The following is a 60,948-nucleotide window of genomic DNA, read 5'->3' as shown; positions in this document are numbered from 1 at the left end:
CCGGGGGTCATGATTTGAACAAACTTGAATCTACACTACCTGACAATAGTTCCACATGAGTTTCATCTTTCCTGGCCCACTGGTTCTTGAGAAGAAGATTTTTCAATAATGCCATTAATTTTTTGCTATTTCGTAATTATCTCCCCTTGGAGGAGGGCGTGGCCCTTCATTTGAACAAACTTGAAACTCCTTCACCCAAGGATACTTTGTGCCAAGTTTGATTGAAATTGGCCCAGTAGTTCTGGAGAAGAAGATGAAAATGTGAAAAGTTTACGACAACAACGACGCCGCCGCCGCCGCCGCCGACGACAGACAACGGACAAATTTTGATCAGAAAAGCTCACTTGAGCCTTCGGCTCAGGTGAGCTAAAAAGGAAAATCGAGGAAAATAATATAACGTTACGTCATACACAAACGGTGCCTCCATCGGGACAAAATATTGACTGATTTATCACTTGCTGATTAATTTATTCCCATAATGTGATTGAAAGAGACAATTCAAAATGATTAATGTACTCAAGTTTTACAGCCTGGAGTATCTGAAGGATAAATAAAACCTTCTAAAAGCTTTCTATTACATGCAATAGTTAACAGTCCCAAAATATAAAAAAAAATATTGGCTAGGAAAGACTCATCCAAGCCTCTGGTTATAAAGACGGAAATTTACAAAAAATACGTGCATATAGGTTCAACTCATGGTGTAACTAAATCAAATAAATGAAACTTACAAAGAGTAATATAAAAGAATACACAGGTAAATTCTCTTGATATAGGCTTAATGAATAGCATTTTAATATATCTATAGTTTTTTTTTTTACTCCTTTTAAACATCATGCTGAACATGGGCGTGGCATCAAAGTGACGTCATCGATTGCTATATCGCTCTGGTATGACTTTCCTCTAACTGACATAATAATAAGCTAAAAAAGAGCAAAAACAATTACATGTATAATATACCATAAATGCAGTTCCAAGGTCAAATGTGGTTCAGTTTTAACAATAAACTGTCCTGGTAATCAAGCTAAAATATTTTATACACGTAATATATTAAAGAATAATTTTGATATGTGACCGTACTAAATTGTCAGAATAAATGTTCTGCATATTCCATGTATTTTTAAATAAAACGCTGTTTAATTCAATTTTAACCTTGTGGTCAGGATAAGAAAATAATGTTCAGAGCTTTCCCTTTCAGTTTAAAACGAATCAAAGGTCGTTTCCTAATAACACAGGACGACTAGCATACCATCTGTGTTTACACAGAAAAGTAAAGAAACATACCATGTGATAGAAACATTATCTATCCTATTAAAAACCTTACTATATCATTATATATAATATCAACGCTTGAAGAAAAAATCAGATTAATCACAATTTAACTGTAAAGTATGTGTTTTACAAATAAAATACTATAAAACCTAAGAAAAGTAGAACATTTATGTAAATATAACATATAACATTGATTGGCCTCCTACTTTCTTAATAGTTTTAGAAAATAGTGGAGCTTTTAAAGACAAAAATATGTACATTTACACCACCTTTTGAATAACTTAGCAAATAGGAAACGAGTGTTTTAAGGGACAAATTTTGCATTATTGTAAAGGAATGACTGGGTTTCTATCTGACTCTAAAATTTCGGGGAAGGGAGAAGAGCAGAATGATCTATGATATATAATTGTACCAGTATCATTGGAAAACAGCTAAATTGTCGCTTATGAATAATATGCAAGTTTTTACCCTTGTCTTTCTATCAAGTGGTAAATCGATATCAACTTTGTGCCATTCTTTCCCCTGTGTTCCATTGACGGAAAATTGTTTTTTAAGTAATCCGAGGTTAGTGTTGTACGTATAGATAGAAATTGTCCCCATGCCGCTTCCATACATGTGGTAGGCCAAGCTCAAGCAATACGTCTTGTCTGCATAGAAATAAAGCAAAATACACTGTTGATTTTATTCTACTAGATTTTATACCAATTTTGTTTTCGATGTTTTCTTTGTAAAGTTGAAAAGGGTTGCCTATTTGAAGCAATGTTAATTCAAAAATCGAAAGCAAATCTAAATATACCCTTCGGATGGGTTTTCTGTTGTTGTTTGTTTTCAAACTGAGATAAAATTTATAAGGATGCTTATTTAAAACAGAAAGAGCCCGAAGTAGACGTAATTAGTGTTGATTTTCTTTCACATAATAGAATTAAGTATAAGAAAAAATCCGTCTTCAGAATTACCATCAGCTTACACCTTACTGGTATTAAGTTTAGCAAAACTAGTAACTCATGATCAGTCAATACTGTCTTCAGAATTATAAATGTTAGAATTATACTGATTACTTCCTATTTTTTTAAGTGTAATATCAAATGTTGTTTCTATTGATAAAGTCTCGATTGTGCACCTGTGCACCGAAAGTAATTAAGGAGGTTCGATCCTGAGCTTGTGAGTAGATTTTTGTCCGGACCTTTATTTCTAGAATTCTGCATCATATTTTAGTTTTTACATTAAATCGGATTCTACAATGCAAATTAAACTATATTCAATTAAAAACCCACAATTAAATTTCATTAAAAAAAGTATTAAGTGAGGAACTATATTTTGTAGCGGAAGGTTTCTTAAAAGAAATGATCATTTTTTGTCTTTCGAGGTATTTAAAGTAATGTCGCGTTTGGATTACTATTTTTCCATGAAGGCTGCACACAAAGTTATTTTGTGCAATGAAATGTTTCATGCTGGTCCTGAAATATTTATTAAATTAACTTTCATGAATTCTATCATCATATTGTGCTAAACAAAGCAAAATTTAATATATTTTGAAAAGAATAGTGCCAATTTTAACTTAAAATTAACACTTTTTTCAGTAGTATCTAAAAACTTACATTATAGACCCCCACTTTTGATTTTCTTTTCTGAATTTATAAGATAACATTGACCATTCTGCTTAAATTCAGTAAAAGTTTAAGACTTTAAAATAATTTTTTCGCTTTTTAAACTTTTAATGCCAGAAAAATCACATTTTGTATGTGCAGAAATGTCAAATACTTGATTATGCCATCTTGATGTAATTTAAAACTTTTTGTCACAACTTTTAATATGTCTTTTTAGGATAGAATAAGAGTATATTTAGTCCCATTATTTATTTGGATAAAAAATATTGGAGGAAAAACTTCGTAGAAGTGATTTATGTTTAAGGCACAATTTTAGTGCAAAAAGGTCATATTAAATGTGCTATAAAGCCGAAAGAAGGATATTGACCCCCATTTTTGCTGTTTATTTTTAATCAAGCTTTTTGTGTAGATACTTGACAAAAAATTCTTAAGCCATTTGATAGCAGGATCCAACCTCCTTAAAATGCCTGTGTACTAGATCCATGTGATGTGTTGAATGATATCTGCTGAGAGACTAGGGTACCACAGTACTTACTGTCAAACACAACTTTATCATTCATGACAACTCCTTTTGAATGATCAGTCGCCTCGAAATAAAAATAGTAAGATCCTTCATATGCATTTGATGGACCCGTTCCTCCCGTAGGTGTTGGTCCCTGAAATGATGATGAATTTATATGATAGTTGATTTTAGTTTCCTTCAATAATTAGATATAACGAGAGTGTTCCAAGGAACGCATGTGTCGCCTGCTTTGTAGCTTCATAAAAGATGTAAATAAATCTAAGTGTAGTTAGCTATTTATTTACCATTAGTACGATAGTTCATGAATACACACATAGTATAAGACTGCGATGAAGTCTGACAATCAAAGAAAATATGATTCCCAACCCTCAAATGAATAATTAAGTTGAAATTATTATTAATAATAATTTATCATTTTACATGTGTTAATACCTGTTCCAAAGTCTTTACACCAACTGTCACTCTACACGATCTGTTGTTGGATACGGATCCCGATGTATTTTCATAAAATTTAAATTTCAGTTTGTGTGGTAACTGAATATCATACAGTTTCAAAGTACAGTATTATGAGCTCATAAACATGTATAAATGCTAATTATCAACACCCCGCCTCTCAAAATTCACAAGTCTCAAGATAAATTAAACTGCCCGGGGTATTTTTTGCAAACTAGGTCAAAGGTCAAATGAATTGTAACGCTGGTATTTTTCATAATGTTTTATGAAAATCAGCGCACAAGCTAAATAGCATAGACTTACCCCTTAAATGTCAAAAATATGCTTTATATTGCTTTATATTGGCACTGTTAACATTTTGTAAAAAAAAAAAAAAGGCAAAGGTCAAGGGTCACTAGGTCGGTAACCATGGCAATGCACAAATGCCATAGTGCCAAACAATATATGTGCAAAATATCAAGACCATATATCTTACAGTTCTTGAGATACAAGGTGTGACAGACGGACAAACGGACAGACGGACTGACGGACAGACAGACAGACACCGGGTAAAGTGATCCCTAAGTGCCACTCTGTTTTGCAGGACACAAAAATGATAATTTGTTAAAGGACATTTATAAAAATAATATTTGAATAAAAACAAACAGCAAAGTAAATGTTTTCGTCTAACCTTTCTTCTAAACCAGGACGATTTGGGATCATCTGTATCCAAGAAGCAAGCTGGGTCGTTCTCAACTTCAAATCGACAAGTATTACCTAATATTTAAAAAAAATCGTAGATTTGAACTGCTCTTTAATCATGGCCATAATATATTGGTACAATTCCAAGGAATGGGTTATTCTAGAATATATATATATATATATATATATATATATATATTATAATTCCATCAATATAAATCGGATAGTGACATTTCACTAAACTTATACAATATTTTTTTTTTTTTTATCAAATCTATCATTTTTTTTACTACCTTCAATCCAAAAGCCAAATTTCATTTTTAAGTAAAAGCTACATGCAATATTAGCATAGTTCAGTGAGTATGGTCTTAGAATCTTACAATTCAAAAACACTTTCATAACACGGGAATGATTTCAGAAATCAAGAAAAGAACGTGTTTATTTTAAGTAAAGGTGACTCAATACTTTCGAGTAATTCCGAACATAGTACGTGTAAACTTGCCTTATGGCTTTATGGAAGAGACCAGATATTTACAAAGGCATACAATGGTAAATTGTATCTTGAGGTGTAGATTGTCATAAAGACAGACCTAAGCCTCTGGTATAGGTGAACCAAATGGATTATTTGAAGCCCTGTATATTTGTTAATATATTGAAATATTACAGTAATTCTATTTGGGGATTTAAGAAATCGAACAGCTTCTCAGCTTTTATCGAAGAACAAGCACTTACACTGTAATCATTTGAAATGGAAAATGGACAGAAAGTATTGCAAAATCAATAAAATTTATCGATAATCATTATATCGAAGATGAACAATCCAAAATGTATCTAGAACTTTTTAAAGCAAAGTCAATTACTGTTCAAAAATTACCTCTGTAAGAATCCTAAAGACAATGGCACATTTGATTTTTACTGTAGATGAAAATATATTTCGAAAGGATAAGTTAACCCGTAGTAACGAAAAACGGAAAATACCTTTGAAGGAACATTTATATTATATAAAACAGAAGTATGTTTGATAAAAACTTATGTATTATAGTTCAAATGATGCTTTGTTACTTAGAATTAAGTAGTAAAATAAGTTTTTATAATTTAATTCTGGTTGTAACGCTGTATTTGATTGAATAAAAAATTACTTTATAGCGTATAAAATGGGTTGCCTACGTCACAATGACTTGCGTCAAAAACGTATCGATCCGCCCGACGTTACATTCAAATTTTGTACAAATTGAAGTTATATGTAAGGGACAATCATCTTTTTTTCTTATACCAAATTAAAGAAAATTAAATTATAAGGAATGAACTTAATAGCTACCCAGTTTATACGGTATAAAATGGGTTGAAACAGTTTACGCTTTTTTTATAAACCGCTTCGCGATTTATAAAGCGTAAACTGCCTCAATCCCGTTTATACCGTATAAAATGGGTAGCTATTAAACTCATTCCTTAATTGAAAGATATTCTACTGAGAAAGGGGAGGGGGGGGGGGATTTCGAGGTATGAAGAGACCCACGAAATTTAATTATACATAACTACTCAACACCTCTCCAACCACCAAATCAAATTCACAAAAAGCAATATTCATTTTCCTCAAAACTGGAGAATTTGACCCCATGAAATTTGCATTGAATATAAGGCATGCATGTCTATACATGTAATCGTTCTCTCCATAAACTAAGATTACAGCAATCATAAAGATGTATAGATCATTCCGCCTATCACAAAGTTCTGTTTTTTTTTTTTTTTTTTTTTTTTTTTTTTTTTTTTTTCATAACAATATACCTATAGAACCACTAGGGGATAAAAGGATTTATATTGTATTATACGTTAATTAAAAAAAAATCGACAGGGGATGCTTTCTCTTCCATGGTACCTGATCCCGTCTCTGATGTTTTTTAGAGGCTCTGCTCCTGATTTTCATCGTTTAAATGAACTATGAGCTTGAATATTGTTCGTTATACGCATATTTAATACAATCATTTTGGATGTTACTGAAGATTCGGGTTCGATAAAACTCTATTGGTCATAATTTACCTTCACATCTGTCCCCAACATAACCAGTTAGACAGCTGCACGTGTAACCTCCTATACTGACGTGGTCTGCCACACAACTTCCTCCATTTTGACAATCACAAACATCGACTTTGAAAACAAATGTCTAATTCAGTGAAATTCATCCTAAATAAATTTATAGAGGTTCTTCAAAAAGCTTTTGCCTAGCAAATTGATCAATTTTCTAGGCGTTGATCAACTTTACTAAAAACTTTCTGCAGACTATTATCCTAAGTACTTTGTTTATCAAAAATTACATTTATTCCACCTGATTATTCCGTGACCTTAAACATTTGGAGAGAGTGTACTTTGGTTTTCATGCTTCACAGATTTTTTTTAAAAATCAACTACCGACTGTACTTTCAGTTCTTTGATTATTATGCTTTTTCGATTGTCCCTGATTGTACGTAATTGTTTATAAACGTAATAACATACCTCATAATGCTTTCAATACAGAGAAAAAGATGCTTACTTTCACACATTTTCCCTGAAAAGCCTTCCGGACAAGAACATGTGTACTCCGATCCGGTTGGTGAATTAGATGCCTCACAAGTCCCGCCATTTTTACATGGATTGAGATTACAGATTGTGCCTGATATTACATAAACAAAAAAAAATACAATATGAAAAAAATTCTTTACCGATTAATATATAACTATTGTTGTTGTAACTGTAAAAATAACTATTCCTATAGATAGAAATAAGACACACATGTTGTACATTCGTTTATGCATACATAGTAAAGATTTGTGATTTGGAATATAATTAAACAGGGCATTTTATTGCTTAACAACTTACATGATCCTGGGCGAAGATAGATATTGTCCACTCCAATAAAAGAATATCCCATAATGCCTTCTATACTTATCTGTTTAATATATTATAAGATAAATAAAATTTGACAATTCAATACAGAAAAAAATACAGACATGAATTGTGACTTATCCAAACACTGCTCTCAACTTATATGCAATCGAAACTTCTCGGAGCTTTCCGACAAGCGGAAAAACAACTTCGAATGTGTTACGTAGGCGTCCATGACCCTCCCCCTCCTTTTCATAAACTTTGAAATAAATGAAGAGAAACCTCTTATCTGTAGAGTTTGGAGAATGTTAAGATGTAGTCAAGTGCATAATTGTAGATCTCGTTTATTATTATTACTTTCCGGATTTTTGTGTCTTTACCGTTATATATTATCGTTTTATTGTAAAGTTTTATGACGACATACGAGGCACAGATAGATGCCATGTGCTGTTCTGTTTAACAGGTCGAGACTACTAGATTTTCTGACGTCAGCATAATTAGCTATCTGTTTACTTTACCGACTGACCAATCAGTTGAATGAGTCGCAATGCATTATGGGCTACTACAAGTATCAATACAAACTCTGTGTAATTGAATATAAAAAATGTCCCTAGGAAACTCATTTTCAATTCTTTTTTTTTTTGTTTTTTTTTTTTTTTGTTATATTTATGAAAGAAATATTGAAAATGATGTATAATCTTTCATTTCTATGCTCACATTTACAAGATTTGGTTTGCATATATATATTCAAAGATCTTTTTAAATACATGATCGTATACATGTATTTTTCAAAAAGAACCAGAGCTTGAATATAGACAGAGCAATGTTTACAAAAAATGAATTTCGGATTTAATAGTATTTCAAACAGGTTGTCACATGCGGTTATTTAAGGTGTTTCGGAAATAGATATTTTGTAAATGTTTGTACGTTTATATGTCAGTTATCAATTTTATGCCAATTTGTTATATGTAGTGCCAGATAATATCTCTAGAAAACACCTATTTTACCTAACCGTCTAGCGTATATTGCGTTAACATATAAGTTTTTTTTTGTTTGTATATTGTTTAACGTCCTTTTCGAGAATTTTTCACTCACATCGAGACGCCACCACTTGCCGATGGAGAGCTGCAAATTTTGTCCTATACTCGGCACTTACGGTCATTGAGCAGTGAGGTTCTTTTTCGTGCCAGCACCTACTGCGACACGGGACCTCGGTTTATACGGTCTCATCCGAAGGACCGGTCTCCACGTCCCACAGTGGGATTCGAACCCGCGACGTAAGCATCAAATCCTTACTTCGCGACTCTAGAGCAGACGCTCTAACCACTGCGCCACGCGGGCGACTGTTAACATATAAGTAAGTTAAAAAGTTATAAAGAATTGAAGTACCACTAAATCCTCCATTGATTCTATGGATACTCTTGCTGTCTGCCACTTGTAATTTGTAGTTGTTTTGACATTATATAATTTGGTCTTTGTGTGTCCAGTTCCTTCCACAAGTACATTAAGCTGAGTAGAAGGAAGCCCGGATGGAAACGTCCCAACAGCATAATCGAAAGATAGGCATCGGTCATTTGCTAAAAAATAATTAAATTAGACAATTTGGATCGGGAATGAAAACCTTCCCTTTTTTTATTTATCCTCAACGAAACAAGTATTTTAATTCGTTCGCGTGTGAAACATATGCTGAAATATTACATATGAGGCTTGTCGGGTAAAATTATATAAGTGGTGTCTGAAGTAAAAATAAACCACACTGCGTTCACAAGTTTCACTTTTCATTTGTATTCATTAATATGTATACCAAATTTTAAAAAAAATGAAATAAACAAAATATGGCATTTTATGTTATATGTCAAACCCCCTTATGGAGCACATATGATAACTACAACTTATCTATATAAAAAAAAGTCGAATCAGCCAACACCGATACATGAATTTCACTCTGTAATCAGGCAAGTGACCCATCCCGAACACACATGGGTCCTTCATTCTGGTTTTGAGTTTTACATGTATGTTAACGACTATATCCTTACTATATCAACGAAACAGGCAATCTTTGCGAATAGTTTTTCGACGGCCTCGATTGATAGCACCTTTTATTACTGCAAGTAGCCGTTTGTTCATACATGTATGTTTTGATCTATCATGGATCTCGGTATGAAATCTTCCGCTTGAAAGTCGCCCATACCATTTTTATACCAAAGATCAAGTGATATACTGATATTTTTGGTCTTTTTTAAAACATCGGTGAAGCGATAGCTCTAGATCTGTATAAAGTTGAAATCTCTTTAGTGCGCCGTGACATCATCAACCGTCGCCATCTTTTGTCTGTTGTTCTTACAACTTTTTTTTCATTTCAAATACTCGGGAAACTGCTGTTAATTGCCCAAATCCCTTGAAAGTCTCAAAATGACGAAATAGTAGGTATGATAGCTGCAATCTGATGTATTTAATGTTCTCCCCCTTAATTTTGAAATTATACTAGCATTTTTTTTGATGAAACCGTACTTTTTGGGTCCATAGAACATACCCTGCACACTTTCAAGTATATTAATATTCTTATCTTTATTCTTGTCTTTATTTTATCCAAAAAATGTTATACTTAAATATGATAAATAAACACTTACTGAAATTTGCAGCCGAGTCATCTGATCTTTTTTTAAATTAAGATAGCGTTGTCAAAGATTTTACCGGACAACCCTCGTATGTTAATTACGCACTTTGTGTTTGATCTATATATGCTTTTCAATTTTATCAAATGGGCATAAATAATGCTTTCAAAGCTACTTCTTCACTTGAATGTGGAATGTACCTTTAATTTAACAATAAATAATAAGCTACCTGTAGATCACATGTAAACTGGAAACTGCCTGTAGATTATTTGTAAAGCGTAAACTCACTGTAGATTACTTTTAAACTTTGAAGAACCTGTAACTTACTTGCAAGCTGAAAAAAATCTTAGTATCTGTAAACCGTAAACTACTGTGGAAACTTCATTGTTCTTGGGGGACTAATGTTCGAGAATTTCGTGGTTCCCCCTTACCCACGAGTTTACATCCCCACGAACGTTTTTTTTTTTTTTTCTGGACATATTGATTCATTGAACCACCGTATAAACAAATAAGACCACGAAATTACGTCCCCATGAACAAGTTAAATTTTGCTTCCCCACGAAAATTAACTAACACGAATTAAAATGATTCCACATAACCTGTAGATTAGCTATAAAATGTAAACTTTCCGTAAATTACCTTTAACCTGAAATTACCTGCAGATTACCTTAAAATTCTAAGGTACTCGGTGATTACCTGTGAACTTGACCGTCGTTTTGATGATGGCTTTTGATCCAATGTCAAATGGAACATCGTCGTAGAATGGTGTCATGGTGAGAAACTGGTAGTCAGTGCCATGTGTCAAACACTGTTCTTTTGCAGTCTTACAAAGTTTCTGGTATATTGACAATAATATTATTTGAATATTTTATAATGCAACCGATACATTATTGCCTTGTTAATTCTTCCATCGCTAACGAAAAATCTATTGCAATGAAATCCAAGATTTCTGTGGAGACAGTTCAGAATTGCTTTACATACAGCACTATTCTTAAAACATAACAACAATATTTGTTAATGCTTAAAGAAGTAATATTTTTTTTAATCATGAAAGCATATATCCGAACAGAGGACATCCATTTTTAAGAATGAAATTTAAAGAGTTCTATGATACTACTATCATACAAGTACCCCGGAAAAATTCGAAATGACTTCATTTTTATCACTGTATCTACCCTTAAAACTAATATTTCTAATTCATTTCTAATTCTATTTCATAGTTGCTCAGCCTTTCTTTGTAAGATATTACAACTATAAATCAAACTGAACACCCCCCCCCCCCCAAGAAAAAAAGAATAAATAAATACATAACTACCGAATTGAAGCTCCAAAGAATGTCTGATGCCCCGGATGTATCTTGGTCAAATATACATGTCCCAAAATCATCCTCAAAATTACAGAAATTTTGTGAGAGTGCTGTAAGGAAACAAAAGAAAAGAGCATTTCAAATTATTTTTCTGCAGATCTACTAGTGTTTTCTTCCTCGGTGTTCCTGTTTTTCTTTTTTTCTTTCTCCTTTTTTCTTAGGTAGAGGAAGGGGGTGGATTTGGATTTTATTTCTGTTTGTTCATTCTCTAACTTTACTTTATATATTAAGAATATTTTGTTAAATAATATCGTGATTCAAGTATCTTTAAATCATTATTGATTTCTTAACTACAGATTCTTTCATCTATTAAAATTGACAATTTTAAATTTCATCCTAAAAATATGCTTTACACATATTTTCATCAGACGAGCTTAAGATATATCAAACTAATGTTCAGTAATAACAATGTGTTATCTTTAAATCACATTTCAATAATAAAAGTCTTAGTACCTTTTAACTCAAAACTGTTCAATAATAACAGTCGTATTACCTTTAAATTCATCACAGTGTGTTCCTGTCAGTCCGTTTTTACAGGTACATGTGTACGATCCGTCTCCGCCTCCCTCTGCGCATGTTGACCCCGTTTTGCAAGGGAAACTCATACAGCCTGTTAAAAAAACACGTAGTTATGCTTTTTTTTTTTTAATTTCAAACACTGCATTGGGTTTGGCGGGAGTACACAAATCTGTGTCTTCCATAAAGCAAGTACTGTATTGATAATTTTACTTTGAAAAAACATTACCAATTTTTAACAAAAAATATAAGAGCATGCTCTACGTATGAACAATTTCTAAAATGAGGTACGCTCACTCCTCCATGGCACCTGATCCCACTTCTGATGTTTTAGAGGTCCGTGTTTGCTCTGCTCCAAAATTTGTATTGTTTAATGGACTTTTGAGCTTGAATACTGTTCGTTATCTCCATACATTTCATTTATAGCAAATCACCACGGACCGGATATTCCATTGATTTGATAGTTGCATATCACACGTCTTTCATACCTTGAGGAGAAGAGTTTCTTTCTATTCTACTTGTGATATATTTTCGTCTGAAGTGGGTGTGATAAAAATCTCATTCTTTCAAGACAATTTATGAACTTCGAATGTTAAATGTTTTGCCTTTTGTAAAGGAAACTTCAAATTATCACCAAAGATCGGGTATTTAAACAGGGACATTGCTTGGACAGTCTAAATGAGATAAACTATTCTTTTTATCTTGTTCACAAATTAGTTGTTGAAAATATAAAGGCAATGTACGCATCAATCATATTCAACTCAATGAGATGTTAAAACAATTCTAACCATAATAACTACGTCATTTAGATTAATTTTTTTATCATTAATTTTATTTCTACAACATTAAAGTCATTCTTTAATTCATTGAAACTACATTTACATTATATGTCCCTTTAGATTTTATTCCACATTTCCAATTTCTTATAAATGATACACGATTCATTTATATACGCTGATATTTATTTTTTACGTCAATGAAGTCACTAATAAGTGAAGTATGACTTTTCTTAACTTTGTTTGTTTAGTAAGTTGAAGTAGTAATGAGCTTGTTGACATTATACATGTAGTTACTTGTGATAGTTATTGGTTTTGAGGGCAAAAACAACACACATTCTATGCCCAGGGATAGTCAAACATTTTGTTTTCCTACATCGCTGGTCGTAAAGCCAATTTACATTTCAATTCTTAGTACCATTCTGAGAAACTGTGAAATTACAAATTTTCTAAAGGGGTTAATTTTGGCTGTTATGGTGTTATGAAGAGACTCATGAATCGACAAATTCTACAGAACGTTAAAATTTCTAAATATGTATCATTTTCACTTCGTTAACCAAGAAATTGAATCCCCAAGATTCTTTCTTCCGAAGAACGAAAATCTGACCCGCGAAATAAACAAGAGGCCCATGGGCCACATCGCTCACCTAAGCACATTAGCTAGACACAAATCAGTTCAGTTTTGAAAAGATTACTGGGGGTTGGGGGGGGGGGTGATTTTTAAACTACCTGATGATGCTTCCATGTCAATATAACAAATGGCTTTGTTGTACTTGAGAAGATTTTAAGATTTTTCCCATATATTCCTTTGTAAAATTTTGATCCCCCATTGTGGCTCCTCCCTATCCCAGAGGTCATCATTTGAACAAACTTGAATCTACACTACCCGAGGATGCTTCCATATCAATATGACTAAACATAGCTTTTCTGTTCTTGAGAAGAAATATTTTTTCTATGTGTTTTTATGTAAAACTTTCGATCCCCATTGGGCCCCACCCTACCCCTGGTGGTTATCATTTGAAAAAAAATTGAATTTACACTACCTGAGGATGCTTCCATATCAAAATGACTAAACATGATTTTCATTTCTTGAGAAGAAGATATTTTCCAATATGTTCCTATGTAAAAAATTTTTGATCCCTCATTGTGGCCCATCCCTATCCCCGGGGGTCATCATTTTAACAAACTTGAATCTACACTACCTGAGGATGCTTCCATATCAAAATGACTAATCATGGCTTTGCAGTTCTTCATCAGAAGATACCTTCCTATATATTTCTATTTCAGACATTGATCCTCCATTGTGGCCCCGCCCTACCCCAGGGGGTCATGATTTGAACAAACCTAAATCTACACTACCTGAGGATACTTCCACATAAATATGATCAATTAGGGCTTTGCTGTTCCTGATAAGAAGATTTTTATAGATTTTTCCTATATATTTCTATGTAAAACTTTGATCTTTCATTGTGGACCCGCCCTATCCCCCGGGGTCATGATTTGAACAAACTTGAATCTACACAACCTGAGGATGCTTCCATATAAATATGACTCATCATGGCTTTGCTGTTCTTGAGAAGAAGATTTTTAAAGGTTTTTCCTATATATTTCTATGTTAAACTTAGATCCTCCATTGTGGCCCCGCCCTTTCCCCCAGGGTCATGATTTGAACAAACTTGAATCTACACTACATGTACCTGAGGATGCTTCCATGTAAAAATGACCAATTAGGGCTTTGCTGTTCTTGAAAAGAAGGTTTTTCCAATATATTTCTATTTTAAACTTTGTCCTCCATTGTGGCCCCGCCCTACCCCCGGGGTCATGATTTGGACAAATTTGAATCTCCACTACCTGAAGATGCTTCCATATAAATATGACCAATTAGGGCTTTGTTGTTCTTGAGAAGAAGATTTTTAAGGGTTTTTCCAATATATTTCTATGTAAAACTTTGATCCTCCATTGTGGCCCCGCCCTACCCCCGGGGGTCATGATTTGAACAAATTTAAACTTACACTACCTGAGGATGCTTCCACATGAGTTTCAATTTCCCTGGCTTTGTGGTTCTTGAGAAGAAGATTTTTAAAAGATGCTATTAATTTTTCACTAATTCTTTATTATCTCCCCTTGAAAGAGGGCGTGGCCCTTCATTTGAACAATCTGGAATTCCTTTCACCCAAGGATACTTTGTGCCAAGTTTGGTTGAAATTGGCCGAGTAGTTCTGGAGAAGAAGTTGAAATTGTGAAAAGTTTACGCCAACGCCGACGACAACGACGACAACGCCAACGACAACGACGACAGACAACGGACAAATTTTGATCAGAAAAGCTCACTTGAGCCTTTGGCTCAGGTGAGCTAAAAATGGTTTTTAGTAATAGACTTTGTTATGACAGTGCTTTCACAAAAGATTTAAGGATTGAAAATGGTGATTTTTTTGCATCTCAAACCTAATATGACATGAAGTTGATATCAATTGTAAAATCAATCATTTTCGTGGTTCCAAATTTTCGTTCACTACTAAAAATTTACAGAGTCGTGAGGACCTAATTTCCATGGTAAACACTTTGTTATACCGCAAATATTTCATAATTTGGAGGTAAGCAGAACCCATAAATATTTACGAAAATCCCTCTCTCTAAGCATTACAATTCAACCAAATTTTACTTATAATTATTCTTCATGGGGGGGGGGGAATTATAAACTTTGGATTGAAATAGTATACATTGGATTATATCTTACTAAAGACAATGGACAAACAGATACACTGGCAAAAAATAAATAAATAAATAAATAAATAAATAAACAACCCCCTTTACAAAGTTGCTGGGTACAAGTACAGAAAATATTGTGACGTCACAATACACGTAATATTTTCCTGATGTTTTCAATATCAAGTACATCAACGTCAGTTAACTTTACATTTTGGTAGCAATATCCAGAGCTTTTCAAATGCCTCTCGCCCTAGTCAATGACAAATTAAGGCCAGTAATAGCTAAGCACAAGGACAAAATTGCACAAAAGACTTCATGTTCTACAATAGTGTTGATCTAGAAATCAATAGAATAAGTACGTAGACATTTCAAATTGTACTTGTCATTTTATAAATTATAACTTATATTAGTTCATAGGCATTATCTCCTAAGTAATGTGTGTTTAGATAAAAAGAATTTAGAATGAAACTACTATAGATTCCTTATTTTTCGCGAGTACCTAATATATCGAGATGGTCCTTTGACGTCAAATCGCGAGAACAATTATAATCGCGAGTGGACGGTTGATCAAGAGATTTTTTAAGGATTTTGACACCATAAAAAGAAAAGCGAGTAAATTTATTTCGCGAGTGGTGCTCCTCAGGAAATAACGCGATTAATCCTCGCGTATATTTAGGAATCTACAGTAATATATCACTACCTGATTGAAAGGCCTCCACTGTGATGGAGAAACCTGTCCCTGGCGTGTGGTCCCTCTTACTGTGGAACCTGATCATTAAAGGCGATCCCTCACCAATATTAAATTGGGTGTATGTTTTTGGCGTCGCAGATTTTCCACACAATCTGTTGCAAAATATCATATTTATTCCAAATTACTCTAAAGATAATTTCTAAGAAATGTTTAAAGTGTGTATGAATGATTGCATAAGAATACTCTTTTCCAGGATCTCCGATGAGGTAATCACGGATTTCCAGCCAATGGTAGCACTCCTTTCTTGCGCTGTAGGGGAGATCAATGGATGTGACGATGGCTCTAATTACTGAATCAGATTCAGCCTAAAATATTGGAAATGAAAAAAGGCTAAGGAGGTTTAGGTAAAGTTCGGCGCTGACCTATAATATAAATTGTGAGGAAAATTCGGGTCCTTAAAACAGTAGTATATTGACGCATCATTTCATTTCAATTAAGTGTTTAAACGATTCTGTCTTATAATCTGTGCCAGACTGACAGACTGACTTTTGTACAATCGTGCCAAAGGCTAGAGTTTTGCTGCAAGTAGTAAAAATTGACATCAATATAAATCCTTTCATACACAGAGAAAACGTGACGCTCATCTTTCTAACCGATCAAATTTTTGTACGTTTACAGTATTTGTTATTCAGCATATCTAGATCCTGTATAACCGTTGTTTAAGACACCTCAAGAGGATCGTCCTGCTTTCCCTAATAAAAATTGCTAAGGTTAACTATAGCAAAATATATTTTACAGTAGTTCATACTTTAACACGTTGATATATTATAAACTATACTCCTGAATTTTCTTTTTACATTTAGAGCCGGAATGTCTTTTATACTTGTAATCACACCAAAGATGTAAATTTTGGATATAATATGTGAAAATACAGGTCATATTTCCTTTAAATTGAAAAAAAAAAAAATCGCATGTAAAAATTGCAGAAAATGAAATATATCAATTAAAAATAGTCTGATTTACTGTAGTAAATACGTTTATTTACTATAACAAACTATAGTTACCTAACCTGGACTACCGGTCACATTTTTTTTTCAGGGTTGCGTTGAAAATGTTGAAACTGCTTTTAACAGCAGAATTTCAGTAACGGTAAAAACTTACCTTCACCAGCCATGTGCATGTTTTTCCTGATCTGTAGGATAACAAATTAATGTCACGTGATTCGCCGTTCAAGATTGTTATGGTTTCTCCACAATCTATTTTGGGGGAAAATTATCAACGTTGTTTAAAATTATTGACATACATGTAACAATGATATAAAAGACTAATAAAGCAGATACATCAAACGGTACTGATTATACCATAGTGGAACTACGTCTATTAAAAAAGCCCAATATGTATTACTCTTATTTGGCATATTAACGATTGATCTAAAAGTACAGATACTTACAAATTAATGAACACTCTCAACGTATTAATGATTGAACATCGCTCTGTATCATTTGGAACGTTTATCAATATTTATCGGGTCAAGTGTTCAAACCACGGAGCTAAGATAAGGAACTGTAAGTTTCCTTGAAAATATTTACCCATATAACTAAAGGGATATTCAGTCAACAATACAAACTTTTTCTTGACTTATGGATAAAAACATAAATGACATATCTTATGAAAAAAGTCATGATTAATGTAAATTGGAAGAATGTTAATGTAGTTGGTCTATTTCAGATCTCGGAAAAAAGAATGTAAATGGTCAGAAGTCAGATCAAAAAGACAATAAAAGAAACTTAATTTTCTGAACTTGTGTTTAACCCTTTTTTTTATGTGAATAAAATATATTCAATGCCCGTTAGTTTAAACCAATAGGTAAATAACTAAGGATTTAAAAAAGGCTTTTGACATATAATCTACGTTCATAAAATAAAAGGTCAACCTATTGTGGTGTATTTGAAAACATGAAGAAATAACCAACATAAAGTTGCTAAATTTCAAGATGAAAAATCCTAGTAAATGTGGAAGGACGTTTAAGGTCTTTCAACAATCTAAAACATACATGCATTTGAAAGTCTCGCATACATCTAAAAAAAACTGTATAAAAATATAGATAAGGTGAAAGGTTATTTTTAAGGTCAGGCAGTCAATGATCTATGTAGAGCATACTGAAAGTTTTGAAAGATGTCAATGTAAGCAAGAGATAGACAGAAGGAAACGCGTGGGACAAAATTACCTCGAGAATGGATACATATAAATTAAAAAAAAAAATGAGTCTTCCAAATTGTTGTAAATGTGACCTTTCTAAATATCAACTCACCGTCGTCTGTGTCCAACTCTTCACAAGTTGTGCCTTTTAACCCGGAAGGACATTGACAATGACATGTCTTCTGGTCCACAGCCTGCATTCTAAAGCCGTCGTTCTTACAGGTTAAACTGCAACTAGCTATAAATTAAAAGAAAAGAAAGATCAATCTGAATGCCCTCACTTTGCAATTATATTATCAAGATTAGAACATAAAACTTAAGAACAGAACGTATACAGTCGTCTGACCAGTTCCGAATTTTGATCAGTTCCGAATAATTAATAATTTAAGAACCTAATCGATTCCTATTCGCAACTGGTCAAACGACTGTACTATATTTCCTATTCAAGACAAAAATGGGACTTTTTTAAAATAGTTTGAAAGAATACACACACTCTTGCTTATAAGAGATTGCCACCACAAACAAAAGTCAATGCAAAGATAGAGAATAGAGCTACCTTGTGGTTGAACAAACCAATTAATCAATGATTCAATGATTAAAACAAACAACTGACCCGTTGCACATCTATACGCTTTGTTAACTTCTGCTATGTCGTAGAATGAGAAGCTGTACTTGGGATTAGAAATTAGGTACTCAAGGTCCTCATCAGGTATTGTCATTGTTTTCTTAAAACTTGACGAAAAGGACTTAAAAATCAAGAATATATGGCAGTGAAGCAGTGAATCACATATATGATTAAGTAATACGTAAGCGATCAACTTCTCTCTTCTGTAAATATAAATTTGATGTACCGTAGAATCATTAGATTTCGTAATGGCTCAACTTTCGTAGAATTCGTGGGTACCTCTCATCCTCGAATTAACATCGTCCGCGAATTAATGCGAATTAATAAACTACGGTTATAAAGTCATATTTCCTTTTGTAGGTATAAGAGAATACACGGAATTAAGTCCCCACGAACCTGTAAAATTTAAGCTATCACCGAAAATTGACCCAACGAATTTTAATGATTCCACAGTATGAGAGGAATTTTACATTTAGTACAGACTTAGTTGATGGAATTTCCGGGATGTCGAAATTAGTACACGGTGAGTGTCAGGAAACCTTCAGTTTGAAATCAATGTCCAATTTTTGTAGATGCTGCAGGACCTTATTTTAATATTGTGAGAGCTTGTACAACGTATCCCCAAAGTGTACCGAAGTGCACCAAAATTTAATTGTTTGCCTTGACATTTTGGCTAGATATTCCATCAATAAAGTCGAAAAAAAAATGGAAAAGTGTTGTCATGTGCTGAAACACAGCCTGTATCTATATTTTAAAGTAACTTACGATACATGTTTTTTTTATTTTTATATTGAGTTGGCATGATCTTGTAAAGCATAATTGTTTTCTTTCTTGTAAACGAACATATTGGATCGACCAATATTTATACTATTGATAGCATGTTCAGAGATTTTTATTTAATATCTCAGATTTAATATTCTTTTTTAAAACAGAATAAATATTACTTTAGATTAAACTTTTGAAAGTGTATTACTTGCTAAACACAGGTAAATTTAAAATTCTTACTTTTAGATGGTATTGCAAAATAGACCTATAGTCGTAGATTTCTCTGTTTTTCGTATGTAGATTGAGGACAAACTGATCAGTAAATTGAGTCTCGATATTTTCCCAGTTGATCTTCACAAAATTCTTTCTTCTGTCTCTCTGTTGTTCGTGAATCCCTCCCATCGCATGGTGCATTTCATGTAATATGACATATGCCTCAAAACACAGAAAAAGAAAAATTCTATCGTATCCCTGAAGATTTTGTTGCATGGATTTGCTACTATTGTTCAGTTTTATCCAGTTTTTGAGTTATATAAAGAAATTAAGAAATTCACATTTAAGTGATGATGTAAAGAAATATCAAATGAATTCAATACTTGAACACGAATGAAACTTACATCTAAACATCCATTACTAAGGGATATTGGTTGTCCACCTTCCATGCTCATATTACCAAGGTATGACCAACATCTATTGTATTTAGTAAATAGAAGATATTCAGTTTTTGTAAATGGATATGGAATTTATTTCACGGGATGAAGGGCAGGATTTTCGCTATATTTTCATAGGTGCAAAGCAGGGGTGAAAATAAAAAAAAACTGTCTCATGAGTGAAATATATTCCATATCCAAATTCAAAATATCACATTTTCTGTTTATTACATTTTGTTTATTTTTTTTTTCGTAACGCTGTGACGTAGGCTGTAACGTCAAAGTTGAGCTAAGTGATTGTTAGATAGGAAATTGTAGACATGGATATTAAAAATTTGGAGAAAGTTTGGCAGTTTTAGTCTGCTTCAGGATGGTTCATTTCCTCTAGCTACCTGATAACAGGAAGTATTTTTCTTTATAACACTTTTCGTGAAGGTAATGAAAACTTAATTTTGCAGCATTTTTGATATTTTTACAGTGGAAAACACACTTTTGATATTTTCACTGTGACAAATCACTTTCAAAAATATCACTTTTTACAGTGGATAATTTACAGTATTTCAAAGTTGAAAAAGTAATAAATCAAGTGTATATTTTATCAGTATTATAATTATTATGATGATTATTATTATTTTAAGTATCTCATATCTAAATTTACATCAATTATAAACCTAGTTTTTGTAATTCTAAATAATTTCTTATAGAAAGATACAGTCAAACACTAAGTAAAGCTCGCACATGCCTGCACGTGCAGATACACTATGAACTGTTCGGACACTTAAGATATACTTAGTTTGATTTAGTTAATTCATACACTCTAAGTGGTATTGTATTGCTACATAATGCACATCTACATAATTGCATTATTAACTTTTCTTCCTCTCGCATGGGACTGCAGAGGTGTAGAAATGTGTGTTAATTGGAAAATTTAGAAACAGAGTAAATTATTGGAGTGTCCGGATAACTGAAGATAACTTTTGTAATTGATTAGATATCCATGCAAATTTTCCCCATCCCAATCTCCCTTGCCCCACAGTTATTGGAGCTTTGATTACCGAGGCTGAGCTGTACAAGTGGGGTTATTTTTTATTCTCTTATAATTTATATTATATTTAGGTCGACATATACAACAGCAGAGAAAATACCCATGATTAAAGTTGCAGCATTGGACTACCAAACCTTGGTTCCATTAAATCGGGAAAATAGATTTTGTTCGTAAAAATTAGTAATTACCCAATATGATTTCCGATAAATTTTATGAAATATTTATCCTCAGGTGTTTTCAACCTCCACTTCACACACGTAGTTTGGGAAATATTGTGAGCAGTTTCCTGAACAAGAGTGGTTGCTTTACTTAGTCTTGAACCTATAATATAAATAAATACATCAATAACAAGAGGCCCATGGGCCACAACGCTCACCTGAGTCAATATGGCCCTGCTGTTCTTTGTCAGCAGATTTCTTCTTCTATATATTCATACGTAAAGCTTTGATCAATTGTTCTAGGCATAACTTATCCCTAGTTGCCATGTTTTGAATGAAATTGAATCTAAATTTTCTGAGGATGCTTCTATATTCATATAACTAATCATGGTTTTGCTGTTCTTGAAACAGAATTTACAAAGTGTCTGCCATCCTACCCTGGGGGGTAGGAAGGGAGGGGGGGTTGGGTTCAAGATTTGAACAAACTTGAATCTACACTACCTAAGGATGCTTCCATATCAATATGACTAATTATGGCTTTGTTGTTCTTGAGAAGAAGATTTTTTAAGATATTTCTTGTATATATTCTTTTGTTAAACTTTGATCCCCGATTATGGCCCCACCCTACTACTGAAGGATGCCTTGAACAAACTTGAATCTACAATACTTGGGGATGCTTCAATATCAAAATGACTAATCACGGCTTTCCTGTTCTTGAAAAGATTTTAAAAGAGTTTTCCTATTTATTCCTATGTAAAACTTTGATCCCCAATTGTGGCTCCACTCTACCCCCAGGGGTCTTGATTTCGACAAATTTGAATCTATACTACCTAAGGATGATTTCATATCAATATGACTAATTGTGGCTTTGTTGTTCTTGAGAAGAAGATTTTTAAAGAATTTTCCTATATATTCCTATGTAAAACTTTGATCCCCCATTGTGGCCCCACCCGACCCCCAGGGGTCTTGATTTGAACAAACTTAAATCTACACTACCTGAGGATGATTTCATATCAATATGACTAATTGTGGCTTTGTTGTTCTTGAGAAAAAGATTTTTAAAGAATTTTCCTATGTATTCCTATGTAAAACTTTGATCCCCCATAGTGGCCCCACCCTACCCCCGGGGGTCATGATTTGAACAAACTTGAATCTACACTATGTAATGAAGGTTTCCCATAAGTTTCAACTTTTCTGGCCCAATGGTTCTTGAGAAGAAGATTTTTAAAAGAAGACACCAAATTTTCACTTATTCTTAATTATCTCCCCTTGGAAGAGGGCATGGCCCTTCATTTGAAAAAACTTGAACCCCCTTCACCCAAGGATGCTTTGTGGCAAGTTTGGTTGAAAATGGCCCAGTGGTTCTGGAGAAGAAGTCGAAAATGTGAAAAATTTACAGACGGACGGACGGACGGACAGACGGACTACGGACAAAATGTGATCAGAAAAGCTCACTTGAGCTTTCAGCTCAGGTGAGCTAAAAACGCAATCATCAACATTCAACAAATAAAGGAGGAAAAATAGGGCGTAGTAAACATTTAAAACATAAAAGTGATTGCACTTGTTCAGTTAGAAATTTACAATTTGTTTGTTTCAAAAAAATAAAACAAAATAAATGAAGAGAGTTGTTTTCTTATAAGTAAACATGTTGTGTTTTTTATATGTGTTCTGCTACATGTTCAGAAGTTCTAGCAATCGTATTTTTTTAAGTTATAATGAATTTTTAATACATTTATTTATAAACTTTCTCATGCCCTGTGTCCTGAAGATTTTGTCCTGTTGAAATAAGTTAGTTGAGGATTCATTACTCAGCACTATTAATCAAACTGCTTGTCTGTGTCATGTTTAGGAGAAAAAAATGAAAAGATGTCTGACAATAATCACACATTTTCAGTTGAACAATATGAATCCATCCACATTCTGTAGACAAAAGTTTGGACTCTAGGAACTTAAATTTATCACTGGCAATGCTCTTTGTATCCAGGTAATCAGTTTGTCTGTCATTATTTACACACTGAATTGTCGACGGATTTTTCCGTTATTTCCCGATCATGACAAGGAGCACACGGCGGGTGTGACCGGTCGGCAGGGGATGCTCACTCCTCCGTGTTACCTGATCCCACCTCTGATGTTTTTGGAGGTCCGTGTTTACTCTGCTCCCGATTTGTATTGTTTTAATGAACTTTAAGCTTGAATACTGTTCGTTATCTCAATATTTCATTTTCAGGAATAAATATTAAGTATATAAAAAGAGACGTTTTTCAATATCATATATTTTTAAAACTTACTGCCCCCTTAAGAAATAGATGAAAGTATCCTGAATCTCAATTTTCCATTACCGAAAATATGGTACCTAAATTGGTTTAATTAAAGAAGTTAATTTGTTTTGAGGAAGAAGCTGGATCTGTTTAGTACAAACAACCAGTAAATATGTGTGCAGGATCTCTGAAAGTTTTGGTTTCTTCCATAACTTTTAAAAAGGCACATATCTTTTCTATTAATTTGCAAATTGTTTTATGCAAGAATCATTCAAAAAATACGTAGAAAATGTGCCTCTTCATCATAACATTTCTACAAGATTTCAGGTCAACACATCTTCAAATGTAAAAACACTTATTTTGTCGATGTGTGAAGTTTCATTCCATTTGAATGAATGAATCTCATGTTACTCAATTTTAAAATCAACACGTTTTGTGACTAAAAAGCACGCATAAAAACATTATAACGTCAAAAATAACATCGTAAAAGTTTCTTAAAATCACTCTGATTCTTCATGCCATACGAATCCCACGATCTGTTGCGCCTTATCCATTTACGAAAACGCCTCCATGACACTCGGCAGCTAGTTTTAGGTTAGTTTCGAATGTATTTTTAAATTCCTTACCGCGTACATGCAACTCTGCTTTCATAAGTTTCTCAGCAGTGAAGTGGACATCACTTTCCGTGACGTTATTATCTCTTTTGACGAGATTTTTAACTACCGGCATTATCTGTTTCTTCAAAAGCCGTCCATTGTTCGATTTCAAAGTCTCTGCTACTCAAAAATTGTCTTTACCATTTATATACAAAAGAACAGATCATTTTTAATATATTTCCTGGTTCCCCTTGCATTTTCAGAGTTGTTTTAGGGGTTTTCTGAGTACAAATCAATTTTATTCGCTATTCGCTGCTTTTTTTTCAATGAGATCTGTCTGTCTTTAGTAATTGATTTCTTTCAAACGAAACACTGTATTATAATACAATTTGGCATCTAAAATAATACAGCAATACTTAATTTGAACGATTAAAATTTGTTTCGTTTAAGAGCCATTTATTAGGCGTATGACTATAGACATTATTAAGTATATTGTTAGTGAATTGCTCAAATTTGACCGAGCTCCGTGACCTCATTTTCGCTGTCTTAAATTTTAGATAATTTTGATAAATATCATGATAGTTTCATTTTTTTTTAATTCAAATTATTTGAATTTATTGTTATTGAAGGTTCCATATATGAATTACAACATCTTTATCTTTGTCTTCACATTTTAGCTTGGGTTATAGTAAAAAAAAAAAAAGTAATGCCCAAGATGATTATACATATAATCCAAAACATTCTGAAGATAGTAAAGCCTGTCAAAAATCGACCCATGCTTATTCAAAACATGTCAGTATCATTGATAGACAAGAATAAAACATGTATATTCCCAATCTTAATTATAGAGAAACATTAGTGTATTTACATGTTCATTTTTGACAAAAAAAGATTACTCGTGACTTAAGATTTGTAGTCCTTACTGGTTCATTTATCAAGTTCACGGCCGCAGAAAAATGTGACATGTTTGTTTCGGCCAATACTGGTTTAATCGAGTACAACAATAGAACTAGATGGTTACGCACTATATTCGTGTGTTTATCACGACCCACGGACCTCTTGTTTTCAATATACAAAGTATACACAGAGAAATTCATATTTTCAGTTTTACGAAGAAGATAACATGACTCACCAAAAGAATCGGCATCAATGACGTATGGTATCACACCGTTTGTCCATAGACGACTTGTAGAGATTCCAAAATTTCTCTTCTCTCGTTCTGAGAACTGTGAAAATGTCAAAAAACATTTTAAAATATGAACTCAAGCATGCTTTTTAGAATGTTGTACATAGAACTAAGAAATCTTATTTTTTCTTGTCAAAGAAAGGGAGCTCTCATATGAACGTCAACAATTAAACAAAAATGACTTGGTAGAAAATATAACTCATTAAAAATCAGTGCAAATATTTCAAATCAAGCTGATTTGATTCCTATATCAACGAGGTACGCATTATTCTAACAATTAAGTTTTCAACAAACCCTTCACATAGACGTAATTACTTCTAGGTACAGAAATCTTGCAGACAATGACTCACGGCTTCTTAATATTATAGTCATTTAAGTTTGTCATTTAGCGACGATGACTTCTGTTTACAGATCTTTGCATGGTCTTAAACAAATAGGGATACTCCCGATTCTTTTTTTAGATTGAACTTTGTTGACCTCCACTGTATTGTAGGACACAGATATTCTCTCTCTCTCTCTCTCTCTCTCTCTCTCTCTCTCTCTCTCTCTCTGATAACTAAATTTGAGAATAACGGCCGACTTCGATGTCACTGAAGGTTTTTTTTTCAATTTTGTAGTCCGTTCTTACCTTTCTTATTCCAAAAACTACTGGCGGTGGTCGGTCTTTCTCGTCGTCCTGTTCTTGTTCCTTGTTTACACATAAATCATTGGGCTTTCAAGAAAAAAATATACATGTACTTGCAATTGTTCATGTGATAGCAAGGTTGTGCATATTATATAACTATATAGGACACTCTTAGAGCACATACATGTATCAGTTTCTTTTTTATGTTATAGTGTAGCCTAAATCCTAACGTAAACTTCAAAGAAGAGGCGATATTGTACTAATTCTTGTATTTTCACGAATTAACCTGCAAATCTAAATGTGGACTATTTTTCTCCGGCATAGTTTCTTGTAAAGTCATTGGATATTGGTTAATATCACTTTGACAAAGATTGCAAACAATTAACGAAGGGGGAAGGGGGAAAATTCTATCATATGTATCTTAAGCCAAACTGGCGTCAAACTTAAATTTATATATATCCAAATGTAAACCTTCTCCTGAAATTGCACGTGAAATCTGAACATAAATTAAAAAAAAAAAAAAAAAAACTATCACACACACACTCGCGCTCGCGCTCACACTCGCACATACACACAGTGGTGAAAAAGTATTTTTTCTATTGGTGCAGTTGATAATAGTACACGTCAGCGTTTTATGAAAAATGTTAAGATCGTTGTATTTCATGGAAAGATAAAATGTATAACAACCAAAATTCAGTGCTTCAGTTCAAGAATCAAAATATATATGGAGAAGAAATTCTTAGAATCGTAAAGTTATTTACATAAAAGAGAAATTGCAAATTATGCCTCGCTATTGAAAGGTCATCAATAAATCTACAATGTTTGCTTCTTCGTTCACGTTTCACAGCGGCTTCCTGTAAGCTTCGAATGATTAATATTGATAAAGATTAAAAGTTGGAAATGTTTTTTTAGGGAAACATTTTATGGATCAAAAATATTGTATTTTTATTCTTACCTTTTCATTATGTCCATCTATATGAACTGTTTGCCTTTCGGCATCTTCTTCATTGTCCGGACAAAGTTTACCCTAAAATATTTAAAATTTTTTGACAGCATCCTTTAAACTTGTACTATATAAAAATGAAAAATTTGAAGATAATTCCTCATTTATGTTATAACTGTAAGTAAAACATGCGCATTTAGTAATTTTTGCTTTTCCTTATAAGATAGAAGTTTGCATATGGTGATCGGAACCTTAAAGATGCCTAACTCTTCTTTCATTACTTATTGTAAAAAAACCATAATGGTTATCTACAATTTATCATTAAAGCGCAACGCTTTTAAGGTTAATAACCAACATAATCAATACACATGTAATACATGTATATATATTTGGCACGTGAGCTACAACATTTTTTAAAGTAAAATGAAACGTGTAGTCATTTATCCATCATTTACAGTCACTAAAACACTATACAATCCCCCTTTTGTGGATGCTTGGAATTCGATCTCTGCTGGCTCACCGATCGCGTTCACTATTCATCCAGGGCTCCCTTCCGCTCCGTTCTGTCACCATTCATTTTCCATACAGTTGCCGTTTTCTCTATTTTTACTCCTCTTAATAAGATATTAGCATTCGGCTTTGCTCTGAGTTTGCACTGTGATGCGTGTGCTCTCTTGCGTGCACCCTTCACTCATTCGTTCTCAGACCGTTCGATCCGCAAAAAGACACATGTTGTTTCGCATTGCGTTCGCCCACCGCAAGCTCTCTGTTGGCTTATTGATCACGTTGCGGTTTCAGGGGCTATTTGAGAACATATTTTCTTTTTATGAATGCGTGCTATGCTCGTGTTTTACTGCATTGTATATAATATATTTATTCTCCTTGAAAGATTAAAACTTCTATTTGAATTCTCTCCTCATAGAAACTTACCTTTTCTTCTACTTCGTTGGACCTTTGTTGTTCATTTGACGTCAATTTTTGTTGTTCATTTGACGTCAATTTTTGTTGTTCATTTGACGTCAATTTTTGTTGTTCATTTGACGTCAACTTTTGTTGTTCATTTGACGTCAATTTTTGCTGATTGAAGTGTTTTTCGAGAACATCTACTATTCTTTGTAATCCGTCGTCTGCAAAAATATAATTATACCAGTAGCCCTTTCACACACACAAAAAAAATCTCACGACTAAGGTCAAAATTTAACAACTCTGTATTTTCTTTCTTTTAAATAATAAAGATAATTATATAATTTTTTTTTTCTGAAAGGTTATTAACAACATATTGTTATATACTGGGGTAATATAAATATACGATTTTTTGCGACCTACTAAAATTAAGATACTTTCTGGAGTATATAATTGTATTTTTGGTCTAAGTCGTAATAAGATATTATGTGAAAAGGTCCACTGATAAATAAAGAAACATGCACGCTGTGTATTGCACATTCATCCCTCTTTACCTATGTTTCTTTTCCGGACTTGGAGACTACTTTAAGTTATGTACAGGACCATGAATGTATTAATATTTAAGAATTGTTATTTACATCAACAACATGTGAGAATCAAGAAAAAAAAAGTAACATCTTTCAGTTTCGGGGCTATTAATTGTAACAGGTTTTAGTTTAGAGATTATTAAGTGTAACGAGATTTTGTTTATTTGTGGCAAAAAAAAAAATATTTATACGTTTTTTAAAAGGCAAAATACATTAGTTTCATAAGAAAAAATCAAATAATTATTGTCGTAAAATGCTTACAAAAGTGACCGTTTTATACCGTAAAATAAATTAAATTCGATAATAAGAATTCGAAAATAAATTAAATTTGTAAATTAATTCGACTTTTCTATATGTTAAAAAAAAATTAATTCCTACTGTATCCATTGGAAAACTTTAAGCGACATTAAGCATACCGCGTAATAGTGTAAATTTCACCTCGACCTCCGAATGCGTAAAGATTAAGTTTTATAGTATTGTGATACCATTTTTTCTAGAGCTACTTTAAAAGCTGTTAGCGTTAATGGAGGGTCATAAGATCCCAGTTCTGAAAGATAAAACGATTACTTTTGTAAGCATTTTATGACAGATGAATTCTTATTTGATTTTTTTATGAAACTAACGTATCTTGCCTTTTAAAACACGTATAAATAAAAAGACAATTAGGTTAAGTTTATGTTTATTAGCAGTGGTAAGAAAAAGGAAATATAATGCTAAAAATGTGTTACAGAGATTTGGTAAAAATGTTGCAGAGGCTTTATTATTGCTAAAACACATATTTATCACAAAATTTTCACATTAAACCATCTTTTTTTTCTCCATTATTCCCAGATTTATGTTTTTATATCTACACTGAAAGTCAATGCAAAAACATTATATGTAAAAAAAAAAAAAATGAAATTTCCTTAGATTAAAAAAAAAAAAAAAAAAAATATATATAAAATTAAATATTATTTTACCATTTAAACAGAATAATTTGAAATAAAAAAAAAAAAGAAAAGAAAATACAAGAAGGTTTGATATAATCCCTAATTTCTCCGATTTTGGGTATCCTGTGAGGTTAAAATGGAATATAAAATAACGAATGTTTGTTGGGAGATAATTTGATTTCAATTACGAAATCTGTCCCTGAATCACGAAGCAATTCAGAATTTGGTAAAAAGCTGCATACTGTGATTAGATAGTGTAGACGTCAAATATTCCTTAAAATAAATTTTAGTCAAGACTGGATCATCAAAATTATGTTATCGACACGTTTTTATTTTCAGCTCAGGTTTTTTTTATTCTTCTTTTTTTAGAGATTATAAAAATTTTGACTTAAAGTGCGTTTCGTGCTTCCGGGGCGCGTCCATAATTGACATGACACAGTAGTACTTTGAAGAAAATAGAAGTATCACAAGACGTTCATTAAAATGTTCCAGTTGTTCAAAAATATTTAATACTTCTAAAAGGAAAATAAAACACATTCCAAGTCTATTAGAAAAGACCTTGATACATTATCTTCTAAACAGAGAAAAGGTGTAGGATAAAATGACACACAAACATTCACCCTTAAACAGTTAAACCGCAGGGCAGAATTTAGTATTTATAGGTATTCCTAATACATTAATAAGTTCTAATGTACCTTAATTCGTGACAAAAATGTTTGACATCGTTTGATCATTTCAGTTTTCTTCATAGCCGAGCTGTTTTATTTTCTAAAACTGTCAATATTTGAAAAATATGAATAATTCAAAAGTAATAAGACATTTTAAATTTTTCTATAACGTAATACGAAGCGACTGCGGTATATTTGCCTTTGAAGTTTTCACGCCCTGATACACTATAGATTATTTTTAACTTTTTCCGATAACTTCCAATGTTCATCTTCCTTCAATATCAACGTTAAACGTGATGTTTTTGCCATTTTACAACTTTAGTATCAGACCTTTTAAACTCATCGGTGATTTCAAAACAATACTGGCAGTATAATTGATTTTGATATGTTTCAATACGTTTTTGATAGAACTACTCGATTCCAGTCAGAATATCGCATTTAAATAGATTTTCTTTAAAAATATAGAATTTTACAGCTCAAATTAAAGATACTTTAAGCGTGTAACGCGTTACATTTTTAAGCAGGGATTGTGCATTTTTTGTTGAGTAGAGTGTTCAAAAATGATTCTACAGTTTTCATTTTTCTCAAAAAAAAAAAAAAACAAAAAAAAAAAACAAGAGCAATCCATGTCGCTTGTGACGTCTATAACGATTTTGCATTCAGTGTTGGCAAGAAAATGAGATCATTTTTACAGGAAAAGAAACTGTAACGCAATTAACTAAAAGCGCGCATATGAATATAAACATTAAATTTACTCAATTACAAGAAAATTTAAATAGAAACAAATTATATCAAAATAATGTGCTTTTCTTATGGATTTGAAATAATTCATTAAACTTGATGTCAAACTGCATGCTTTGTAGCGAATAAATTGATTACAAGTTCAACAAAAATGTTCAGAGTCGAAAATGACGTACAAAAAGAAGACCCAATCGTACTTCGAGGGATTAAATTCTAATTTTTTCCACATTTATTCATAATTAATTATATGTTCATTATGTACTAATCCAAACGGTCAGAATGAATGTCGGACTGATAAATTTACTCAGATAATTAATATTTTACGCAACATTTAGGAGGTTCAACATATTTGTTAAGTGGGCGTTCTTATTGCGTAATTCCTTGTCCTTCAATATAATAAACGAGAATGCGTTAAAGAGTGATTTTAGTATAAACAAACTTTATCAAATCCAAATCCAAAGCGCCCCTTTCGTTCATTTGTTGAATAACAAGTAGTCTTTGATTTTTTTTTTGTTTTTGTTTTTTTTTTTTTTGTTTTTGTTTTTTGTTTTTTGTTTTTTTTTTTGGTTGTTGCATATTTCAAGTACCAAGAGATAGTGATAGGGCACCAGTCATACCAGTAGCACTATTAGAAGCGTTACGTCAATACTTCCTTAGCGCTTTTAAAATGTAACGCTAAACTTCACCAACATTACGCGTAAAGTCATCGTTTGTTATTTACAGATGTGCAAACACAATTATTCAATCTTTTGGATACAGTACGTGTCTTGTAGATTTCTCACTCCTTCCCCCTAAATGCCTCTATAATGTTGAACTACACGACTGCAACATTATTTAGATCTAAAAATTACATTATCTGGTTCACTAAAAAAAATTGATTTCTTTTCTATGTTCTCTCATATTTTTTTTTCCCAATGTTCACCTTGACTATATAATATGATGATTTAAATAAATTCTATTATTCAATCTTTTGGACACAGAACTTGTCCTGTTGATTTCTCACCGCCCCCTTCGACTTAAATGTTCTTCTAATATTGTAGAAACGACTTCATCTTGCCTATATCGCAGTATGTTTTTGTTATTTGCTAATTTACAAATCCAATTATTCAAACTTTTAGATACCGTACGTGTCTTACAGATTTCTTACTTCCCTCTGGGATTGTTTTGCTTTAAATTAAAAAGAGAAATGACATATTCTCGAGATCATCTGTACCCTCTTCATGATAAAGAATTACATTAAGATTCATGAGCAACAAAAAAAAAAAAAAAAAAAAAAAAAACTACAGTTTGCTTTGAAAATTAACAAACAAACCTTAACTCTTGGTTGTTTGAGTATCGAACGACAATCGACATTTTTCAGCATTTAGTGTTCATTTTTTTTTCTAGCTTATCCTTATAATTATACATATCATTCTTAAATCAATTCACTAAATATGAATTTAATGAAGAATATTTCAAAGAACATTAATTTTAGAAAGCAAGGTTTTAAGCTATATATCCATGTCACTTAAATACATTAAACGTTGCAAACTACATGTGATTTCACTAATATGAAATTAATGAAGAATATTTCAAAGAACATTAATTTTAGAAAGCAAGGTTTTAAGCTATATATCCATGTCACTTAAATACATTAAACGTTGCAAACTACATGTGATTTCACTAATATGAAATTAATGAAGAATATTTCAAAGAACATTAATTTTAGAAAGCAACGTTTAAAGCTATATATCCATGTCACTTAAATACATTAAACGTTGCAAACTACATGTGATTTCACTAATATGAAATTAATGAAAAATATTTCAAAGAACATTAATTTTAGAAAGCAACGTTTTAAGCTATATATCCATGTCACTTAAATACATTAAACGTTGCAAACTACATGTGCGTTTCACAGAAATACATTACCTTCCTCTGATTTTTCCGTCGTTGGCAATGCAGCCACAACGCTAAGACAGAATGAAAAGGCAAGTACTAATTCATAGAACTCGTTCATTCTCCGCATATTTTTTTTTTCTATTATAATATCTCGGCGTATCTTTGCTTTTCTTTTTTTAACATTGGCTTTTTTCCTCTAAGTTCTCTGGATTATTTTGATTCGAAGTTGCAGTTTCTCGTATATATATACAGTTACTGCCTGTCTATCATTCATGTATATGCATCGTCGGTTCCATAAGCAAAAAAATTGTCGCTCCCAGGTTGTTTTTTTGCATTCACATTGACACGTAGTGCCCTTTCTAAAGAGGAGATTTTTCAAAATCATATGACAGATTTAAATATCAAAGGCGGATTCAGCGCCGGCGCGCCGGGCGTGCGCCCCCCCCCCCCCCCGTTTGATTTTCTTTTGTTTTAAAATTTTGTTTGTATAACAAGCCTTTCCCTTCAGTTTAATCCAGTTTAGTACATAAATTGATAAAATGATACTACTGCGCCCCCCCCCCCCCCCCGTTACGAAATTTCTGCATCCGCTACTGAATATTTTCAATACATGCAATCCCAACAACAAAATTGAATTTGAAGTACAATACTTATACTGGATTTCAAAATTTCTTTTAAAAAAATCCTTACATTTGTACAAAGATAAATAGCGGGATTTACAAGTAGTAATTAAAAGTGTTCTACGACTCCTCAGGGAAATATTAACAGCAGTGAAGGAGAAACTTCATCAATACTGTGCAAAAACGGGAAAAAAAATAGAAACAAATTGTTGCTAAATATACTACAAAGGAAGGGATTTATTTAAATTGTACTTTTCATTACTGTTGACCCAGGCTAAGTTGCTTACAACATTTAACATATATAACAAAGATGTAAAAAAAAAAAAAAATGTACCTTTACTTGAGACCAATAAAATAATAAAATTTTCAATTTGATTTCAATTTTATTTGGAATATGTTTTGAAATAAATTATATGTTAGTAATGTAATATGGTGAACCAACATAAATGCTTCAAAGGTGACGATTGATGGACAAGGTTTCACCTGTATATAATAGTGCTTTAAACGATTCAGATGTATAATTAATGAATACTATATCTGGTAGTGGAAAATCATATATAATGTTAACGTTATTAATACTTGTTCAATGTATGTCAAGAAATGTAAGTACGGAACGAGTGGAACAAAATAAATAAAGGAAATATGGCGAAGAATCTATTCTCCTATTGCATTCCTTGATACTTATTGCAATGCTTTCCTTGATACATGTTGCATTAGTTTCTTGATATATGGTTCATTAGAATCCTTAATACATGTACCTGTTGCATTACATTCCTTGATACCTATTGCATTAAATTGCCCTCTATCCTTAAACTACCATTTCATCTCAAAATACCGTCTTTTTATTTTTTTTTAAATATAATTCTTTATCAACGCAGCATATATTCTAAATACTTTTAGGCTTTTTTCCTGAAATATGTATTTTTTTTAAAGTAAATACACATTGCCTTATGTACATAAAACTTTCTTCCAAGCAAGACTGGCAGATAATGATTCAGCATTATCACATCCAGGGAGAAGACGAAATTCAATGTTAATTAAACACCCGACATTTCACTCATGCATTCATTAGTTAAAACATACTACTAAAGCTTGGCTTATTTAAAACTGAGAAAAAAACCTACTAGTTTCAGAACTTAGAAAAATACTTTTATGGAGAAAAAAAATTATTGTCTAGCCAAGGACGGAAATAATGATGCAGTAGATACAACCTTTGTTTTCCAGCACATATATTTTTCACACTTTGCTTGCTTTACAGAGAAGATGATTTTTTCTAAACTTCGATATATTCACATTTTTGATAAATCTTTTGATTTTTGATACAAATATAATAAAAGAAATATATGATTTTGGCTCACTATTTCTCTTTTAACTAGAAAATGGGTAAAGAAAATCTTTATCTTCAGGGTATATTTTATATACAAACAAAAGAAAAAAGTCTCTTATTGCAAGCAATAGTAGTATATCATCCTAACTGTCCTATTGATAAAAATAAAAACACAGAGTCATGCATATGTTACGCTTGCTGGGATTGAACCAACAACTCCCAGATTATATCTTTTTTAAAAAAAATCTTGGAAGTGAAAGGATTAGTTTGAAGTTCACGTCAAAACATGGCCGACACATAATAATTCCTGAATTTTCCGTTTAAACTGAGGTATTTCTGCAATAGACGGACTTAAGAAGAAAAACTGTTTGTACATTCTCTCTCTCTCTCTCTCTCTCTCTCTCTCTCGAAAAAAGGATATAATAACATAGGTCAAATTTTGCAGCTCTCCACCGGCAAGTGGTGGCGTCTCCATATGAGTGAAAAATTCTCGAGAGGGACGTTAAACAATAAACAAACAAACAAAACCACCCGACCGTCCAGAGCACGATTCCTCAGTTTACCACTATCTACAGGACCTACCTTTTTCCCAAATTAAGGTGGGAGTACTTGTGGCCTATTTGCATTTTTAACTAGGATTGAAGGAGTGCAGACATTTTGCTAAAGGGGTCTTCTGAAGGTTTCAAACTCAATTATTCATGGTTCAAAGGTAGCTATCAATTGTTCTGATCGTCAGCTTGAGATAATGGGTTTGAGATTCTAGAGAACGTTTTTAAAGAAATTTATGCTGGGAGAGTTGTTGGCCCATTTCATTCAAGACCTCTTCCCAGTCTTAGGCTTTCACTCGTAGGTTTAGTACCTAAAAAGATGGCTCATTTAGGTTCATTCATCATTTATCTTATCCTGACAATACAAGTTTAATTTATTGACCCATCTTCCTGCTCATTCATTTACTCCACATTAGATGTTGCTGTTAGGTTGCTAAGTTGGTTGGTTAAGGGAGGCGTGAATGGAGAATGGACCTCAAATCTGCTTTAGGTTGCTTTCTGTCTACCCGTTAGATTTTGAACTTTTTTTTTTTTTGAAATTTCTTAGGATAAATAATAGTTTGTTTTTTTTTTCGACAAATGCCTGTCTATCGGTAGTTTATTGTCTTATAGTATCTTTGAGGAATTTTCATCTTGTTTTGACAGGAAATTGAAGCAACAGTCTGGACAGGAATCTGTGAGGCATTATGTAGATGACTGTTGTTTGCTAGTAGAGCAGGTAGCAACACATGTGATGAAATAATATCATTGTTTTTGGCCTGCCTTTTTAGCAGAAGGGTGTCCCTTTAGCTGATGCTAATTTCTATCGCTGATGACTTAACGATAGTAGTGAGGCCATATACATTGTCTGCCATTATACAATATAATTTTAGATCTGTGTGGTTTTTTCTCATAATTTGATTTTATTGCTGAAAATTAAATTGTGTTGATACAGAGGCCATTATTTTGGGTTATCGTGTCATTAGCATTTCTCGTCTTTCGTCAGTTAGTTGAATCCGTTGTTATTCCTTTTCTCCTTTCCGACACTGAAAAGGAGCAGATGCTCATTCCCATCTCCAGGTTTTTTTTGTTTTGTTTTTTTCAATTTTATTATATCATTGTTGAAAATTTCCCATCCATCCATACCCTGTATATATGAATGTATATTATTGTACATTTTAATTTTTGACAACTTTTCTGCCGATTATTTGTTCTGTTTTCAGCTTTGCCCATCTCCCAGGTCCAATAACTTTACCATTCGTCATGGCACACTGCAAACCTTTTTTTCCCTGCTGGTTGTTTGTACATGTATATCCAAACTGCTCTCGTACCAACACCCACAGAGTTGTGACTTTCAAAATGTGTTCCGCATTCGTTCGATGAATTTGTCTAGAGAATATCTCTTTCCCGGACTCGCTACGAAATTATCTAATTTATTTCAATATGTGTGACTTTGAAATTCCAAATTATTTGCATAATCATTTCAGACTGAATGAGACAGCGCAATCTTTAGCCGAACATAAATAGCTTTATATTTAGTGAACATCTGTTCCCAGGGCTCACTACAACTTTATATATTTTTTTTTCAATATGTATGACTCTTAAATTTCCAATTTGCTTATTTGTATCAGCCTGGATAAAACACGAACAATGTATGATTTGCCAGTATGTTGTTCAACAGATTTGTTTGCCTATTGTAGAATCATTTGTATGTTTGGCTATCCCATGTATATTTTCATTTCTATTTACACGTGCTTGCCATTTGGATTGTCAAAATCTCCAAATGTGCTTGGGTCGATAACCTTTGTTAGGATTGTAACCAGTAAATACAGTGTAGTTGTAATTGCAGATAACTTAAGAAATGTATTGTTGCTGTGGCCATTGTTCGCCATAAAACAGATGAAGAAGAAGGAATGACTGCACAAAATCAACTGATATCAAGGGAACCTAATTTCATTGATGAATATCTGAAGCACTTCCCGACAAAAGGTATACTTTGTATCTCTGTTTATCTGTACTGAAATTTTAGTCAATACGGAAGTTGTTGTTTTGCCGATAAATTTATTATTTCATCATGCATGGATAAATGTAACCTAAACTTTCGTGATTTTTTTATCGGGGGTTGGGGGGTTGGGGTTTCTTTGTAGAGTATCTTGAAATTTTGTGTCGATCTGAAGTCGTGAGACTTAGAGAAATATTCTACGCCGTGTTGTGATCAGTGTGGTCGGGAGGAAGGCGGTTATGGAAAATAAACTTGATGATAAACCATTAATATAAAATAACTAATAACCAGGTGAATTTGAAACTGATTGAAAGGTTGCTTGTGATATTAAATTCAAGATCATATTTTCCAACGCCACGATATTAAGCGAAACATCCTAATACGTCCTGTATAGATGCTTGATCTCCAATATTAGGGGCCGAACATTTTGTTATCTTAAAAAAAGAAGTTAAAATTCTTTATATTTTGCGATTTTTTTTTTAAGAAAACTGTTTAAGTAAAGCAAAAATAATCTTTTTGCAATTTTTTTTTTAATGAAAACTGTTAAAATAATGCATAAATAATCTGAGGTAAAAAGACATAATTTTAATGTTTTTTGTTTTTTTCAAAATGTCTTTTTCATTTGAAAAAAGAAGGAAAAAAGCCAGTGCACAGAGATATGGAATCGAAGTTTTTTTGCTTGAAATTTCTTGCCATAGCATCAAGAAGGTCTTTCGTCCTTTATACCTCAACAGAGAGGTTTATTCTGCACTCACACCATGCATTATCGTACCGCATTTCTTCTTACTTGGCAGTTCCGAAGTACACAAATTAAAAGAAACCGAATAATTTGTAGTGTTTAACAGATTAGAAATAATGTGCTGAACTTTTTGGTCATTCTAAGTGTCAAATCCAATTCCTTTTCATTTGTATCAACAAACTGAGAACATATTTAGAATTGGAAGAAAAACCTCTATCTAACACCGAAAAAAATCATAATTTTGAATTCTGTAATCTACTTCCAATGATATACAGTGGTCATGCAACTTTTCTGAAATAATTTGTGCTTTCCACTGACAGCTACACAGACAAACGTTGAGCAATCGGTTCCGTTTTTTGTCCCCCGCTTTCGTGAAAGCGAGGGGACACTAAATCTCACTCATCTGTCAGTCTGACCATCTGTCAGTCTGTCACAAAAACTTTATCCTTGCTCATAACTTTTGAATGAGAAGAGAAAGGGCTTTCATATATCACATTGCATTACCTGTGATGTGACAAGACCTTTCCAAATATACTATAACTTTTGACCCCGTGACCTGGACCTTAAAATTTGACCTACTTTTCGAAAATTTTAACATTACTTTAACCTTGTTCATATCTTTTGAATAAGAAGAGATAGGACTTTCATATTTGACATGCACATTACCTGTAACAAAACCTTTCCAAAACCTTGACTTTTGACCCTTTGAGCTCGACTTTGAAGTTTGACCTACTTTTCAAAATTTAAACATTACATGTACTTGGTCATTACTTTTGAGTGAGAAGGGATAGAGCTTTCATATTTCACATGTACATTACCTGTAACACGACCTTTCTAAATATACTTAGTCTATGATTTTTGACCTGTGACCTTGACCTTGAATTACCTACTATTCAGATATTTTAATTTTGATTTTAACAGGGGTAATAACTTTTGAAAATGTTTGACTTTTGCCATAACTTTTGCTCCAGAAGAGAAAGGACTTTCATGTATATTTTTTTTTTTTACATGTGCATTTATACTTGTGTCATGACCTTTCGGCGGATTGTATTAAATGGTATTTGATCTCATGACCTTAATCTTGAACTTGCCATAACTTTTATTAATTAAATATATATATATACATTGAATATATATATATATATATATATATATATATATATATATATATATATATATATATATATATATATATATATATATATATATTGCATATTTCGCCTGTTTCCATGGCAACGCTGGACATTTTGAAAAATTAAGTTGCCTAAACCAAAACTACAGTTAGTGATTATCATTTCTGTGAAGTTTCATCAAGATTGTCTAAGCCAGCGAAATATTGACGGACAAATTATAGGTATATCAATAACAGTATGTCGCCCCGACTACGTTCATTGGGACACAATAACATATTATCGCCCCGACTACGTTCATTGGGACACAATAGCATATTATCGCCCCGACTACGTTCATTGGGACACGATAGCATATTATCGCCCCGACTACGTTCCAGGTGACATAATTATAGAAGTAGCGAAAGTTATAGATATGCATATGTATCCAGTTTTTCTACAAAACTGATGATTAACACAGAAATGATAATTGATTCACACTTTGTTATAATATACAAATTGAGATTTGGGAGTGGGATGGGTGGGTGGGGGTAGAATGGAATACCTTTTAAAAGTTCATTCAGTTACCGTTACGAAAACGTGTTTCAATACTTGTATAGCTCTAACTTTATTTTTGGTATGATATGCAGCAGAGAATACGGTTGAATTTAAATGTTATGCATCTGAAAGCAAAAGACATGTCAAAAACTATGGCAAGGACAACTGTTCTTAATTTGTGTTTCTTACTTAACATACCCAAAAATTCTGACGCAGTATCGAGCATCACATCCCTTGTCACAACCCCCATTAACGTGAAGCTAATGCTTTTGATCATACACTCTATCAAATACTGCGATCCATGAATATTATTTTGAAAGGGCAAACAAGAATCGTGTCCTCATTTGTACACATTAAAAAAAAATACGCGTTTTCCAGTCGGAAATTAAAGTGTTCTGTAAGTAACTCAGATCGTATCAAATCGTAATTGAACCATCAGGAATTCAGCTGCATAAGTAATTACTGTGACCTTAGTTCAGTGATGTGTTTGAGAAATACAGCTTGCATTTTCGAGGATGTTGCAGGATATCCTCTAAGGTCGAGAAATGTTGCTTGAAATATAAAAGCCGATGCATTTTTAAGCAACGCTTCAAGACCGAGGTTATACTGCATATCCATAATAAGAACTTTATTTCTATTCTACTAACAGCTCGAAAATACGGCTGATCGTATCCTGTATAGAGAAAGGACATAGGTCACCATGTTGTGATTTGGCTGTTCCATGTAACACTAGAGGGTCGACTTGTATCGTTTGCAAAGAAATGCAGGCGATTAGAACTTTCGTTGGATTACAAAATATTCTTTAATCATTTATAATTTAGTTTGCAACATATATTAATTTTTATGATTATAAAATAGCAAAATCTGTTTTTGATTTAATTGCTTTAACAGTAAATTTACGGAGTAAAAATGATGTTTGGAGGTCCGTGGAACAGTCCTTTTAGCTATAAAAACAGACATTGGGCAATATACAACATGTAGATTGCAGAAGACTAGATAATAATATACGAGTAGTCTAAATATGTATAACATTTTAAAGTTTCCTTTACAAGTTTTATATGTGTTTCTGATCTGATAATCTTTGATGACATTCGTGATTTATTGGAGAATAATGGCCACTACCTTTCTTTGATCTCGGCAATAACTGTGGTAGAATTAGCGTTACAAATCATTATGTGTGTCGCACCCTATTTCCTTTGCGATTCGTCAAATTTCCACTTTTATCAAAGATAATTTACATCTGAAGTTAACATGAACACAACAATAGAAAGTATGCCTCCACAAGGCACACTTTAAATGAACTTTTATAACTGTTAACTGCACTTTTTGATAATCTATTTTATATCACAGATGAATATTGGGAGGAATCATTTATATATTTCTGCTGATAACTTTAGAATCTGATTACAATATGCACTGTAGGAATATACCTCTCTCAGGATTTCTTGTATTTGTTGATACTTTATAGTATTAATGTATCAGACATTTGAAAAACAATACTCTCTCATTTTTTTTAATAATAAATCTATAAAAACGTATTTTATTCATTTAAAAGTTTAATTTTTTATATCGGTTTATTAAAGCATTACATAAATTGTATACAATGAAAATTTGAAATCAGTACACGCACACTAAGTACCGGAAGGTGAGGAATTACATGAATTTTGATGCAGTTGAGATAAAGGTTCCAGGTAAAGAAGGGGTTGGGTCAAAATCCCCGAATATTTTCATTATAAAGTATCAACAAGACGATCCTCATTCTGAATAAAATCCTAGGTCTGCATCTCTAAATGCTTCAAGTTCTTGAACAGAATTTCAATAATTTGAAGTAGACGCTTTTATTTTTGTACATAGTTATTTTTTAAGTGAATGCTATTTAATTAAAATATACACAGCAATAAATATTAAACTATTTTTATTATCAACACCGATTCAGAAACATCATAAACTTATTGCATTCAACTAAATTCTTTATTTCCAAATATATTTTGATGTACATCTACTTAAAATTTGCCGCCATCGTGGTCCAGTGGTTAGAGCGCTTGTTCTAAAGTCGGGGTGTAAGCAGTTGATCCTTTCGTCGCTGGTTCGAATTCACCGTGTGACGCGGAGACCAGGGTGGGGCCACAATGGGGGATCAAAGTTTTACATAGGAATATATAGGAAAACTCTTCTTCCCAAGAACAACAAAGCCACAGTTAATCATATTGATATGGAATCATTCTCAGGTAGTTTAGATTCAAGTTTGTTCAAATAATGACCTCCGGGGGTAGGATGGGGCCACATTGGAGGATCAAAGTTTTACATAGGAATATATAGGAAAAATCTTTAAAAATCTTCTTCTCAAGAACAATAAAACCACAATTAGTCACATTGATATGGAAGAATCCTCAGGTATCCTCAGGTAGTGTAGATTCAAGTTTGTTCAAATCATGACCTCTGGGGGTAGGGTGGGGCCACAGTGGGGGATCAATGTTTTACATAGGAATATATAGGAAAAATCCACAAGTATTGTAGATTCAAGTTTGTTGAAGTCATCCTCCCAGTAGTAGGGCAGTAGAAGGGTGGGTCCATTATGGGGGATCAAAGTTTTACAAATGAACATATATCGGAAATATCTTAAAAAATTTCTTCTCATGAACAAGAAAGCCATGATTATTCATATTGATATGGAAGCATCCCCAGGTAAAGTTTGTTCAAATCATGAACCCCTTACCCCCATCCCCCAAGGGTAGGGTGGCAGACATCTTTAAAATTCTGTTTTCAAGAACAACAAAGCCATGATTAGTCATATGAATACAGAAGCATCCTCAGATAGTTTAGATTCTATTTCATTCAAAACATGGCACCTGGGGGTAGGGTGTGGCTAGAACAAGCGATCAAAGCTTTACATTTGAATATACAGGAGAAGAAATCCGCTGATGAAGAACAGCAGGGCCATATTGACTCAGGTGAGCGTTGTGGCCCATGGGCCTCTTGTTTCAGTTTTTTCTCCTTTTTTTTTTTTTTTTTTTTGGTTTCTTTTGAATAATCATGTTTATGTTGGTGCTGAAATTTAATTCACTTGAAGCTGTTGATCAGCTTCCTCCTTGAAAAAACCCGTCCCAGGAATTATGTCGCTTTACAACTACATCAAACCATCTTCTCTTTTCTCTTTCAGTCGGTATCCGTTATCGGAAGGTCTTGGGTTCACAGTCAATAAAAAATAGGTAGCAACTGTTCCTTTGCCAAGATCTCGGCACTTTGAAAAGAAAGTTGCGGGTCTTTCGGTTGAGACCTTAAAAATCGAGGCCCCATGTCACGGCAGGCGTTGGTGCGATAAATATCCCTCACTGCTCAATGGCGCTGAGTGTCGAGTAAAGGGCTAAATTTGAAGTCCTTCACCGGTATATGCTGACGTCTCTATATGAGTGAAAATTTTAAACAACAATCAATCAATCTTTTCTTCTAATAACCCTACCAACAGAAATTGACAAAGGTATTTATTGCAATGATATGCTATTTCTTTTAGTTCAATAATTAACTCACCTTGATAGTAGACTACTATGTTGGCTTGGCAATTTTTCAGTCGTAAAACATTTACATTATCGAACGATTTAACTGCTTGTATATGTACGTAATTACTGTATAAGTACTTGTAATTCTTCAAGAAAAATATATCAATGTACGAATGTTAGAAGGCTTTCTTTTATATGTAGATTTACATAATTTAGTTCGAATTACTTTATCAATAATATAAATTCTAGTATTTTTAAATCATTTTTTACATCAGAAGAGAAGTTTACTTAGCCATTACTCAACTCTTTCTGAGACTGTTCCCAACAATTCTTTCAGTCTTTCAGAGAAGTAGGTGTTGATGAAAGAATGGTGACCCCAAAGCACGAGTGTTCTGGTATTCGACAGTTAATGAAAGATAAACCAATCTGGTTTGGAATTTAGCTTGATATATGTCTTGTTATGCCTATGTCATTTTGGTATATTTTGTTAACAAGATCACACGTTTAACTGATAGAACAAAAGTTCTTGCATTAAATATTACCACTGCATTAAGTAATTTTTTTTAAAAATTAAGATTTAGGGAATAGCTATCTTCTAATTTGGTATTTGCGACCGTTAATGCTGATTTAACGGTCGCAAACTGAGTTTTACCGGCGACGCGTAAGCGGAGCCGGTAAAACGGATGTTTGCGACCGTTAAATAAGCATTACATGTAACGGTCGCAAATACCAAATTAGAAGATAGTTATTACCATTCTAATGCAATATATGCATTTTGTTTGACGCCCATGTCCTATTTTGTTTAGTTTTGTTATATATAATACGTCATGGAGCATTGTGCTTTGCGTCGCTCTACTATGACGTCACAATGAAAAGCTTTCATTCTCGTTAATGCTCGATTTACTGCCTCAAACGTCAGAGTATTACCCAACCAAAATGTGTTTTACAAAACAATTTCATTTGAATACAAGATTACAGATTGTTTTATAATTCTTAAGCTCTTGGTAGAGAATTTTCTACACGAAAAAAATATCTTGTTGTTCCAGCTATTTCCAATTGAATTAAATGTCAGGAAAAACATTTCAAGACAAGGTGATTTTATATGGCATCAAGAATATGGATTTGTATATTTTCAATGGAAAGATTGTAAAGTAGTTATTATCATGTCATCATAAGATCATGATTCAGCCAGAACTGTTTGTGATGGAACATTGTAATTGAGATAAAGTGAGAGAAGAAAGAAAAACATACATTTTATTTATTAGCCAGAGCTTACAACAAATGTAATGGATCTGTGGATCTGTCAATTTAATTTACTAACAAATATCCTTCAAACATCATTAGTATACAGCTTTTTTCATGAAGTTGTTATTATGATCGTGTATTCTTTTTTCTTTTTTCAAGAACTTACAACACAGAAAAACCAGATTGCAATTTATGATTCAGATTTTGGACAGCTTGTGTTTCGTAAATGTTTTGCATTGTCAATTATGGATTTAAAAGACAAGTCTAACGTTTCTTGCATCAGACCTGACTAGAAAATGCACTCAACGTAAACAAGATGTATATATTATAATGCAGAGGCCATTTTTTTGAAAAGAAAGATTTCCAAGTCATAAACCTTTTACGTATTGTCCATCATATGAGGTTTCTTTATGCTTTTCATTTGACAAAAAAATGCCCTAACAAGTGGCATAAAGAGTTTGACATGAAATCTGTTAGAAAACTTGTGAAAAAAAAGAAGAAAAATTAAAGTATTTTCTTTTATTCCACTTGACAATGAACATTGTGTTGACTTTTGAAAATGATGAAATCTGTACTTAAATGTATTATTATTTGATTTATAAAAAATCTTTTTTAAACATATATTGTTGTTAAGATTGAAAAACTTTTAACAGATATTATAAATTTTATCTTAGTTTACTGATGTTAAATGCTACAATTTTATAACAGCTATCTAGCGTTAAACATCATGTTGTATCGCAAAATCAAATGTAGTTCATTCTTTTAATTTGTAAACGGATTTTGTTGTTCAGAACTTTATGTCTAAGTTAATATGAAATATATCTATTTATTACATTTTCAACAGTGAAATACTGTAATTTATCTATTAAATAAAAGTGATATTCTGTCACAGTGTGAAAGGATATCAAAGTGATATTCTGTCACAGTGTGAAAGGATATCAAAGTTAGTAAAAAATAATTTCTGACCTGTAATAAGATAGAGATAGTAACAAAACCATCTTGATAGAGACTAAAACTGCCAATTTCTTCGCAAATATGTTGCTAAAATCCAGGTTACAATGTTTTCAATATCTCACAACTGCTAAGCTATGACGTCTCAACTGCTCAACTATGACGTCACAGCCTATGACAATGTGTTAAGAAAAGACAGAGGCAAAGGGAAAGTCAAAGAAAATGTAATAAACTGAAAATTCAATGTTTTGTACATGTAGTTTGATATGGAATTTATTTCACTCGTGAGACAGGATTTTTTTATATTTTCACTCGTGCCTCGCACTCGTGAAAATATAAAATAATCCTGTCCCACTCGTAAAATAACTTCCATATCCAACTACAAAACATTGAATATCCTTTATAAATATTAATATTCATAATATTAATAATACTAATAAAATATTAATGATCGTAGTACTTTAAAACGTACATGTACTTGCAATATTAAAGGCAGAATTTCATTAACATTAAAATGTAATGTACATGGTGTGTATGTGTTTGGGTGTTTTTGTACATATATGTCTGTGTTTCTTGATCTTATGTATTTGAAAACTTTATCAAAAATAAAGCAATAAAAAAAAAAAATCAACATCCTTTGTTTTAAAATTTTGACAAAAATATTGAAGTGTTCAAAAAGTTGATACAATTTTGCACTGATAAAACAGTTGTTCTAAGGTCAAAATTTCCGACAATGAATCTGATGTATTTTCAAATTAATTATATAACCCCATATCATACTTAAAATTTCAGGGAATGCATTAATGTATCTAGAATGAGCAAAAACCAAGAAATACTGCCCCTTGCTAACAACCCCTTAGAATTCATAATATGCAGTATTGAAAAAAAATTGCATGTGGTTAATGTAGCTCAGTATATGTCCTTTTGTGAGTTTAATCAGAATTGCGTAATCATCATTCATTTTCTCGTTAAATTGAAGCATGAAGGTTGAGAAGTGTCAAGAATTTATTTTGCATTTATTTGACCTTGGACAACTATTTCCAATAGTAAAGACAGTAAGGGGGATGTAAATAGTTATAAATCACCATTTCTACAAAACCCTCTACGAACCCAATGTATTCTTTTTAGATAAAAAAACTTACTTTATAATTATATTTCAAAAGGTTTCTGAATTTGCTAAAGAAATGGCGACAGAGTAAGAATTAATCTAATTTAGTTTCTTTATGCTTTTGTTCACGGTAGCATTTTTCTACAAATGATGACAAAGTCAAAAAGCTATATCTCTTTTCCATTAAGGGGATGAAGGACACATGATCACATGACTCAGTTTAACTTACGTCATAGTCTCTGATAATATAAGTGCAAAAGACGATTTAAACCGTCAGTACTTGTTCAAGTTTTTAAGAATTTGTTTTACTTCACAATTTTACAAAAAAACTATTTAACAGTATTAATGGAATAGATTGATACACTCTTCTGTTTCCCTTCACTGTGCGTCCAACAAGTCGGTTACGTCATACACAATCTATTAGGCCAGCAAGATCATACTCGGTGAATACACGGGCAGTATGATTTCGTAAAAACAGGTCATAATCAGAACATGGTGAGGTATTTTGTGAAATAGCGAACACATTTGGGGGGGGGGGGGGCATGGTTGCTGACAGAAATCTTATGTAGGTGTATCTTATTTCGCTAATCTAGCTTACGTGTGACGTCATAATTGATTTTCCAGTACTCGAGGAATGTAAATACGACGTTTTTATCATTCTTATGTCTTGTTTAACGATGTCCTGTGCAATATTGAGGTTAGCTTTACCTTTCGACATTTTTACAGTTAATCAATAAAATGAAGGATTATAGTTTCAATAAAAATTTGAAAATATTGAATGAATTTTTTTTTTTTGGCAAATTACGTTTTTTTCTTCTTCAAGTTGTCTTAAAAAATACGTATTTTTCTTATCCAGGTGCAGTGTGATAAAAGAAAGTTGCTTTTAAAAATATGAAAGCCTATCTATATTCTGAAATGTTTTACAAGATACATGTCCCTATGCATATTTTTTTATGTATGGTTAAAAGTTCCAGTTATGGACAGAATAATAGGCACGTAAACATGGAGAATCAAAACTTCACTTGGACACTGTAGGGCATGGTATTTGTCAATCAACATCTCTAAATTAAGGTAAGAAACCTAATGATATAACTACTTTAGAATATGTGGGAAATAGTAAATAAGTAATATACAAAATATGAAAAAAAAATCAAATGACATTTTTTTTCTCCTCAAGGTCCTTCTACCCTACAAAGAATATATTGTATATTTCATTACTTTTTATAGAATTGAAAGAAAAAGCATAACATTTTTAACGATTTGTTTTTAGATTTACCAAGTTATTTTAGCAGAACTTGGTACACGAGTAGACCTGACCAAGACATATAGAGTTGTTCATCGGTTTCCATGGTTACTTTGATCGAAATCTTAACTGAATTTATTTCAATACGGTATTTCTCCTAGAGTTTAAATTTGATTTTAGTAATCACAGGTATATTACACCATGGCACACATAAAAAGGTCGTAGAAAGAGTTGCAGTGCTTACAGTGGCTGCAAAGTTATTGTTGACAACTTACACGAACGATCACGTTACACGAACGATTCCGTACGATCAACGCACGATAAAACTTGTTACACGAACGATCCCTCACGCACACGATTCTACACGTTACACGATCTTACACGATTGCTAACGCAAACGCACGATTCTTTATGCAAAATAGTTCAAATTCTTTAGGAATGGATATTTTCAAAACGAAATAAGCCTTAATATTTATTTTAGATTTCAAATAATTATTGATATTATTTCATCGACTTTGAAAAAATAATAGAAAGAATAGAAATGGATATTTCTGAAACTAAATACATTAGATAACAAATAATTATTTACGTAATTCTCCGACTTAAGAAAAACTGTTTTTTTTTTCCTTCTATCAGAAGATGTACATGAAGGTAGACCATGAGTTTTGTTTGAATTATATTACATAAAATGCAGAAAGGGATAAGTCTGAAAAAATTGGCATGAAAATGAATTGATTTAAAATTATAAGTTTAATCCATGTTTCCATTTGTGAATCTCTCAAATCAACAATTATTTTACAAATCATTTATTTGCAGAAATTATAAAAATAGTTAAAAGTAAGCTCCAGAGATAAACACTGATAAATGAAACCCCGACAATCATGTCGTGTGTATGTACATTCGCGGACTAAATATTTATTTATGTAAGCGTAGAGAATTGTTTATTTATTTATTAGTAAAAATATCTATTTTTGATCTATTGCTTTTAAAAATATCTTGACCATAATTAGCAGTAAAGTTTAACGTAATTAACATCAGAGAAAAAATCCTTAAACATCTAAATACGGTTTATCACAAAAAAATCACGCGATTTGACGAGAACACAATATTGTACGACTCACTATATTGGTTATTTCCAAGCGATAATTAGTTCGTTCAATTATGCAACTCATGTTTCATTCATTTTATTTGGATTGAAAAAAATTTAGACAAGCGAAATGCTTGTATAATAAAGAACATTCCGATAAAAACTTGCAAAACGAAATTTACACGTTTCTTAACGCACGATCACGCACGATTAAAACCGCAAACGATTGAGTCTGATACACGCACGATCTCGCACGTTACACGAACGATCACGCACGTTACACAAACGATTCTACACGATTGGTTTGTCAACAATAACGTTGCAGCCACTGTAATGCAAAAAAAAAAAAAAAAAAAAAAAAAAAAAAAAAAAAGTAAAAAAAAAGTCCCCAGCTGTATTTTCTTTAATCAAATAATGTTTATCAATTTTTAAACTTCTTCTTCCAGTGACCTTGAACTTCCTACATTTTTAAGTATGTTTCCCATGGTTCTCCTTTGCAAGATATGGCCAGCTCAGGAATTACACATTTTCCTACCAGTAACCTTGAACTTGCCAATTGACGGTAGGTCAATGTCAGGACTTACGTTAAGGTCACAAGTAAATTTGTTGAAGTGTCAACTTCGAATGTTTTCCAATGTTAGAAAATAATGACACAGTAATGCATTATCCACTTGCTTACAAATAACCTTGAACTTGCACAAATTACCTTGGGTGAAGGTCCTGAATCACACGCAGGTCATAAACAATTTTGTGTCAAAAATGAGAATCCACTGTTTCTCTATTACGAAGCAATGTTCGTGTAAGGATAGCGCTGGCAGACAGACAGATAGACATACGGACATACTGATTCCATATACCCCATCCCGACACGACCCCACCCCACCCACCCCCAAAAAATCGTATGCGGATATAATTGTTTCAATTTATTTTAATAAAACATTGTATTTATCATAAGAATATCTGTATAAAGAGATTATGGACTATATCAAAATTAACAAATTTTAAAAGACAATTAAAGCCAGATTTAAAGTTCTAAGGTATAAGTGTTAGGAGACAGTTTCTATGGCACCTGAATGATTGACCAGTTTAAAACCTATTTTCCGAGTAACACAGCTGCCTTAACACTTATCATATTAAATGTGGTTAGTTTATAATGGGGCAAAAAATGGCACCAACCAATTATAGCTCTAGTGAAGTCGATCAAGGGTTGATTTTTGAAAGATTTTGTTATATCTTTTCAGCTATAACAAATTTGCTGAAACTTATTGAATTTTTTATCAAAGGTTGTGCAAAATGAAAATGTCTACCACTTGATATCAATGATTAGTTTTATTTTTTATATTGTAGATGTATCATGTCTTTCCATTTGTAAATGCAGAAAATAATTTTAAAATCATGAAATGTTTAATCAAATCATTTAATCATGTAAAATCTGATAAGGAAATATAAAAGATAAGATGTGTGCAGTTTCTATATGATTTATTTTCTTCATGTAATTACTAAAATCTTTTATTACTTTTTCCAGGTTTTTTTTCCCATTGCCGACAATTATGTACATTATGAGATGACGGAGCAGTTGCTTCCTTATTTGAACTATATCAATTGTTGTGTGTAGATTGTTCTTTTCTTGTGATTAAAAATTTGTGTGCATTGAAATATTTTTAGCATTATTGGTGATGTCTACAACAGTCACAGAGTTGAGCTTTATCATAGTACTTCCCGATACTTCTGTGTGTGATTTTTAAATATTTTTAGAATTATGACATCCGGAGCAACATGAATTCTCGGAAGGTATATTGATATATTTTTTTTACACAGAATGCAATAAATTGGAAAAAAATTACACCAGAAATTAATATATGAATGCCGTTGTCTCTTGATGTTAAGAGGACACTGGACAGACGGAGAGACAGACAGACAGACAGATAGATAGATAGATAGATAGATAGATAGATAGATAGATAGATAGATAGATAGATAGATAGATAGATAGATAGATAGATAGACAGACAGACAGATAGGCAGACAGACAGACAGACAGACAGATAGATAGATAGATAGATAGATAGATAACAATCATTTCCCAAGTGCGGTACAAGTCTCTATATTCCTATTTGCCAATGTATTTCCTTATATGACAATACGAATTAAATTGACATTCAATTTTCAATGACATTGGAGTTGGTCACGTGATCAGACCTTCTTGTGTATGAAAAGCAAACCGCACAAGACTTTGGAAGGTCTAGACTGTGACGTCACATGACGTCGTACATGTACGTTATGTTCCATTTTCATAATAAAGTCTATATAGTGAATATTTTATGTGAAATACGAATAAAAATAAAATATAACTATAGAAAATAAAATATAATTTTTAAGAGTTTCATTGGATATGACATGAAGTTGGTACGTGATCAAATCTACGCTAACGTCCTTCGGGCGTTATAGGATTTGATCACTTGACCAACTTTATGTCATATCCGAATGAAAATCTAAAAATGATATCTTATTTCTTAATTGAAGGATCATTTCGTGATAGGATAAAAGTAACAAGATTTTTTTTGAAAATATTTGATGATTAAAAATTCCTTTTTTGTTTTCAAGAGATATTATCCAACATTACTTAAAAAGAAAGAATAATATTGAAGACAAATGACATAAAAAGGTGCAATTTAAAATGCATGAAATCGGGGAAACGTTATATGCGTGATTTTGTGTGACACATATGAAATGGTGTATGCGTTAAAATTGCATTAATGCGGGGAAGAGAGTTAAATAAGTATTCTTTATTCAATCAATGATTTTTTTTCTGAGGCCTGCAAGAAATTTTGTTTACATTCCTGTGCATACTTTAAACCATTTCATTGAAGTTTAAAACCTTGACTGAACCGACTAGAAATTTTTAAAAAGGGAATTCAAGAGTCTCTTAATGGTAATTATAATGAATTATATGAAACAAAAACAAGTATAACTTAAGAAGGTACTTGTATTACTTTTTTTCTCTGTACAGACAATCCAATCTAGGAGTTTAAACCATATTACTATGTGTGTTAATCACTTAATTATTTATAATCTGATGAGAAAAAGTGAAACCTTTAATAAATAAGATAAAAATTACCCAAGGTTTAAAATACGTTTAACCCTACAAATAGGCTTTCCCTCATTTAACTACAATCATCAATATTTGTAAAATAAAGATTTCAAAAATACCGACAATAAATGACATACTTAGATGACCTAGCATTTGTTTCCCTACGCGAACTACATGTTTACATTGATTTGTATAAATCATTCTTTTATTATAGTTAAAAAAAAAAACATTTTGGCAATATTTGTGTACATGCAATTTTCGTGGCATCCTTGATAATGCCTACACCAGTCACAGAATTTAAATTTACCCCAGTACCTTCCTGTTCTTTTGTGATGGATACTAATATAATCATTACATCCTGAATAACAAGAATTCTGAAACTGTATTCTGATTTATGTTTTCATAATGTTACACAAGGAGTAATAGAAATAAGGTCATTCCCAGTTTTTTTTTATATATATGTTTAGTGTCTACTTGTGCCTTGTTTTGACATCCGGGATCAGAAAAATGCACAAAATCAACAGTCGGAAACTGATCATTTAGGTTAAAAACTTTTAAATTCTGTCAATTTCTTTCTATGTTTGATGTTGAATTGAGTGTATACTTAAATGTCAAACTATGTATATACTTAGCGTGATTTTGCACAGAAATATATATTTCCATGAGAAAGCTAGAATAATTAAATCAAATTCTCTTAGTGACTTCCTTTGTTTTACTTTAAAGTGTGTGTTTTGTTTTTCAATTTGTGTGTTAATTATGAATATGTAGGAGGGTTTTTGAATGAAAAGGGGACGCTAAACAGAGAAAAAATTTGGAATGACCTTCAAGAATTCAACCCCAAAAATTAAATTAATTAATGAATTTTCTTTTTGATATTAAGAAGATATTCGACCATATGTTCAAAAATGATTTCCAACAAAAAAAGATACATACAAAGAAGAATCATCAGTAAAATAACAAAACAATAGTTTTATAATAAATGATTGCTTGTACTTGATGAAATTAAAGGAATAAAACTGTAGTTGTAATGGCTATGAGCATCACCAGTATTAGATTCGCCGGTTGTGACCGGTCGGCGGGGTTGCTCACTCCTCCATGGCACCAGATCCCACCTCTGATGCTTTTGGAGGTCCGTGGTGGCTCTGTTTCCAATTGTTATTGCTTAAATGGACTTTGGATACTGTTAGTTATCTCCATATCTCATTAGTAAAAGAATAGAATGTCGGCCTATTAGCTAATGAGTCTATCAGCGAGGACAAAAAATCATGAAATTCAAATTCCCCAACTTATCGTCGTGGGGAAAAATCCAAAGCACAGCACAATGTACGGCTGAGGAAAACCTTGGGCAAATGTTAAAAAAATTACCAAAGGCTAATTATTTGTTAATCATTAATAATAATTCACAATTGATAGTAGTGGTATCTATCAATCTATTATCCGTCCTGTTATTTCACATTCCTTTTTACACGTTATTTTTTTGCTGCAAAGTCATCTCTAAGAAAAGAGTAACCCAATAATGTTAAGTACTAATAGTACTAATAAAAATAATTATTTTTGGACACTTCATTAAGTGAACTTTGTGTGCTGAATGATGATTGCTGAAGAAAATGGGAAGGATATACTGCGTTCTTGCTTTTATTCAACTATGTATTTGGAGATTGAATATAATGAAGTTTCAGAAAATTATTTTTTCTTGGTCCTGTTTTGCCATTTGGAAAGTTGTGACGGTCATACATGTATATGTAGATATTTAAAATTCAATTATTCTAATAAAATTAATTTTATTGGAATTGTCGCACAGTTCATTTTGACGTGATTTAAAACAACTTCTTATGTTAATCAATTGGATATACATTTTTTATCTGATTTCTTTTTTTACATGCACTTCGAATAATAAGAAAAACAATTTATTAGCATTTTGAAAATATAGCTCATTCATAAAAAATGGAACAAGAAATTAAAAAAAACAAATCTGATTTTTTTAATCTAAAATCCAAAGAAACATATTCATACAGCGACCGTTTCTACTCATTTTCACTTTTTGAAATATAACATATTCTTTATTTAAGGACTGGCTATTTCAGCCTTCAATTGTGATACAGTCAGGGAAATTCTGTCTCTTAAAAAGGAATTGAGATTTCATACAATTTTGCTACAAGAAAAGCAAAAATAATTTCTTCTGATACCCACACATCATTCAGTATTATAACACTTTGAATTCATCTGGCATTAATATTTGCGAAATTGAGAAGAATGCAAAGGGAAAAACATTAGCGTGTATATTGTAAAGTATTGCCCCGTAAGAATTCGCTTCACGTATTTTTTGAACAACTGAAAATGCATGCATATCTAGATAATTCTCACGAAAAACAACTATTTCCTAGCCAACTTCTCAACCCCCCATTAGACATTGGTACAGTACTGATTTTAACTGATATATATGATTGCGCCCATGGGAAAAGGGCCCTTATGGCAATTTTTACACATTTTAAGTTTTTAATGGATATTAATAGAGCAAGGTTAGAAGTTGCCATATCTGAATTTTTATGGCCCTACATCAACTCTAAGTAGGTTTTTTCTTAATTTATATCAATGATACTTTAACAGGTAAACAATGACGTCATGTTACTTTCGCACCAACGTCAAAAGTTTTCAGAGTGAACATGACTTTCACTTTGCATTGTAATGTTACTGCGGTAATAATATGTTATAAAGCATTTCCAGAAACATTTTTGAGTCATTGTCTCTTTTAATAATTGTATAATATGATAATAAATAGTTGTATTAACTATTATCCATCATGCAGTGGTGTATAGAATTATGAGTGTTTGTTCGTTTGTTTGTTTTACATTTCACTATGTTGGAATGTCAGGAAAACCCGAGAAGCAAGCGGCTTCTGTTCAATATCAATTTATTCTCTCAAAACCAAAGTATTTATTTCGTGTAATAATCGTTTGAGAAACCTGTAGAATTCTTTCGAAAATCATCTCATTTTAAGCATAGCTCTCGATAGGACTAGATGTCATTTTTTTTTTTTTGGGGGGGGGGGTGAATCCAGTATAAACGATATCTCTTTCAAAATGTGAAGTTAAAAAATATTTCAAAAAAATTCTTGGTAACAACAATAAAATAGATGCTGCTGGGTAGTGAATTTTTTTTTTTTTTTTTATTTTTTTATTTTTTTTTTTTTTTTTGTTTTGTTTTGTTTTGTTTTGTTTTGTTTTGTTTTTTTTTTTGTTTTCAAAATATAATTAGACAGAAAATTTGTGAAATGTAGTGAGTTACCGTATACGCTGTACAACAATTTAAGGACATTAAGTTGATACACTGCATGTTAAGCAATATTCGATAAAAAAAATTTAAACAAAAAATCAGAAGGACTTCTGCCCGCATGTGGTAACAAAACTTCTTTTTTTTAAATTGAAATGATACACATTTTTCCAGTCACAGCAAGGGAAATTTTTGAATAATTAATTTTAAGTAAGCAGGTTGATAAATTATAAACAAATGGATGAATTATAATTCACATGCATTTAAAATGAAAGGAACACAACAGATCCAGGATGACCAGTGGTTGGTAGTGTGTGTGTGTGGGGGGGGGGATTAAAAGTTAAATGACAGAAACATACCACCACCAACCCCATAACCTCCAAATACGTCATGTGGTAAGGTTTGAAATAATATTGAAATAATTCCTCAATTTATTTTTGCACCTTGAACTCTCTCCTTACGTACATGTATATGAGCAGAGTCATTTTCAAAACAAACAGCGATCATGAGCTCCACATACCTGGAACTGGAAACTTAACTGCTATCAAATCTAGTTAATCATGAGAAAAATTGCGTCCTAGAATAACGATTTTGTTTGATTTTGTAAAATTAAATGGTTTTAGAAGAACATGTATACACTGGGTATTAATAGATATCGCATATTTTATTGTCATTTCAACAAATTTTATCCGAACTTTGAATGAAATCAATATGTCATTTTTTAGAATTAATATCAAATAGATTTTTCTAAAAAATAAATCATAAATAATTATATATATGCTGTCGTTATGAATCAATGACATGCAGATTAATTAATAGAATTTTTCGGCTGGGGGGGGGTGGTGTAAAAATTAATTGAAAGTTTTATATATCCAGTCAGTTAAATGCGACTGGTTCATAATATTCCTTGACTGGCTGAGTTTTTAAATGACAAATTTTTACAATGTGGCACACATTTAGGTACATGTAAATATTGTTACATGTATGTGATGGTGTGTGTAGAATCCCCCCCCCCCCCCCATTTCTCGCGGCTTCTTTATCGTATGAAATTCTAATGTTATTGTTTTCAAATGCTATTGTATATGAAGTTTTACAATATAAAAATTCCATTCTGGCCCCATGCCAGAGACTTGGATATGCTTATCCTTGTAAAGCTTTACAGATACACTGTAAAGAAGTTAGGTCCCGGTAATATAAAATGACCCTGGCCCTCTTCCCCGGTCTCCTGCACTGCCACAAAAATAAAAACTTGCAAACATATTCTTAGTCTTTTGTGCAGTATATTTTTAGCATTTAATTTGATTTGTACGATGCATGTTTAAATACAATTTGATCTTAACAAGATTTATTTCAATAAATCCAAATAACAAAATCAGCCCGTTAACATAATTCAACGGCAAGTTAAGCAATATCATACTAAACCGATAACTGAGATTATTATTTCAATAAGAAAACGAGTTTTAGATTGATAATAGAACTGTAATGACATACAATGCTGAGATTCTATGAATGACAAGGATTACATAGATTCGACTTTTAAGTGACTAAAAACTACAGATAAAGCTAAAACCTTTGAACTTTTTTTATGCACAACACGATTACCAAAATGTTATATTTTCGAGTTACTGAAAATAAATAGACAGCAAAAGAAAAAAAAGAGATAGAGATTTCTTTTCATAATACGATATTGTTCTGTTTTTGAAAATTCGCCTTTTCATTAAAGTTTCACATTTCACATTGTATTAATAAACTGGATTTAATGTAACATCTCTCTCTCTCTCTCTCTCTCACATCAGGTATACATACATGTAAACTTTTTTTAAGCTAGAACAATTAGAACAATTTTATTTCATTCGGCAGTTTTTGTTTGTTTTCAAGTACTTACATCGGAAGTGGCAACAACAAAAATAAGACGAAACAATTTTTTTAAATATAATTTTATTTTATTTAAATTTATGATCATTATTACTGAGAAAAAAAAATTAAAATTCAATTTTTTAAAAAATAATTTCATGTTGAAATAAATAGATGCAGATGTAACAAATTTAAAAAAAAAAAAATAAATGAAAGTCTGGTTCAATGTAGCATCTATTTCTTATTCTATATCTTTTCTCTTTCACTTTGACAGCCGCTAGTTCCATGAGCTTTCAAAAATACTTTTAAAGAAAATATAAATATAACACTTACAATTAAAACTTTTTTTTAACTGATGATAAGTAAGATTTTTAAAAATATTTTTTATACTACGGGAGCAAATTTGAATGAATATGTTGATTTTGAATAGTGTTAAAAAGAAAAAAAAGCAAGTCCCTCTCTGGTACCTCTCTAGTATCTCGCTTGTCAGAGTTACCTCTCTTGTTTTTATTTATAATATCACTTCTGTCATTCGTACTTTTGCTACATTTGTGAAAACTTACAAGAATACTTTTCTTTTCTGTTGGAAGAAGTGTGATCAGTTTCAAATTTTTGGCAATTAAAGCATTTTACAACAAAAATTTATGCACGATGTACCAATGCTTCAATGTTTACATGATCGATGTGTTGAGAATGGTGGGGCGGATCTTATACAGGAAAACGATTTCCTCTGCAATATTGTGATAATATACCCATGTCTAACAAATAACTTCAATTTGTCTATATATCAAAATCGCATTCGTTCATCCATATTCAATTATCCAGAAAATCACCTTGTCTGAAGCTTCTATACATGTACATAGGAAATGCATAGCCCAGATCAGAGACGTATAAAGCTACAATAACATGTAGTAAAGAAACGGGTCTCGAATAAAATTCTAAATATTTTAATTAATATCAGTGGACTAGAAGATCAAGACGTGAATTAAAGATATAAATGAAAATAAATAATTATTTCAATGTTGAGAACAACGACAAAAGTGAGCTAGACGTGTCAAAATGTAAAACACGTGAATAAAAAAAAAAATCTGCGTCGACGCTCACCGTCTGCAACGTCATATCTTTATGACGTTATTTCTCTGTTTTAGCAAAATTGCCATAAGGTCCTTTTGTCATGGGCGCAATCATATGTATAAAATTTCTTTTTCTATTATTATTTTCACAGATGAAAGACCAGATAGTTAAGAGCCATTCTCTGTAACGACTTGAACTTTTATATAGGAGCAGTGGCACGCATAGTCTCAGAATTTCTCCAAACTCTCTATGATAAAAGTTTTTGATACCATAAACTCAAATCAGGCAGAAATTGGTTGCTACGTGTCATGGTTACCATGGCAACATATCCTAAAGTTTGAAAAATGGCATTTTTCAACATGTTCAGAGTCCCATAGTTAACGTTTGCAGCAAAGCAAACAAGTGGCAATGATTGTTTCTGAAAGTTGTAGGCCTGATGTCTTAAATGCATGATAAATATGTTTGGTAAATCAACTATTACGTACTTTACTATGGAAACAAAGTATTCAAAAGTAATAATTTTGCTCATTTAATTTTATAAAATCAAACACTTAAGAATAAAAAAAATTATAGGTTGAAATGCAAGCAAATAATAGACAAAAGATCCTTGTAACATATACCAAGGAAGAAATATGATATTTCTTATAGGTTGGCAATGGTTGCCATGGTTTTAATACCAAGAAGGGATTTTAAATTTACTCTATTAGTGTTTAAATCTAATCCTATCTTTTTAAAAAGCATATTTTTATATAACTAATGATCAATTTTTAAAGACGTTCATGTGACCCTAATTTTCACATTTCAAAAAACTCAAATTCAATTCTTTAAATAGAGCGTTGCTATGGAAATAAGCCGAAAAAATATGCATAAAAATCTGAAAAATATTCTGTTTCCTTGGATACGTACCCTTGTATGTAGATTCCCAAAACTTTTATGATTGATAATTATGAACAACTAACCTGACTTTCAATTTTGACTGCCACCTAATCTCTAACTGGATGCAAAAAGCTGGCAAATAGGGTTTAATATTGATATAAAATTAACAAAATCGAACATTTTCCCTTCTTGGTTACCATAGCAACAGTGTTGTATTTTTCAACAAACGTTATCAATATATGATATTCAACTTTAGTTCTACCAGATAAGTACTATTCAAGGTGAGTCAAATAATACGTTTCTTGAATAAAAGGTAAGTAAATTCCTAATGCAGCAAAAAAATATCACTTTAAACAACTGGTACATTGTTTCCATGGTTACACTGCAAAGTAACAATTAATCCCATTTTTTCTTATGTTGTCGGTGTTGCAAGGTCCTAAGGATGTATATGTGCCAGTCATAAAATTTATTGTTTTTCCTGAAGATAGTAGCATTTACCCAATCTTAGCAACACATTTAGCATGGTAACACTGTGTTACCATGGTAACCATGAAAGTTATTTTTAGAATAATATTGCCAATACCTAATTACTTAAGGTCAAATATTTTTATTGTTTTTTCTTAGGTTGTTGATTGAGTTTGATCATTTAATACCTATCATGAGTGAATATTGAGCGTTTTTCTGCATTTTTAAGCATCTAAAATGTATTCCAAATGTACCCATGGTTACCACTTACTTAGAGATAAATTCTAAATAGTTTCTTTATAGCATTAGTGGCAACAAGGTGTCAGGTTTTTGTGAGAATTGTTTGTTTGTTATTCTTAGTCTTTATTAAGGCTTAATAAAAATTCAAAGTAGCTGAAAATCTCAATTTTTCCAACTTTTCTGGCTGTTACCATGGCAACCAAGACACATAGCAACGAAATTTTATTTGATATATGTTTCTGGTGTCAAGTTGTAATAATGTGCAAAGTTTCATCAAAATCGGTGACCATGCGTGGCAAAGAAGTTTAAGTGGTTACAGAGAATCGCTATTAAATAAATAGACTGTGCCTATATTCCACCCTCCATTTGACAAAAATTTCATTAAAAGTGACATGACTTGCACAAGAATTGTTCTCTCTATTGCATTTCACACTCTCTTAATTATTATTGAACTTGAAAGGAAAATTAAATGTTTCTCTTACGATTGCAATGAAAAATTTGAATAGCTGACACAAACAAGGAAATCACATGATTTAAATTTAAGTATTTATGATTAGGATCTGAGTCTGAACTGCTTAAAATTTAGCTCGATATAGCGTGATTCGAGAAAATAATTTCCTATTTTCACGAGGTAAGATAGAGAGAGAAAGAGAGAGATAACATTTAACCGCAGAATTCATTGACAGCAGTTTTGTGCTGTTCTATAATCATCGAGAAATAATTATATTTAGGATAATGTTTATTCAAACATGGAAAACAACAGATGAGACGTCTATAAAGAAATGTAGAACTTTAGAAGCAGGAATAGGGAGATATCAGAACTAACAGAATCATTTTTAATTATTGAATTAAGTTCCAAATTTAAAATTTTATCTTAAGTTATGTCATATATCAGTTTTTTGCAAATGTTGAATGTTGAATTTTGACAGGCTTTGGAATTTATACAGGACGGTACTATGGTAAGTACATATACACCTAATGAGAGACCTGACTCATGTAAGATATGAGCTTTTTGTATAACAGTCTTATGAATTCAGCATATATACTTATCTTAATCTGACTGGATACATTAAACGTTGTAACCAATTGTTGAAAGTCAGCATTCGTTAATATTATGGTGGTTACAATGACCTTGTCATAATATAAAAACATAAAAAAAAAATATTCTAAGCCGTGTATTTCTTCATTTCCAGTTTTAAAATTAATAAATGATATGTCATATTCAAACAAAGCTATTTATA

The 60,948-nt window shown here is 32.1% G+C and overlaps 2 protein-coding genes across 2 annotated transcripts; both read right to left on the bottom strand.

The window, feature by feature from the left end:
- Positions 1-830: 830 nt before the first annotated feature.
- LOC133197888 (MAM domain-containing protein 2-like) lies at positions 831-3,479 on the bottom strand. The gene is made up of 3 exons (XM_061334069.1): positions 3,412-3,479; positions 1,738-1,916; positions 831-920 (listed from the first exon to the last, which is right to left on the bottom strand). Exons 1-3 carry the CDS (start codon positions 3,434-3,436, stop codon positions 831-833), a joined length of 294 nt encoding a protein of 97 aa, XP_061190053.1. The 5' UTR covers positions 3,437-3,479.
- Positions 3,480-6,559: 3,080 nt separating this feature from the next.
- LOC133197885 (zinc metalloproteinase dpy-31-like) lies at positions 6,560-32,942 on the bottom strand. Its single transcript, XM_061334068.1, has 20 exons — positions 32,855-32,942; positions 28,046-28,242; positions 27,128-27,199; positions 26,176-26,259; positions 25,494-25,587; positions 21,538-21,670; positions 20,272-20,344; positions 19,895-20,089; positions 18,878-19,010; positions 18,377-18,502; positions 17,227-17,321; positions 16,309-16,430; positions 16,075-16,217; positions 11,867-11,983; positions 11,323-11,423; positions 10,704-10,842; positions 8,782-8,969; positions 7,387-7,456; positions 7,061-7,180; positions 6,560-6,678 (listed from the first exon to the last, which is right to left on the bottom strand). The coding sequence occupies exons 1-20, from the start codon at positions 32,940-32,942 to the stop codon at positions 6,560-6,562; spliced, it is 2,409 nt and encodes an 802-aa protein (XP_061190052.1).
- Positions 32,943-60,948: the final 28,006 nt, after the last annotated feature.

Source organism: Saccostrea echinata, unplaced genomic scaffold, assembly GCF_033153115.1.
Source record: "Saccostrea echinata isolate AGI-Se365-2 ecotype Australia unplaced genomic scaffold, CSIRO_AGI_Sech_v1 ptg000032l, whole genome shotgun sequence".
In the NCBI taxonomy this organism is placed as follows: domain Eukaryota; kingdom Metazoa; phylum Mollusca; class Bivalvia; order Ostreida; family Ostreidae; genus Saccostrea; species Saccostrea echinata.
Note: the sequence above shows the minus strand (reverse complement) of the source record. Positions and strands in the feature narration are given on the sequence as shown.

Coding starts and splice junctions, on each gene's coding strand:
- LOC133197888 (XM_061334069.1), bottom strand. CDS start 3,436: ATGAATGATAAAGTTGTGTTTGACA. Junction 1,917..3,411: donor TGATAAAGTTGTGTTTGACA/GTAAGTACTGTG, acceptor ATTTCTATGCAG/ACAAGACGTATTGCTTGAGC. Junction 921..1,737: donor CACTTGATAGAAAGACAAGG/GTAAAAACTTGC, acceptor GCTCTTTTTTAG/CTTATTATTATGTCAGTTAG.
- LOC133197885 (XM_061334068.1), bottom strand. CDS start 32,942: ATGAACGAGTTCTATGAATTAGTACTTGCCTTTTCATTCTGTCTTAGC. Junction 27,200..28,045: donor CCAACGAAGTAGAAGAAAAG/GTAAGTTTCTAT, acceptor TAAATATTTTAG/GGTAAACTTTGTCCGGACAA. Junction 20,090..20,271: donor TTAGTAATGGATGTTTAGAT/GTAAGTTTCATT, acceptor CTGTGTTTTGAG/GCATATGTCATATTACATGA.